The following is a 67,978-nucleotide window of genomic DNA, read 5'->3' as shown; positions in this document are numbered from 1 at the left end:
TGTCCACCTCTAGGTCTTCCGTGGGTGGAGTCGTGAGGAACCGCGTCTCACTACTGGGAAACTAGTGGCTCATGCCACTCGGAGCCTCGTGTCTCTTCCACATAACGAATCAGGGGTAAGTGTCCAGGATCGGGGAGGGGCTCCACGGTGGTGATCAGGGACTTGTTGATGGACGTCTGGGTGGCTTTCTATTGCAGGGAGCCTCCTTGTCACTGTGTGGACAGACGCTTCCATTTCTCCCGGTGAATTCCTAGGAGCAGAATGGGTAGGTCAGGCACAGGTGTCTCAGGGCAATGGAAACTCACTGTTCACAACGCGGGAAGCCGGGAAATTCAAGATCAAGGTGCTAGCAGATCCGGCGTCTGGCAAGGGCTGGTGCCTTCTTGCTGTGTCCTCACATGGCCGGAGGAGCAAAAGGCTAACCAGCTCCCTTGAGCCTCTTCACAAGGGCGCTAACTCCGTCCAGGAGGCCCCACCCTTGTGATTAAAACCGTCCCTAAGCACCCCCCCTTAGTACTCTCACACGGGCAACCAAGTTTCAGTGCAGATTCTGTAGGAGACACAACCTCCCATCCAGAGCAGTAAGAGACGGCCAGACGGTTTTCACAGTGGCTGAGCCGTGGCACTGGGACCAGCTGTGACGGGAGGTGATTCTGTCAGCCTACACTTGCTATTTTCAATCTCAAGTGGTGCCCCTCCTGCTGGGTATGAAGGGTAACTGGAGGGTTTCCGTTTCCTGTCTCTTGAGGGTTGCTAACGTCTTTTCAAGTGCGAGTTGGCTGTTTGGATGCATCTTCTCTTTGGTGAGGTGCCTCTCGTATCTTCTGCCTGTTTAAGACTGTGGGTCATTTCATGTGTAGGAGTGCTTTATGTGAGGTGATGCTGGTCCTCCCTCGCATCCGGACAGGCATTAAGATACCGTTCCTGACCCGGGAGAGGCTCTCGGTTCTCTTAAGGGTGTTTTGTGCTCACTATAAATTCTCCATTTTCATGGCGCCCTGTTTACCGCTTTTTCTTTTATGCTAATGCTTTTGCCTCTTGGTCAAGGAAACTCCTCCTGCCGGTGAGGCCTTTTGAACAGCTCAGTCCATCTCCTCTCCCCCTCTGGCTGCCTCCGCCAGAGCTCCCAGAGGATGGGGTGGGACATCTGTGGCCAAGTGAGACCCTAAAGCCTAGATTACCCCCCCTCCAGGGCAGATCAGTGTCCCCACCCCCTTCCTTTCCCTGGGAGGATTTGGGTTTACGTTGGGCTGCAAGATTAAAGCCCAAGAGATTAAGAGATCGCTTCTGCCCAGGGAGGCAGTTCCGCCTTTTCGCTCCTGATGGGGGTTGGGATAGGAGTAGAAGGAGGGCAGGTGGGTGGGGATGGAGCCTCCTCCACCTCAGGACCCCCCTTCTGGTGGGCCACTCCCTCCCTGTGTGGCCTTGGGCCTTGGCTCACCTCCCTGACTCAGAGAGTTTGGGGGGTCAGCGGAGTCGAGCTGCTTAGTGGGCACTCGCACGGGCTGTGGGTTCTCAGAGCGTGGCCCCCACACCAGCGGTGGCGGCGTTAGCTGGCAACTTGTAAGAAAGGCCAGCTCGGTGGACACGGGCAGGTCGTGAGTTCAAAGCCGGCCTCTGCCACACGGTGAGACCCTGTCTCATAGAAAGAAAAGCCAGCCGGGGGCCGTGGTGCACACCGGTCATCCCAGCACTCAGGAGGCTGAGGCAGGAGGACTCCAAGTTCACCACCAGCCTCTGCAACTCAGCGAGACTCTGACTCAAATAAAAAAAGGCTGGGGGTGTAGCTCAGCTGATTTAAGAAGTGGGTGGTCCCCAAAGGCGGTTCCCCAGGAGCCCTGAAGGCCCTTTCCTGGTCTCCTTTGGGCCTCTCCCTGCCTCCCAGGAGCCTTTCAGCTGACGCTCAGGAAGTGGGTGCCAAGAGCTGGCCCCCACTGCACGGTCCCCAGGCCCAGAGAACAGGGACTCAGTGCTGGGGGTCAGGAGATCATTATGCCTCGGTTCATCTCTGACTCAGGATTCAGTGGTCCCCAATCAGGCAGCAGAGACCGTGGGCAGCTGGAGGCAGAAAGGGGAAGAGGGGACCGTCTCCCTGCCAGCTCCCTCCTGCCACTAGCGATGGGAGTCTCTCCCCTTGACGCTGGAGCATGAGCAAGGAGCAGCCAGGCCGAGGGGAGGTTTATGGGTGGCGCTGAGCCACCCTGGGAGCTGGGGGGCCGGGCCAGCCTCCCTGCTCCCTGCGGCCCTCTCTGCCAGGTCACCAAGGGCCCTGTTCTCTGGAGGGGACCTGGCCTCAGCGATGCCCCTCCGTTCCCACTCTTTGCATCTGAGGGGGGCAGGGACTGGTAGAGGGAGGAGCCCGTGGACGTGACCACAGGCCGGCTCCTCCTCTGGGTCTCAGTTTCCTCATCTGTAAGCCACCGGCCGGGCCCAGCCCGGCCAGTGTCACAGGGTGTTGTGGCTGTGAGCCAAGAGGGGTCGAGGGTGAGGTTGGACGAGGACCTCATCTCCTACTGCTGGGCTTCTGAGGCCCATGGGGCTGGGGCGGGGGCACTGCTGCTTCTGAATCTGTGTGTGATTTGCACACACAGGTGTGTCTGCCCGGATATGTGCACAGTCTGAAGCCACTGTTACTGTGCCTGGTTGGTATGTGCGGGCGGGTTTGTACACGCGTGTACAATGCCCTGATGGCCCTGGGCTGCGGCCCTCCTTCTCCTCCCCCGCCGGCAGCTGGGTGGGGGTGGGGCGTGGCTGGCGCTCAGGCCCGGGCCCCATCCAACTGGTTATTTATTGATTAATTCTGCTGCCAGCTGATGGATGCCAAGCCTGTGCCAGGCACAGGCCCTGGGCTGATTTACATAATTAAAAACCATCAGTAACAGAGCCAGCCTCGCTCGCCAACGGCTTCCTCTAGCGTGACAACAGGCCGGGCCTCTCCCTCCCCTTCCTGTCCCCCAAGGCTTCCTCCCTCTGGGCCCTGCCGTCTCCCTGCCCTGCTCCGTGTCACTGCCTCAGCCCAGCCCTGGAGAGACTGGAGTGACCTGGAATCTCTGGTCACCGGCTGAGATTCCATTAGCCGGTGGTTCCGAGGCTCTTTGATGGAGAGTCCCAGCTTATACGACTCAGCTGTGATCCTCGAGAACGTGATTTTTCAAGAGTCTATTACTCTGTGTGACAAAGGAGAGAAGTGTTTGTTCTCTGCAGCCCTCACGGCTCCCGAGAAGGCGGAGGCCGCGGGGTGGGCTGGGCCAGCCAGCCTCTCTTTAGAGGAGTTTGTCCCTGCAGAGGGGGGGCAGGAGCCGCAGGAGTCTGTGCAGAGGGAAGGAGGACCAGGGACCAAGCCCGAGAGCTGAGGATTCTCTGGCTGTGGCCCCACTTCCAAGACGACGTGGGAAGGAGACATTGGATCTCGTGGAGAGTGTGATGTCCCTCAGGAAAGACTCCTGTGGTTAGAGAGGCAGTTTGGGGGGACAAGCGTGGGTTTCTCCACTTCTGGGCTGTGTGATCCTGGGGACGTTACTCAGCCTCTCTGAGCTGCAGTGTCCTCACCTGGGAAGTGGGGGTTGTCTTGAGGTCCAGTGTTCACCCCTGGAGAGTGCTAGAACACAGCCGTCCCAAGTGAGCCCCTAGTGGGTGGGGGCTGATGTTGTGTGGCAGTGAGGTTTTTGGGAGGCCACTGGTGTTTGGGGTTGAGGCCCGTGTGCTCATGGCCCAGGACACCAGAACGACAATGACCAGGTTTGCAAACAAGAAAGGGTTTATTCACAAGGCAGCCAAAGAGGAGGGGGGGGGTCCAGTGCCCCCGCCGAGGGCAGGGTTTGGGAGTCTTTATGGGGTAAAGACACAGGGTGGTCCGAGGCCTAAGCTCAGCTCTGAGGTGGAGTTCTGGACCTTTGGACATCCAGAGGTCACTCACCGGCCCTGGCACAGGCCCGAGGGAAGGGCGGGTGGCTTCAGTGTTCTGAGCTACCTCTGCCACGACTCCACGCAGAGGGGGCTCCACAGCCCGGCAGGGGGTGCACTGCTTGGCCAGGTGACCCCTAAAGTGGCAATAAAAGCAAGCGCCAGAGGGCAGGGAAGTGGAGCCCCGTTCAGATTCAGCAGAAGGTAGCCCCCCTCCCCGGCAGCCTGGCCAGGCGTGCTGACCCTGGGGACATGGGGCCCAGCTCCCAGCCCAGCCCGTCGGGCGGGGGACCTGGCCTCTCTCTGGTCTCTCTGGTTCATCTGCCCCCACCCCGGCCTCTTCCTCCCCATTTCCGTTGCCACAGCCCCACTGCTTGGCCGAACCCTTCCCCCTCCCCAGACACCCCACCTCCAGCGGCTTCCCCCGGAGGTTTTGAGGGGAACATGGCCCCACCCTGGTCCCCATCCACCATCGCGGCCTGGAAGTCCCCTCGCAGACCCTGTCCCCCAGCCTCAGGGTGAGGGCCACATGTCCTGGTCCTAGCACAAAGGACCTTCAAGTCGCAGTCGGCAACCTGAGAACCTGGGGCTGGAGATGCCCAGAGCACCGGGCTTCAGCTGGACGCCTGGGACCCTCTGCAGGGTGACCCCTAAAATGGCAATAAAAGCAAGCCTGAGGACAGGGAAGTGGAGGGTCTGTTCAGATCCAGCTTAGTCAGATCCGGAGAAGATGTGCCGAAGCTGAACAAGTCGAAGTGAATGAGCAAGGAACGTCCCACGGAGCAGCGCAGTGCGCGCAGCGTAGCAGAACGGAACTTCCTTAGGAAGTCAAGCACCGCCAGGTGTGGCCCACGCCTGGGACCCAGGGACTCGGGAGGCCGAGGCACGAGGATCCCCACCCAGTTCAAGGCCAGCCTCAGCAACTGGGCAGGACCTGACTCAAGATGAAATTTATTTCTTTTTTTCTTTTCTTTTTTTCCAAAATGAAATTTAAAAAGGGCAGGGGATGTAGCTCAGGGGTAGAGTGCCCCAGGTTCAATCCCCAATACTGCCAAAAAAACCAAAAAAACATTAAATGCAGACTTCCCACATGGAAGTGGGAACATCCTAGAAGGGACCCAGAGGAGGGACACAGACAAGTGCACCCCACGTTCCCAGTGCCAAAAGGTGATGCAGCCAAAGTGGCCGACAGAGGAACAGATAAGGAACAGGTGACTCTATGTATAGGGGACTATTATTCAGCCTAAAAAAGGAATGAAATTCAGATGCTTGGCTACAACACGGATGGACCTTGGAAACATGCGAAGTGGAAGAAACCAGAAGTAAAGGGTGAACATTGTCCCGTTCCGTTTACACAAGGTCCCTGGGACAGTTGACAAAGTGGCCAGGCCTGGGGGAGGGATGGGGGGGGAGGGGAGCTCTCACTCAAGGGGTTCAGAACTCACATCGGGGTGAAGCAAAGTTCCGAAGACGGGCCGTGGTGCTGGCTGCACAGTGACGAGGGGACTTAACGCCCCTGGAGCGCACGTCTCAACAGGACCGAAACGGTACATCTTAAAACTGTCTTTTCGTTGTTGACGGGCCTTTATTTTATTCATCTATCTGTACGCAGAGCTGAGGCTCGAGCCCAGGCCTCACGTGCTGGGCAGATGCTCGGCCTCTGAGCCCAGCCCCGGCCCAGAACGGTTCATTTTTAGGTTGTTTAGACTTGACCACAGTTTTCAGAAGTAGCCTCGGATCACCAAAGGGAAGTCTCTCTCCAACCCTCTGTCCCCGCTCACTCGCAGGATGGAGTGCGTCCGGTCCCCTGGCAGGCCGCCGCCTTCCTTTACCCTTGATCTCGCTGAGTGTGGCCACCCATCGCCAGCGGCAGGGTGTCGGAGGGCTCTGGCCAGGGCCAGGTGGCGTTCAGCAGCGCTGCGCTCTGGGGATTGGACACGGCCCCAGAGGCGACAGAGGAGCCATTATTCGCGGAATTTCCCTTCAGTGCCCATCAGAAGAGGAGACGCCACACACAGGCACACTCCGGGGCTGGGGAGTCCTGGGGACAGCGGCCTGACCCTGGCTTTGGTTGCATTTCACGCCGGAGAGAGTTCCTGCTTGTTGGGCAGCGGCTTGGACGGGGTTTAATAGGGTTATGCTGCTCACGGTTTCTCCTGCTGAGCAGAGGAGAAGGTCAATCCCTGGGGCAGAGGAGCCCTCGGGGTCGAGGAGTCCCCGCAGTTGGGTTTACAGCTCGGGCATCTCTGTATCACAGGTGTAGATTGTATCTCAGCTCTGTGGTGACAGTGTCAGATGGCTGGCCATGTTGCTGAGAGTGACGCGGCGTGGTGACGCACCTGTAACCAGCTCTCAGGAGGCCGAGGCAGGAGGAGCGCAGGCTTGAGGCTGGCCTCAGTAACTTAGCGAGACCTTGTCTCAAACTTACAAATAAAAAGGGCTGGAGGTGCAGCTGGCGGCAGAGCGCCCCTGGATTCGGTGCCCAGTCCTGGGGGTGGGGGAGTCACGAGAAGGGCTTTTGTGCCACAGAGGACGGCTTTGGAGCTCTCTCTTTTTTTTTCAGAAAGCTCAGTGTGCACCTCCAGTCAACAGGGAGGATCTGGGGCTGGAAGAGCAGACCTTCGTCCTTCCTGTCCCTTCTGATGGCTGGCTGGAAAGACGTCCACCCAGGGACCCTGGTTCGGCTGTGATTTTCTCCATTTTTCTCAGCAGGAAGCTCGGGAGGCGCCCTGACCCGCCGGCTGCACTCGTGGGTGAGTGCGGAGTGCGGCATCCTGGAGCCGGGGCCTCCAACAAGGTGGCACTGCCTGGCCCCGCAGGCCACGTGACAGGCATGCTCTCTGTCTGGATCCCTGTGTCCCTGTCCAGTCTGTGTCGTGACTCACAAGGCAGCCATCAGAGTACCCCAAAACGTCCTCCCTACGGTGTCAGGGACAGCGATGAGCAAGACCCAAATAAAATGTGCAGCACATTCCCTCACGTCTGGACAGTGACAGAAAATCGAGCTACAATTGCTTTCGTGCATTCTGAGAGCTGGGTCTCTGCCCGAAGGCGGTGATGTAAATAAGGCTGATGTTTACCTCTCTGTTGCGAAACGATCTGAGCCTACAGGAGCAGTGCTGTCTGCAGATGGCTGCTCTAGCTCCTGCCATTGCATCTGCCTTTCAGCTGAGGCAAGAAAACGAAGGGGAGGTACCTACCTTTCTTTTTGAAGGCATTAACCGGAAATTGTAGGACTCGTTTCTGCTCTCATTCCATTGGTCAGAATCCAGTCATGTGACCCCGTCTATGTGTGTGGCAAGCACCTATCTAAATAGCTGTGTCTTTTATTCCTGCAGAAGGAGGGGCGGGGGACACTGGGGACACAACCGCAGAGTCTTCCTCAGTGACTAGTGGCCAGGCAGTGTTTCAGTTGGTGAGGAAGAACAATGGACAGGTCAGTGAACACCCTGGCCTCTGGGAGGAGAGCTGGGGCCCTGGGAGCCCAGAGGAGGTTCCCAGGTGGAGGGAGTGGCCAGTGGCTGGGCACAGCTGGCCGGAAGCCCAGGAAGGGGAAATGCAAAGGAAGGAGGGGGAGGGGACCCTTGAGGGGCATCCCCAGGGAGTGGTGGGGACAGGCCCAGGGCAGTGGAGCCGGGCCTTGGTGAGAGGAAGGGACAGAGTGGCCTCAGAAGGAGGAGTGTGGATGTCGGGGACACCTCTCAAAGGATCGGAGGTCACTGTGGCTTGAGGGCAGATGGGGAGGAGAGATGGAGGAGGCTTGGGGACACAGGGGCGTTTTCCTTCTATGACAGGAAGCCTGAGGCCGGCAAGATGGCTTGGATCAATGTTCCGCCCCAGTCCAGGTTGGAAAAGTCTGGCCCCGTGTGGGGTGCCTGGCTTCTGACACGCGAGAAGAAAAGACTTTCCGGGAACCCGCCTGCTGCTCTCTCCTTCCGTCTCACTGGTCACCTGGGTCACAGGGCTTCCCTCGCTGCAAGGGAGCCTGGGACATTGGGAGCAGGGTCTCAGGATTGGCTTGGAGCAGGGCACAGAGCCTCTTCCCGGGCAGCAGGGTTCTGTTGAGGCACAGAAGTGGGGTATCCCCAGCTCTTGTTCGGCAGTGGCTTCTGTGCCGGTGAAGTGAAGTGTGTGTTGGTGGGTGCCCGCGGGAGTCACCCATCCTCCGTGTTGTTGGCCATTAACTTCAGGGTCCCCTCCACCTGCAGTGTGACTTGGAAAAAGATAAAATAATTTTGCAACGAGCTTCACCTGTTTGCTGCGGGCGGCTTGTCCCTCCCTGTGTGGCTGGTTTGCAAGTGTCTGGGCAGTGGCACAGCTGTGCCTGGCTTCTCTATGTGACAAGCCACTTGGAAAAACACCTCCACATCTCTGGTCTCTTTTCTGCCATTCGTGATGGGAGTCATCGATTGTGCACTGGAGAGTTTTATTTTGAGCTTGTTCTATCTAGTAAACTCCAATGGTTTCCCCCAGGGACGCCTCGATGTGTTTTGGGGGGAAAATGTGAAAACTTCACGGGGTCCTTTCCCAGCCAGCACCAGGCAGCTGACAGAGGAGCCCACACGGGTCACAGGTGACGCAGCTCTGGTGTTCGGTGTTTATGGCTGTGCTTTCTGTGTTTTACAAAATCATACATTTCTGAGCCAACACATTCCACAGGCATATCAAATCCTATTTCACTAGGTTACGACTGAGTATATTTTGGATTATACAATTTTTGTTGAAATTTTGACTCTTACGTTGATATTTCAACAATTCCATTTTGCATTATATGTTATGTTTACTTTTCTTATTTGGAGCTATCGTACAACTGCAAACACATATTGAGATCTTGCCATGTGCCAGATGTTGGCAGTTTTGATTATTATTTATTTTTTGTGGTGCTGGGGATTGAACCCAGGGCCATGCACACACTGGGTAAGCTCGACTCTGAGCTAACTCTAACCCACACAGAGGCAGTTTTTAAAACATGTCCCATTTTTAAAAAATACTTCTGTTGTGGGACGGGGTCTATGTTCCTTCCTCTCCAATCTGGGCTGGCCCAGGCTTGGTGGCCCTGGGAAGCTCAAGCAGCAGATCACAAGTTGGAGTCCAGCCTCAATGATTTAGGGAGATCCTGTCTCAAAATAAAATAAAGAACGGGCTGCGGGTGTAGTTCAGTGTCCAATGCTCTTGGGTTCCATCCCCAGGACCTCCAAAAAGAAAAAAAAAGAATCTGGATGGCACTTAGTGACCCTTGCTGTCACCAACAGGAAGCAGTGGAAGTGATACATCCTGGTCTCCAGGTGCATATGCCTTCTGTCTGGCTCTCGTGGGACGCTGGTCTGCCTTGTCAAAGCCCAACTCCCCTGTTTCTGCCATGCCAGAGGGAGGCCCTCAGTCACCGGCTCCAGGGCACCTGCCAGTTGACAGTGGGCACCAACCAAGTGCCAGCTTTGTGGCTGAGCCATCTTGGATGTCCCCCTGGGCCCAGCGGAGCCGTCAGGTGGTGGCAGCCCCAGGAGACACTGGCTGCCACCAGGAGAACTCCCCAGCTGAGCCTCCCAGAACTCCTGGAATTCAACACGGGGAGCCAAAGGTGCGCCTCTTCCAGGCTGCATTCATCAGAGAGGCCTGGCCGCAGGCGCACGTCCTCGGGCCGAGCAGGGGAGGGGCCGTGGGTTCTGACGCCCCACCTGGGGACAGTGGGGGAAGGAGGGGAGGGAGGTGCATGAGAGGGGCCAGCCAGGCCCAGTGTCCCTGGCCAGGGAAGCCCAGGCCCTGGGGCCTCTTTTGGACAGGAGCCCTTCAGGGGCTGAGCCAAGCTCATCCCCTGTTTCAAATTTGCAAAATGTCAGTGGATAAAATTGTAGCATCCATCCCCCCAAGTGTAAAGCCCACCAGCTGCCTGGGGACCCCGGGGACTGTGGGAGCCTGTAGGGGACGTGGACCCCCGGTTCCTGGCATCCTGGGTCACGGTGCTCAGGAGCTTCCTGGGAAAAGATATTATTACAGCCATAAAAACAAAGGACCTGAAGTCTAACTGTAGGTGGCACCTTGGAGCCCATCTCAGACCACCTGCCAGCCAGGCTGAGCCAAGGGAAGCCACGTGGGAGCCATCACTCCTGACCATGGTGGCCAGGCAAAGCGGGGGAGGAGGGAAGCCCGGACAAGTCTGGGAAGCCGTCACCTGTCCCCAGCACCCAGTCAGGAAGCAGGGACGCTAGGATTTGAGGCTGTGGGACTCCACCCTCCTGTCTCCTGGGACAGCCCTCACAGCCAGCTGCTCTCCTGAGGGTCCCTGGAGTTGTCCCCCTCCTCCGGGGAGCCTTCCTGGATTGCTCTGGCCCGGTCACGCCCACCCTCCCTCCTTCCTTTCCAGTCCAAGGGCCAGGCCCCAGCTTTCCTGCTCATCCGTCCCCCTGGTTACCAGAGGGGGGCTCCTGGCCCAGGCCCCACCCCCAATCTACCCTCATTACCCTGGCTGCAGTGATTGGGCCAGAGGGTGAGCATGTGACCCAGGCAGGCCCAATCAGAGTCCCCGCTGGCGCAGTTGGTTGGAGAGGCCGGACAGCTCGCCCCACTCTGATCCTGAGCCTGTGCCGGGAGCCCCGTGCTCCGGTTCCATTGCCATCGGGAGTGAGAGGGATGCTGGTGGCCCCTTCCCCTCCCCAGCCTTCCCCAGGCACCTTTGTGGGATTCAGCCAGGTCAACCCAGGCTGCCCTTGGGTTTCTGTCACACCCAGTGAGTCCCAAGTGATAACTTCCTCGATGGTGTTTGAGGATGGGCACCCCAGGACATAACCTGGCACCCCGTGAATGATGAGGGACAGTGTGATCCTCTCCAAGGAGGGCAGGGCTCTTCTGAGCTCCAGCCGGCTTGGCTGTGACACTGACCCTGGTCTTGTCCCCCTCCTGGCCTTCCCTCGGCCACTGGCAGGGTCTGCATTGAGTCCCCATCTCCAGGCTTCCTCCTCCTGAGTTCCCAGCAGGGACAGGGCTGGGCTCTGGGGAAGGCGTGGGGAACTTGGCCATTGGCAGAAAACTGGCAACTCTGGCACCTCCAGGTGCCGCTGGGGAGTCGGCACACCTGGGGTCTGCTTGGGCTGGTCTGAGGGTGCCCTGAGGCCCGTGGTCCTGCATGAGGGCAGGCAGGAAGCAGGCGACGTGGGGAGACGGGGAGGCTTCAGGGAAGCTGGGGTTGAAGCCGTGCTCAGCACAACCCAAGGGGCCAGGGGGTGAGGATGGGGGTTGCTCTTTAATCTCAGGTCTGGGCTGGGGGCCAGAAAGGGACAGATGCCCCTAGGGCATCCAGAGGGTGAAGGAAGGACATTACGCCACTGTACCTGAAGGAGAGGTAATGGGACACCTGCGCCCTGCAGCAGGACTCACCTGGCTGTGGGCGGGGCGAGACCTGGTTAGGTGTGCCCAGCGCCCACCCTGGCCCCTTCCTCCCTCCCACACCTTTCCTCCTCTGTTGGTGACTCTTCCCCGGCTCACACTTCATGGTTTTATTTAGCAGGTATTTTTGACATGCCCACCATAGGGGAGACCCCGCCTTACCCCAGTGGGGGACGGAGGGAGAGGGAGGGTTTAAGGTGTGGTTTGGGGGCAGAGATGACAGGAGGTACTGATGGATCAGATTTGTGGTAGCCCAGTTGGCATCCAGGGACATTGGGGTTTTAGGCCTGAGTAACTTGGTAGCAGCCATCAACCCTCCTTCACCATGAGCTGGGGTCCCCTACCTAGAGCGACCTTCAGACATGCAGATTCTAGACAGAGAGAACCCTTCTGGGAAGTGACAGGCCATAGTGGCTTAAGAATGAGACTCACGGGCTAGGGCTGGGGCTCAGCGGTAGCGCACTTGCCTGGCATGTGTGAGGCACTGGGTTCGATTCTCAGCACGTAAAAATAAATAAAACAAAAGTCTATCAACAACTAAAAAAAAAAATTAGAAAAAAAGAGAAGGAGACTCACCTAAAACACTGAGAGCCCCGTGGTCATGGTGTGGCTGCGTCAGCAGGAAAGCCTGGGTGAACCTTTGCTCTTTCCTCACTGTGTGATCTTGGTCAAATTGCTTAGCAACTCTGAGCCTCATCAATAAAATGGGAACTAAAAGGATCAGTGCCTCGTAGGATGGTTGTCATTGTTCCCTGAGACTAATTCATGTGGAGCCCTTGGCGTTGAGCCTGAAAGAGAGTAAATGTCCCATTTTGAGCTATTATTGTGATTCTAGGTAGACTGTGGCCAGATTGCAGACAACTCCAGATGCCAGGCTGAGGGGGGGCGCTTCACCCTGTGGACTCAGAGCCTGGAAGTTTTTGAGCAGAGAAAGAACATGAAGAAACCAGCCAGTCAGCGCCTTTCCAGTCTGCAGCCTCCGGAGCCTCGGAGCCCGCAGCAGGTCAGCAGTGACAAGCCTGGTCGCTGACCTCCAGCTCCCAGGGGCCTCGGGCTGACCCAGTTCCAGACCAGGGCGCAGAAGCCGGCGAGCCCCATCCCCGGCGTCCCCAGGCAGAGCTAGATGGATGGTTTAATAACCGGCTGCCAGGCTCACCTCGAGGCAGGGCCGCCGAGCCTCCGGGACTCACGCCACCCCTGCTGTGGCAGCAGGATCCCAGGATGGAGGGATTTTGGAACTCTGCACAAGGGTGCCCGGGCCCAGATGGCAGATGCCCAAATGGCAGACGCCCAATGGTGCAGGGCGCGGAGGCCCTGTCTGCTGGGCAGCTCGTCAGGTCGCTGCGGAGAGCCCCGCCCCCTCCACCCCATCCAGCGCCTCCTGGGGTGTCTCAGGGGACCGCTGGCTCCAAGGGCTGGGGAGGTGGTCCGCCGCGGGGCTGTCCATGCCCTGAAGACCCCACCTCTGTTGGACCTGCTGGGGTGAGGTGGGGACACCCACCGTCTGACCCTCGCACCCTTGGGTGGGAAGCTCACCCCAGCACCCTGTTTGTGGCCTGGTGGGGGTCGGGGCACCCAGGGCACAGACCTGGGTCAGACACAGGATTGCTCAGGTCTTAGTGGAGGTACCAGATGTATCAGCAGGGGGACAGGAGTCCCCCTGATGTCCTGGGGCACGTTCCTGGGCTGCTTTACCCCGACTGGCAGGGTGGTGGCCTAGCAAACCTGACCGCCCAGTAACCTCAGCCCTGGGCCAGTAGGCAGGTAGCCGCCAGCCCCCCAGTGGGATCTTCTGGGTCCCCTTCCACTGTGGGACCTTTGGGTCTGAGGGCATCCATCTGGATAGTACTCCCCAGAGTGTGGCTCAGGCCCTCACAGGGACACTGGGCCCCATTGCTGGGCACCTTTTCTCTTGTCCAGCCTCATGAGGAACTCTGCGTGCACCCTTTGTCCTCATCAGGTCTGGCACTTCTCTTGCCTCGTGGGCTACGGAGAACACAGACGCCAGAACCACAGGATCTAGTGGAACCGCGTCGCCTGCTCCGGCCCCACCCCACTGCTGCCCTCCCCTGGCTAATCTGCACGCAGGACTAGGTGACCAGACAACCCATCTCAGACCTCCTGGCCTCCAGACGGCCCTGGCTCCTGGGGTCCACATCCCTTGTGGAGCCTTCCCACTGTGAGCAGGGGGACCTGTGTGACAACAGGAAACTGCAGACGTGACAGTGGGTGACTTCTAAAAGACACCGTGGCCCCTGTCTTGGGCGGCAGCTGCCATTCCTGAGGCCACCCAGGCAGTCCTGTGGAGCCGTCCAATGTGACAAGGAACTGAGGCCCCCAACCAAGAGCCAGCCCCGCTTGCTGGCCCCTTCAGACAGCCATGCTGGGCACACCCTCAGCCACGTCCAGTCCTGGGGTGGCGTCGGGGGCTCAGCCAGACTTCTCGATGGCAAACTCACAAGCCCCCTCGAGTCTGAGCCACCCCCGCCCCGCAATCCCAGGCCACAGAAACTGAAATAGTAAGCTTCTCTTTTATTTATTTATTTATTGCTGATTCAAGCCACCGAGGTTTGGGGTGGCTCCTTACACAACAACAGGACTAATGTGGTCACCCGCACACTGTTCTGAAGGATCTGAGAGGAGAAAAGTGTCCCCAGGCTGAGGGAACAGCACCATCAAAAGCACAGTGTGGAGGTGGTGATGGGCAGGGGGCAGGGGGCGGAAGTGAGGGGAGGGGCATCTGTCTTGCTTACTGCCCTGCAAAATGCCCATGGGTCCCTTTAGGAAGGGGCATTCTCCAGAATCTCTTCCCATGCAGGCCTCCTGGGGGAGGGGCTCCCCTTCCCATCCCCCTCATAGCCACTCTCTCATCTGTCTTGCTTACGGCCCTGCCACAGCGTGTGGAAAAACAAAATGCCCCAGATGGAGCAGTCCCAGGTGGGCAGGGCGGCCCCCCGGTGGGCAGGGCGGCGGGGCCCTTTCTTCTCCTCCCTGGCTCCTCCTCCAGTGCCCTCAGTCCCAGCTGAAAGCTTGGGGTTTGGGTCTAGATCCGAAACAGGAGTGTGATCCCTTCTGTGCACTCGGGTGCGTGTGGACGTGTGTGCGTGCATTTCTTTCTCCAAAAGAATCACTTAACCTATTTTTCCTTAGCACCAATTCAAAATGCCGTGGGGACCAAGCGCAAAACCACTTCACCTGAGTAGGAAGGGCGCATCTTGTTTAATCCACCGCACGAGGCTTGGCTCTCAGCGTCCCCTGTTCCTCTCCTCCGGGTCCTCCTGGTCTTCCTGCCCTCGAAGCCCCAAGGAAGGAAAGATCTGCCTGAAAATTATCCTCAAGGCCGTGTGGCCAGGCCAGTGGGGTTCCTTGGTTGTGAGCCCCGTCTGGCCAGGGCACTTCTTGGTGGGCTGCTAGGTGGGCTCCTCTGCACCCCAGGGAGGTCTCAGAGCTGGAGGTGAGGGTGGGGGTCTGAGATGTAGCCCAGAGGTCCAGGAAGGATGGCCCATGTCATCTGGCATTGAAATCCCTGGGGGCTGGGCTCACATCATTCCATCCACAGTCCTGTTGACCCAGATCGGGGCAGAGATGGTCACCGTGACCGCCCATGGCAGTGGGGAGGGAGGGAACCGGGGGTTGATGGGAGGGAGGATAGATGCTGGGTGCCCAGAACAGAACCCCCAGTGTCCACTTTTGCAGCTCATTCATGAGAATAATATCTGAGCAGCCTCCGCACAGTGCCTGTCCCTGAGCAAGCCGTGGACATGTGGCAGTGTCTGACAGAGATGGTGGAGTGGAGGGAGAGTTGGGGAGGGACACGGAGAATAAATGACATGATATGGTGTTGCTCTCAGTAACTCCTCCTGACTGTGGCGGGAGCCCGTGGAGGGAGAAGTAGGTTGACCAGCTCTGTTAGGGGTGGTCAGGGGAGGCTTCCTGGAGAAGGTGGCCTTCGAGTTCTACCTGGAGATGGACTTGAAGTAGACATGCGGGGAGAGGATCTGAAAGGAGAAAAGTGTCCCCAGGCCGAGGGAACAGCACCATCAAAAGCACAGTGTGGAGGTGATGATGATGATGTTTGCTGAACTGGGGATAGAACCCTGGGCCCTTGCACAGGCCAGGCAAGCGCCCCGCCCCTGAGAGACATCCCCACCCCTTTTAGCTTTCTTTGAGACAGGGCCTTGCTGAGTTGCTCAGGCTGGCCTTGAACTTGCCATCTCCTCCCTCAGCCTCCAGAGTAGCTGGGATTAGAAGTATGTGCCACCGCACCCAGCAGGCATGAATATTATGGGATGACAGACTCATGGAATATTCTGGAAAGGGCAGGTATTGGTGTTGCTGGACACAGAGCAGGTGTAGGATGGAACTGGAGATGCTGAAGGGGTGAGTCAGGGCCTGACTGTGGAGTGCCTTATTTGGGTGTGGGGGGAGTTTGGGCTTTGTTCTCTAGCAGAGGGGATTTACTGTGTGTGTCTGAATCTGAACCCAAGGCAGGCATCACCAATCGATCTTGACACTCTGCAGAAAATGAGCACCTAGGGAACTGCTGCCAATCAAAAGTGAAGTCTATTTGCACGCTGCGTGGGCTCCGGGGCACAACTGCAGGGTTTAAAAGTATAAGTGAGGAGGAGGTTGTGGCAGTGATTAGGTGAAAGATGAGGAGGCCTGACTGAAACCACTTCTGTGGAGATGGACAGTCGCTGCCCACATTTGTCTCAATCCCCTCTGCACCATGGCCTGGCCAGGGAGTGTGTGTGTGTGTGTGTGTGTGTGTGTGTGTGTGTTAGGTCTATCTGAATTCTATTAATTTTTTTTTGTGTGTCTGGGTATGCAGCAAAGGACCTTTGCAGTACAGGTGATTGAATGCAGGGGGCTCTACCATTAAGCTATACCTTCAGCCATTATTATTATTATTATTATTTTAAATTTCAAGACAAGGTCTTGCTAAGTTGCTGAGGCTGGCCTCGAACTTGTGATCCTCCTGCCTCAACCTCCCAAGTAGCTGGGATTACAGGTGCATGCAGCTGTGCCTGGCTTACCTGGGCTCTATTTCAGCAAGGAGGTGATGGCTTTTCTGGTTCTGCACTATTCAACACAGTAGCCACAAGCAACATATAACTGTTTAAGTCTAAATCAATAAAAATATCAATTAAAAATTCAGTCCCACAGTCATATCAGCCACAATTTTAACCACTTAGTAGCCACATGGGGTTAGTGGCTACTGTATCAGACAGTGCAGCTATTTATACTTCCACTGTGGTGAAATGTTCTGTTGTACTGCACTGATCTAAAGAAAGACCAAGTATCCAGGTGGTGTGGTCCACCATGACCCTCAGCCCAGGTCATTCCATCTTCTATGATGGCAGCAACTGAGCTCAGTCTGAAACCCGTTTCAGTGTACATCTGCCCAGGAAGGGCAAAAGTCTTCCAAGGGCAACTGTTTTAGAACTCAACCCCTTTCTGAGCTAATACAGCTGGACATGGGGGTCCCAAGAAGGAGGGAGTGCCCATGCAGACATGCCCTGGGATTGCTGATTTGCTACTCTCATTTCACCAAGTGGGAAACAGCAGCTCAGAGAGGTGGTGACTTGCACTCAGCAGATGACTGGGAGGTCACGCAGATGGAACCAGAAGATGCCTTTTGCCTCTCGATGCCTGGCAGTCTTTGGGGGCACTGCTCAGTCTCCTGGGCAGGAGCTGAAGAGGTAGACCTTTGCCAAAGCCCAACCTCAGGGAACCGCGGAGACTGGAGCGGCAGGCAGAGTTCTCTGCAGTTGCGCGCCAGATCCACCAGAGGGCGCGGGGCCGTCGTGTCTCCGCCTGGAGGGGGCGGGGCACTGGGGAGGGCTCTTGTGGCACAGACGCAGAGATGGGACCCTGCTTGATGTGGGGGACGCAGTGTGTGCCATACCTCCCCTGCCCTCTAAGAGGGCTCAGATTAGAGAGTGGAGACAGCAGAAGGGTCTGGGTATGCAGCGGAGGACCTTGAAGGGTAGGTAGGAGTGTGCCACGCAGTCTAGGTGCAGGTGTGAAGGGCAGCGGTGGAACGTCCAGCAGTCGGTCCCTGAGATAACGGGTGGCCACATCCCAGCGCCTGTCTGCCCTCCCAGCCCCCAGGCGGCTTTCCTGGTTTCTGTTGCAGCCCAGAGAAGCTTCATGCTGCCCCGAGCCCCCGTCCCACTCCCCATCCCAAGCCCACACATGCCGGTGTCACCTGCAAAGGAGTGCACGCTGCTAGGAGGGTGGCTTTCCTGCCCCAGATGACAAGAAGGAACCATTTCTGAGCAGCTGTTCTTTCCCCTCTAGTTGTGCCCAATTCCATGGAGTTCCTTGCCCAGCCCCAGGTCGCTTCCCACCTCTGCCTTGTCCCCGCAGGCGCCACAGCCGGGGACACCCCTCCCTACCTTCTTCAGCTAGCCAATTCTCATCCATTCGTCAAGATTCAGCCCGAGCGGCGGTATTCCGGGTCTGGAGGAGACGCCCCCGCTGGAGCGCCTGCAGTGGGGCTGAGCCGTAGCGCAACCCTTGAGGACAGGTACCGGCGCCGGCGGCCCATCAACGTGATGGAGATGCACAGGGCCTGCCGGCGGCCGGGCTCAGCTGTCTGAGTTTGGGTCACCGCGGCAGGGAGGAGGCGCCTGACACGAGCAAAGACTCCCACCAGGTGCTAGGTGTCCAAGCGCCGGGGCATAGGCCCGATCGGCGCCAGAGCGTCTCCCTGCGTGTCCCACCTCCTCCTAGCAGCTTGCACCCCTTTGCAGGTGGTGGGACTGGGGCATGGAGCAGCATGCAGCTTCTCCGGGCTGCAATAGAAACCAGAATCCTCCTGGGGATACTCCTGGGGGATAGGAACAGCAGTGGACGGCCGCTGAGAGCCTGGGCAGGAGCCAGGGAGACCTGGAGACTAAGACTCAGCAAGCTCGCTGTGTAACCTTGGGGAGACTCAGTTGTCCCGCCTGTAAAATGGCACGCAGCAGCCACACGTCACTGATCGCCAGCGGTGGAGCGCGGGGTCAACGATCAGGGCGCGGAGGGGCGAGGGGTGGGGCGGAGGGGTGTCCAGGGGTGGAGGCGGGTCCCGGGATGGGGGCGTCCTTGGGCGGGAGCGAAGCGGGCGGTCGCTGGGGGGCGCTGCGCATCCGGGGCGGCTCGCCGGGCTGCAAGTTTGCCTCCAGCTGTTGAATGCGCGGTGGCGACGGGACCCGGACCCCGCCGGGTGAGCAGCGCAGGGGGCCCGCTCAGCGGGTGCCCAGGCTCAGCGGGGCCGCGGGGCCGCCGCCTCCCAGGGCGCCGCAGCTGCAGCAGCGGAGCCGGCGAGGCCCCCGCCCGGCGGGTGTGTGTCCGTGAGTGTGCGTGTGTCCGCGGGGCCTCGCGGCCGAGGGGCGGAGGGGCTTGCTGCGGGAAGGCCTGCGGAGGGAGCCGGGCGCGGCGGGCGAGGGCGCACCGACAGACGGCGCCGCGGCCCCTGACGCACGCTCGCGCGGCCCCTCCCGGGCGCCCGGCCCCGCCGAGGCAGAGGCGCGGCGGCGGGCAGGCGGGGGCGGCGGTGTCTGCGCGCACACGCTCGCTCACAGACACACACAGACACACGCACGGGCCACGCCACAGACACACGACACGCATAGAGCCACGGCCGGGCTCGCCGAGCCCGCCAGGCGCCGCGCACACTCGCACCCGCGCTCACATCCACACTCGCACCCGCGCGGAGGCCCGCAGCCGCCGCTGCCCGGAGGCGGCGGTCGCCCGGATCTCGGCTGGGGCTGGGGGTAAGTGAATTCCTCCAGATTTGAGCGCTGGTGGCCGGCGGGGACTGTGGGAGCCCGGGCAAGAGCCGGAGGCGACCCCCCTCCGCCAGCGGAGGTGGGGCTTGGAGGAGGACCAGAAGGGGGAGGATGAGACCAGGAGAGCCACCCCCAGTTCTTCCTGGTTTTGGGATCCCCTTGAGACCCCCAGGGGACCACCTTGCATGGGGGTAGTGGGGGCGGGGGTGGGCGGAGGCAAGGTGGGAGGACACGAAGGACGAGCGGCGAGGTGAGCATTTGGGGTGGTGGTGCAGAGGCTTGATGGTGGATGGTTGTGCTCGCCAGTGCCACACCGCACCTCTCTGCCCCTCTCTTTGGCAATAGGAGTCCCTCCCCCTCGTTTCAGGGGGTTCTGCCGGTCAAGGAATTCATCTTCCAACTGGTAAGGGGGGATTGACAGATACGGGATGGCCGTCCCAGGGGGAGGGGGCCAGGGTGGGGCTTTCTCCCCCAGCAGGGAGGTGGGTTTGGTAGGAGGACAGAACTGGGGGGTGGGGACCCTGGCAAAGGCTTTGCCCCTTCCTGCGCTGGGCTGGTGTGGGGCAAGCAGGGAGGTATTGCAGGGAGCAGCAGAAATCGGCAGAGCCTGCAGCTCTGGCAGAGCCTGGGCCACTGCTGGCTGTGTGTGTCTGTGTGTGTGTGTCCGAGTTTGTGTGTGTGTGTGTGTGTGTGTGTTTGCATGTGGGCTCCAGCAACTGTCTTGGGAAGGGGGAGGGATGGGCGTGTTGGCTGGGGCAGTGCATGCAGGTGGGGAGGGACGCATGTGCCCTGCGTGGACATGGGTAGACCCGGATCTCAGTGCACACGCGCGCACACACACATGCGCGCACGTTTGGTGGCCCAGCGGGGTTTCCTGGGACTGTTTGGAGGGAGAGAGCTGTTGCGTGGGGTTGTGCATGTGCGTGTGTGTGGGTGCATGTGGGCACTTGGGGAGCTTGTGTTTGGGACAGAGACCACCAGGCTGTGGTGTGTCAGGCATGCCTGAGGAGGGAGATGAGCCGGGACGGTGGTGTACCCTCGCTCAGCTCAGGGGACTGTGGTACTCAGGGCACTTTCTGCAGCTGGGGGCTCCCTCCATGCCCCCTCCCCCAACTCCTCCCTCACCAGCAGCTGCTTCTGGAGGGCACTGCTGGCTGGGTCCCTTGCTGGGAGACACAGGTGTTGGGCTGGAGTGTGTGTGTACGCGCGTGTGTCCAGGCTGCGGCTGTCACTGTCAGCAGGCTGTCGGAGGCGAGAAGCTGGGGGAAGGGGCAGTTGCTGGCCGCGCCTGCCCGCCCAGGGGAGGGTGGTGGAAGCTGCAGCCCAGACGGCAGGTGTGAGTTATTGAGGGACATTTGAATCTGAGCGGCAGCATCGTGGGGGCTGGGAGCGCTTGCAGGAGTGTGTGTGGGTGTGTGTGCGCGTGCCTGGCTCCCACCCTGCTCCTCTAGCCTGTGGACACCTGTAGGATGTAACATGTCTAGGTCATGGGCAGGGCGTGTGGGTGCTCAGGTGGGTAAACGAGCCTGGCGAGGGGGTGAGCACATGGACACTGTCCTGAGCAAGCTGTGGGCTACGGCTACATACGGGTGGACATGGGGACCTCTGGGCCATGAGCCCCTGGGCAGGAAGAAAGAGGAGTGACTGAAGGGGGACATCAGGGAGAAGTATGGTGACAGTCAGTGAGAACCTTGGGGTGTGACATCAACTCTGGGCTGCTGGTGACGTCACTGGGACAGCGGCATGAGGGGCCACCCCCACTGGCCAGAGTATGTGAGTGTGATGTCATTGTGTGTGGCACTGAGTGGGGTCATGTCCCCTGTGTGTTCGAGGGATAAGAGGAGGGGGATGGAGCCACAGGGTGGGCGGTCCCTCCCAAGAGACCCCATTTCCCAGTGGCCTGAGTAGGTGTGGGAGTCCTTTCCTGTGCCCCTGAGAAGTGCATCTCCTCTGCCCCCACATGGTGGCTCTTCTGTCTAGCCCCTCTTCCGCTTCCTGTCCCAGCCACTTCGGGGCACCTGTGTCCTAGTGAGTGTGCCTGTGAATGTAAATGCATGTGACAACTGTGGTGACAGCCAGGGACACCTTGGCTTCTAATCTCATTTTGCCACTTTGGGTGCTCTGTGCCTCAGGCCCTCCGCCACCCTTCTGAGCAGGGGTCTCTCTTCCACAACCTCGGACAGCTGGAGAGGGAGGGGTCATAGGCGACTGTGGCCTCCAGGGGGTGCTGGTGCTGGCCCTCGGGGAGGGGACTCCACTCCCATGAGCTCTGTCCCTGCGTCCCTGGCCCCAGGCAGCTGCTCCTCCTCCAGATGAAGCCTAACTCTGTAAAGACTTCCTTTCTTCCTTGGGTCCTTGTGGCAGTCTGAGGGGCGGCCGGGCTGGCCACTGTGATGGGCACATTTGACAGATGGGCAGACTGAGGCCTGTCCATTCACTCTTCCATGGGAATTCCCCTCAAGGGTGGCTCCTGGGACACGTTTGATCAGCAGGTGCCGCCTGAAGGGAAGGACTCTCCTTTCTGCAAGATGAGGAGCTCCGTGGGGTGGGGGGGGTGGGGGCCTGGGCAAGGCGTGGCTGAGAGGTCACCGGCCGTCCTCCACCACGGATTCACACGGAAACCGCCATCCGGCTGTCAGCGCCCTCCAGTGGGGTGGGTCTGCGGTCACGGCAGCTCCGTGTCTGCTCCCTGCTGTGGCTTCTTCCTTGGGGTCTTGCAGGAAGTCTGCTTTGGAAGCAGACTGGGGTTGGGGCCACCTGTGCCACCTGCTGGCTGTGTGTCCCCCGGGGCCTGTCTGTGGAGGGCAGAGGCTGCTTTGCCTTTGAGGCTTAGTGAGCAAACATGACTCTGGCTTCCAGGGGCAGACCAAGGCAGACCCGTCCCTGTCACTGCCCCCTGCTCCGCTGCAGTGCTCTGGGCCCATCTTCCCTCCCGCCCTGCCCCCACCCCAGGTGCCACTGAACCGCGCGGCATGTGTGGCCGAGCCTGGGTCGAAAGGCCTGCTCAGGAACGGCGTGAGCAGCCCAGAGGGTCAGCTCCAGCCCGTCTCCTGCCGCCCCAGCGCGGCTCTGATTAGATCAGCGTCCTGGCTCGCAGCTGGCCCCAGGCCCTGCCACTGCTCTGAGGAAGGCGTCCGGGGGTGGGAATAAGAGAGCCCCTCTCCGGCCACCCGGCCCTGCGCACAGTCCCCAGGGAAGGCCGAAAAGGCATGGAGAGCCTCCCGGGCAGCCTTCTGTCTGGTCAGAGGAAGCGGTCTGGGCCCCATGCTGCTCATAGCAACAGTGACTACGGTGGTGACCATGACAATGGTACCGAGAGCCAGGCCTGGTGTGAAGCTCCTTACAAACAGCAATCGGCATTTGTTTCATCCCACAAAAGTTTTCTGCAGTAGGGGCTATTTCAGAGACAAGAAACAGAGAGGTTACAGAGCAGCCCGCGGCCACACAGCCGTGCAGCCAGGACTGGAATCCCCGCAGGGGGACTCTGGAACCAGCGCCATTTACCGCTGAACCCCTTCGCCAGGTGGGCCTGGCCCTGTCATCTCGCTGAGGGCCTCTCTGGGCCTCGCGTGGTCATCTATACATGGGGACTGTGACCATGCTGCAGGGAAGCAGCAGGTGGGGAAGCCATTTTCGTGGCTGCAGGGACAGAGGAGCAGGAAGGAGGCCTTGGGGAGGGCTCCTGGGTCAAGGTCCTCCTGTCCAGCCTGCTCTGAGCCAGCCCCTGACTGGTTTCTCCTGTGCTCCTCCTCGTGGGGACCTGTGTGTTCCTGAGGGCAGCCTCTGCCCCTGGCCCTCCTCCAGGGCCTCCTGCACCAGCGGGCCCAGGGCAGCGCTGGCGGGGCTCCCGGGACAGGGGGAGGGTGCTCCCGGCCTGACGCAGCTATAGCTGGGGCCCCCTGGACTAACCTGCCACCTCCCCTATCTTGCCTGTAAGAGGAATCGGGGCTCAGGGGTCAAACCCTGCCCCTGGTCCTCATCCATGTGTGTTCCTGGCAAGTCAGTCACCTCCCTAAGGTCCTGTTTCCTTGAGAGTGAGGATGGTCCTGCCAAATTCCTCACCTGGGTGTAGCATGCTGTCTGGCACATAGTAGGGTTGGGTTCTTTCCCTCCTCCTTCCTGTCTGACGCGTCATTCATTCCTGGGGCCCTGGCGTGGGTCTCTCTCTGGCTGTGGCTGTGTGTCCCTGGCTGGGCTGTGTGTCTGTCTCCTTCCTTCCTCCACTTCTGAAATGCACTGGAACTGAGTCCCCGTCCTCAGGCTGTGGCGAGGCCGGGGGCTGCCTACCTGCTGCTGGGGTGTGCAGCGGGGCTGTGGGGGGGCATCTGTGTGTCAGTGTGTGTGCTTGCATGTACCTGCCCAGCGGTCACTGCTCCTGGGGGTCGGGGACCTGGGGAGCAAATCCCAAGGTCCCCTGACCAGCCTGCTGCGAGCTCTGCCCCAAGTTTCAGACCTGACTCGGTTTCCCCCCTTGGCCTCTCTGTACGGCTCTCCCTGGGTCTTGGCGAGATGGAGGCTGCAGGTCACCAGCCTCCCGCCCTTCCCATCCTGTCCTGTCACCTGCGGGGATTTCACAGATCTGCTAGCTGAGCCGTTTCCGGCTCTCTCACTGCCTGTCAGCTCCGTATGCCCTCAAAAAATACTTGTTGAACAAATTCCTTTCATCTGCATGCGACTGAGGATGGATCGATGCATTTCCCATTCGGACCGGGTACACACAGACACTCTCCTGCGCATGCGTTACCCCAGGAGAACTGCTGGGCCCCAGGGCGCAGGCAGGGGCCTGAGTCCCAGCCTGGAGGAGCTCGGCTTTGAAGGAGGCATGGGACGTGTGTGACGTCTAGCAGGTGCACACAGTAGGGCTTGTTTGACAGATGTCCTCACTGGACTGTGACCTGAGCAAGAATGGGCTGGTGCTGCCGGCTGGGGGCCAGGTGCTGAGCCAGCTTCGCGGCAGGGCGGGGGAGGCTGGATGTCTTCTGCTCTGGGCACCGCACAACTCCCTCGATTGGGCACCTGCCATGTGCCAGGCGTGGATGGGCACCTTCTGTTTGCTTGTTTAATTTTGGCTGGAAGTCCTGCTAGCCTGTGGGCCAGGAGCAGGGGCCCTGAGGCAGAGAAGCCTGGAGTGGATTTTGAGAAGGTGAATTTGGGCACGTAGTTCTAGGGTCACCACACAGGGCCGGATTTGCTGGGCTAAGATCGCGTTTCCCTTTTGGTCATGAGCGTCAAGAGCTGCCTGTGTTTAAAATGCAGATTCCTGGGCCCCGCCTGTTCAGCCTTGGATTCAGTAGCATTGGTTTGAGGTTTGGGGACCCCATTTTAAATTCTTTTCTGGAGATTAATTCACCCACGATTGCTGGTCGGATGCACAGAGGTGTCTGTTGCGGTTCCCTGGGTGTCTCTAGGTCTCCTCCCAGACTCCAGGGAGGCGGCAAAGCCATCCTCTTTCCAGAGGAGGCGCTTGTGCTCAGAGCAGAGCCCTGCTTTGAGTGACACAGCAGCAAGACAGAGGCCGATACTGATTAATGATCTCCCTGTTCATTGACTGCTGTCGCAAACCAGTCAGGGAGCCCCACATCAGATGCTCGGCTGCCCTTCGGCACGTTTCCTATTGCACAGATGAGGAGGCAAAGGCAGAGTCTGTGCTCGGGGATTCCAGGCCGCCCAGTGGGTAAAGCTTGGCACAGAGGGTTGGGATGAATGGGGCTGGCGGGGGCCTGTCCAGCACCTTGGACGGAGCGACTGCCCTCCCTCCTCTGCTTCCTTTGGTGGAGCTGGGCTGCGGCTGTGCGTGGGAGCCGAGGCCGCCCGGGTGGAGGAGGGGAGAGCCAGGAGGGCGTCCTGGAGGCAGCGGCGTTGCGCCACGCGGGGTGGTCGCTCTGCAGAAGCAGGTGCGGGGCCAGCGGGCCGCGGCTGGGCCGCCTCGAGCGCGCCCCGGGGTGGGCGGGAACTGCGGCGGCGGGAGCGCGCTTCGGGAGCCCCCGCGGGGCCGGCCACCCCCGCCGCATTGGGCGCCGTGCGTCCGCTGCTTCCGCCTCCTTCCCGGTGCTTGGAATTTGCAGTCGCCGCCGCTGACGCTCGCAGCCAATTTCACGGCCCCTGGGCTCGGCGCGGTGCGCGGCAGCGGGAGCCGCCGGCGGGGCGGGCGCGGGGCGGGGGACCTGAGCGTGCGCTCCCGGGGTGGCGGCCGGGTGGGGACAGCAGGGGGCCGCCGGCCGAGCGGTGTGGCGGGCGAGCTGAGCGGCCTGGGCATGTTGGCACCCATGCCTGGCCCCGGTGTCTGGGAGCGGCTCCCTGAGTGTGGGTGGGCTGGGGGACGCGGGTGGGGGGCGTGTGGATCTCGGTCGGTGCCCTGCGCTGGGGGCTTGTGTGTCTGGGTGCCTTTGGCAGGCGCCTGGGGCTGGGCAGTGCACTGGGTGGGGGGAGGCTGTGTCCATGTGTCTGCAGTGTCCCAGCTGTGTTGACATGGCTGTGGGTGGGACAGCCCCCTGGCTGGAACCCGGGTGTGTGGGCTCTGAGTGTGCCTGTTGGGTTTTGGTGTGTGTCTCATGTGTGTCCAGGGTGCTGTCCTGTGCTTGCTGGCTGGGGGCTGGGGGTCAGAGGTGCGCCCTGGGCTGGGGGCTGGGGACCAGGGGTGCACCCTTGGCTGGGGTTGGGGCTGGGGTCAGGGGTACGCCCTTGGCTGGGGCTGGGGTCAGGGGTGCGCCCTTGGCTGGGGGCCAGGGGTGCACCCTTGGCTGGGGCTGGGGCTGGGGTCAGGGGTGCACCCTTGGCTGGGGCTGGGGCTGGGGTCAGGGGTACACCCTGGGCTGGGGCTGGGGCACAGAGGTGCACCCTTGCCTGGGGCTGGGGGTCAGGGGTGCGCCCTGGGCTGGGGCTGGGGGCCAGGGGTGTACCCTGGGCTGGGTGCTGGGGCTGGGGTCAGGGGTGTGCCCTGGGCTGGGGCTGAGGGTCAGGGGTGCTCCCTGGGCTGGGGCTGGGGACCATGGGTGCACCCTTGGCTGGGGCTGGGGCTGGGGTCAGGTGTTCGCCTTGGGCTGGGGCTGGGGCTGGGGGCCAGAGGTGCGCCCTTGCCTGGGGCTGGGGGTCAGGGGTGCACCCTGGGTTGGTGCTGAGGCTGGGGTCAGGGGTGTGCCCTTGGCTGGGGCTGGGATCAGGGGTGCACCCTGGGCCGGGGCTGGGGCTGGGGCTGGGGGCCAGAGGTGCGTCCTTGCCTGGGGCTGGGGGTCAGGGGGGCACCCTGGGCTGGGGCTGGGGTCAGGGGTGTGCCCTTGGCTGGGGCTGGGGCTGGGGGCCAGGGGTGGCCCTGGGCTGGGGCTGGGGCTGGGGGCCAGGGGTGGCCCTGGGCTGGGGCTGGGGCACGTTTCTGGAGCAGCCCGTCCTTTTTTCTGCCTCTGGGAGGGGGCGGGAGGAGGCAGCTGGGGCCAGGAGTGTTTATGTTCTGCAGGGTGTCGCTGGCTGCCAGCCTTGGTGGGTCTCCATATGTTTGTGAATGGCAGGGCTGGGGGGGCCGAGGTGTGAGCCCCTGCCTGGAGGGGAGCTGCAGTTCCATCTGGGCTGGTGGCGGATGTGGGGCCAGACAGGGAGGGCCCCCTGCGTATGCACATGCGCTGGCAGATGGGTGAAGTTCTGCCGGGCCCCTGTCTGGGAGTGTGGCGAGGGGAGATAGGTGTGCCCAGCTCTTGGAGCAGGCAGGGGGAAGTGGGCTGAGATGTCACACCTGGCAGGGCACAGGCTGGGCACTTGGGCAGAGGTGAATGCCAACCCGGTAGGGTGCTGAATGAGAGGGGTGGGGGTCTTTGTTTCTCCCAGCTGATGAGGGGGTGCGGTGCCAGTATCTGGGTGACCAGCAGGAGGGCCGTGTGCTGGGCACTGAGGTGGGTGTGCACTGGAGGGTGCCCAAGTGTGAGGGTGAGGCATGCTGTGGGCGGTGTGTGGCCGTGGCTGTGAGTGGGGTGTGGCCCTGGGAGGACGATTTGGAGGCACCTCCAGGCCAGGGGCCCAGGAGGGAGTCGGGGGCCTAGTCAAGGAGTGGAGGGGGACATGTTGGTTCCTAAAAGTTCACCGTCTGTCGCTTGCCCCTCCTGTGGGGGACTGGGAAAAAGTCCCATGGCCCTGGCCTGTCCCCTCCCTCTGAACCCCACAGCCTAGCCCTGCCTAGGAGGGAGCCCTCAGCCCCATCTGTCCTGAGGCCCTCGGTCTCTGGACTCCTCTGGCCGGCCATGAGCTGGCCGCCTCTGTCTCTGCCCACCTCTCCTCACTTTTCTCCTCTGTCTCTCCTCTCTCCCTGTCTCTCTGCCTGTCTCCCGGTCTCTCCCCATCTCTCTCCCCTCTCTGCCTCCATCTCTCCCCTCCCTCCGTCCCCCTCCCTCGGCCTCCCGCTCACACTGATATCATTTGTGGTATATGTGGTTGCCATGGGAAACCTAAGAAAGAAGTGAGTGTACCCTTCAACACTTCGGTGTTCCTCCTCCCTCCCCTGGTCCCCTCCCTCTCCTCCTCTCCTCCTCTCCTCCCTCCCTCCCTCTCTCCCCCTCGCCTCCTGGCAGCAGAGAGGACTTGGGTGAGGAGCTGCGGCTGCTGTGGGCCAGGACCTGAGACCCCATTGCCACCTCTGCTGCCGCTGCTGCCTGGGGGACCTCCCCGAGACCCAGGTCAGGGACAGAGGTTCCCTTTGCCTGCAGATGCCTGGTAAGGACAGGGTCCTCTGCCCGAGGGGCTGGCTGTGAGCACAGCTCACGTGACCTGGCCTGGAAACCCGCACAGTGGCCAGCCTCAGGCTGCTGCTGAGGCCCTTCCTGCCTGCCGCCCCTGCCCCAGCCACAGGCACCCCGGCTGCCTCTCCCAGCTCCCCCATCCCCGAGGCCTCTGTGGCAGCTGCCAGAGCCGCAGGCCGTTGGGGGCTGGGACAGGCCCGCGGGAGGGTGGGGAGGAAGCCTGCGGGTCAGAGCCCGGTCCTGCTCCTTCCCCTGCAGAGAGGGGCAGCCGGCCTGGCCTGCACCCCACAGGGCAAGGGGTGTCTGTGCACCTGCTGGGGGCCTCCAGAGGGAGGCCTGGGGGAACGCAGCCTCCCCTGCCTCTGGTGGAGGCCTTTCCCTTGCAGGGGAGGCAAACTGAGGGGCCGAGAGGGGACTGGGTGGGGGGGGGCAGCCTGCAGTGTCCATGTGGGGCCTGATCCCTGTCATGAGGTTGGAGGCGGCAAGGAGCCCGGCCTGCCGGGAAGGAGGAGGCCTGACGGGAGGAGGCCCCAGGCAGGCGGCAGGCGCTGTTCTGCCCTGGGGAGGAGAGGCCCAGAGGCTGTCACTGTCACCGCACTGTGTTGGTGGTGGCCACGTGGAGGGAACTGTTGTCCAGGCGGGTGGTGCTGGCGGTTGCTGAGGCCAGGGAGCTCCTCGGTGGCTTTGTGGTCTCCATGGAGAGGGGAGGAGACGGGAGCTGCCGGCTCCGCGTTGGTGGTTGCTAAGCGGAGGGAGATGCGTCTCCAGGATGCGGTGGTCCCCACGTGGAGGGCCGTGGCTACCGAGGGTGGAGGTCCGCGGGAAGGGGTGGTGACGGTGCTGGGAGGGCTGGGTCAGGGCACCTGGTGTGGCCGTCACAGGTTCAGGGGGGCTTTCTTGTGGGGAGGGGGCCCAGGGAGGGTTGAGGTGCCACCTCACTGCCACCCTGACCCCCAGCCTTTTCTCTAAGCGCGTCCCTTGGCTTGTTCAGGTCACCGTCACGATGCTTTCCTGAGACCCCTGCTGGCCCAGCTTGCTACCTGCTTTTGAGACCTCAGGTGGGGGCAGTGACAGGTCTGGGGTCACACAGACTGTCCAGGGCCTGGGACTTAACTCTAGGCAGCCTGGCCCCCAGCACCCGCGCCAAGTGTCCAGCCCACAGGCTAAGCTCCTTCTGCTGGGTGGCTGGCCTCTGCCACCCAGCACCATCCAGTCCTCTCTCTGTCCCCAGTCCCCACAGATTCTCCCAAAGCAACGTGTCATTGAAAGAATCACAGGAAGCACCTCAGAGGACACTGAGTTCTGGACTTGAGTCTTGACTCTGGTGGTGGTGGTCTCTCCCTATGGCCCTGCGCCTCGTTTTCCCTCTGCATAGTGGGGAGGGGGCACAGGCCTGGCAGGTGCTGTTTTGGGGTATGGTTGCGATGCCCTGGTATGGCCCCTGGTGCACTGTGGCGTACCAGTAGTCCCCACCATCACCGCCATCTTTTAGGAAAATGGTTTTCCGACGGGCGCGGGAGTCGGGGTGCCCCTGCAGAGACCCGCTTCCCTGAGCCCCACCCTGGGCCCCTGCTGAGCAGGAGGAGTCCCGGGTCCTGTGGAGGCTGAGTGCCTCCTGAGGGTCACAGGGCACCTTGTGGCCCAGCAGCAGGGAACCTAGGACCCAGGTTCCCTGACCCTGACATCTCTGCGGCTGCCCTGGGGACCTGTGGGCACTTTTGTCAATGGAACCCTGGCCTGGGCACAGCCAGTGGCCTGGGGCTGGGGGGGACCTGCAAATAACCAGTCGGGGGTCGGGTCACCTCCTTGGCACCACAGGGCACAGGCCGGGCGAGGCAGAAGGGGGCACCTTGGAGGGGCTTGGGGAACGGCAGGTGGCTGTCTTTCGAGTGACAGGGGTTTCCGTCAGGTCCCGGCCCTGTGGGGTCAGGTGCCTCTGAGTGGGTTTCTGGGCCTCAGTTTCTCCATCTGCACAGGGGGGTGGCGAGAACCCTCCTTGGTCTCGCCGCTGTCGGGGGGAGGGTGCCCGCGGCCTTGCTCTTGCCCTTCTGGGTGCCTTTGTCTCTTTTTTGGTGCTGGGTGGCACCCAGGGGTGCTCTACCACCGAGCTGCATCCCCAGCCCTTTTTGGTTTTGATTTTGAGACGGGGTCTTGCTGAGCCGCCCGGCCACCCTGGAACTCGCGACCCTCCTGCCTCGGCTCTGGGGGAGCCCGGCCAGTTTCCTATCTTCTTGGGACTCCCGGTTGGCCCTGGGAAGAGGAGTGTCCTAGGTGACCTGGGAGGGCGTCGTGGGCCGGCCAGACCCAGGCCTGGCTCCTCGCTGTGGGAGGCTCTCTCAGGGTCCCGGCGTCCTGGGATGGGCCCCGGCCATGTGGTGAGTGACACAACCAAAGGCCGTCGGGGCCTGGGGTCTGGGACAACCAGACAGGTCCACGTCCCAGAGTCGCCCCTGAGGACCGGCTGCGAGATCTTGGTGTTTCTCACCTGCAAAATGGGAACCATGACACTGAACGAGGGTCACCGAGGACGGGGCCCGGGGCTCTCTTGACACACAGCTCCCCACCTCCCAGGAGACGCAGGCAAGCAGCAGAGGGGCAGGGGGCAGGTGGTGCCAAGTGGCCACTGTGTGCTGGGCCCATCTCCACGTGCTTCTGTGGGGGAGGGAGAGGGCGTGGCGTGTCAGTGTGGCTGTTCCTTCTGCACCAGCTGCTGGTCCCTCTGTTCATTGCAATCCCCCTGGCTGTCTAATCGTCACGTCCTCAGGGAAGCCCTCCCTGATTGCCTGTGCCTGCTCTGGGCCTCCTTGCTCTTTCCTTATGGCTCCACCACAGCTGCGCACTTCTGTCCTGTTGCTGGCTGTCTGCCTTCCCGCCCCTGTAGAGTGTCAGCTCCCTGAGGGCAGCCTTTTCTGTCCTGTTCCCTGCTCTCTCCCAAGTGGGGCCTGGCATATAGTAGAAGTTCAATAAAATATGGGGTGAGTGCATGGGCGGTCACCCTGCCAGCTGCCCAGGAGGCTGGGCTTCCATTCCCACTTTACATACAAGGAAAGTGAGACTGGGCCGTTTTGGTCAATTGCTGTGGGTGGCCACTGGAAGTAGGTGACAGAGCTCTCATTTGACCCAGGTCAGGCTGACGCCAGCCCAGTCATCTTTGTTGGGGACAGAACCCAGGGCCATGTGCCTGCTAGGTAAGCATGCTGCGCCCAGCCCTGTCTAAGATTTTACTTTTTTTTGGGGGGGGGGTCTGGGGGATTAAACTCAGGGGCTTGGGGAACCAAGGGATGTGAACCACGGAGCCACGTCCTCAAAATTCTACTTTGAGACAGGATCTCAGTAAGTTGCTGAGGGTCTCTAAGTTGCTGAGGCTGGCTTCAAATTTGCAGTTCTCCTGCCTCAGCCTCTGGGGTCTCGGGGGTGACAGGCGGGAGGGTTTGGCCTTGACCTTGAATGCAGAGGCAGGATCACAGGTGGTTCCTGATGGGTTATAGGAGGAGCTTCTGGTGGAAGAGCTGAATCATCTAAAGGACTCAGCTCGCCTGCTCCCTGGCTGCGTGGCCTCAGGCAGGTGTCCTCACCCCCCCAGTACCTCAGTTTACTTGTCTTGGGGGGTCATCTCTCAATGGGCTTCTGGAGGCAGTGGCTTTGAACTTGATTGACAGATTTCTCTCAGGTCCCCTCCCTCCCTCAGTCCCCTCAGCTGAACCACCGCAGTCCTGGGAGGCCTCACTGCTGCCCTGGAGGGACTTGAGATTTTGATTTCTGAATAGGGGACATTTTAAGTACTTGGGACCGGCCATAGTCTGCCCTGCCAGTCCAGGGTCTCTGACATCCCATTCTGCCAACTCCACCTCTTACCTTCTCAGTGGAAAAAGAGAGAAAACCAAAGAGAGAAGACAGAGGAGAAAGTGGTTTAATTGAGCACCTATTGTGTGCCGGGGACTTTCCTGCCTGCATCTCCTCCTGTGGCCACGGTAGCCCAAGCAGCAGGGGAGGTGCCAGGCCACTTGATTCTCGAGCATCTGGGGTAATTCTTGGCAGGGCACAGAGGAGGGAGGGAGAGGGCCTGGCCTAACGGTGTGGGCCTGCTCTAGGTCACCTGGGCAGTGGGCTGCTGGTCCCAGTGCTGCCAGGTCTGAGCTTAGAGTGCCCAGTCCCCATTTCAGGGGCTGGACCTCCAGGGACTGTGGAGCGGACCGACCGCTGCCCCGGCCTGCTGCCCGCCCCTGCTGGCAGCCATGCCAGCCCAGGGAATAGACGGGCCTGTGTGCTCCTCCCTGGGTCTTGCTCAAGACCCCGTTTGTTTGGGGAGGAGAAAGGGGGGTCTGTGGTGCCCAACAGAGGTGGGATTCATGCCTGCCTGGTACTGGCCAGGCCTGGAGGGGAGCCAGCAGGAGGGAGGGAGAGGAGGCGCTGGGTGTGCCTGGGGGGAGGTGGGCGCCCCACCCTCCGACTCCCAAGTGCCCTGTGTGTGGGGGGGCTTCCACTCCTGAGATGGGGGGTGGGTGTTGGGGTCCCTCTGCTCTCTGAGTGTGGGCGGGGAGGCCCATCCACCCACTGAGGCTCCCTGAGGGCTGGAGGCTTGGGAAGAGGTGGTCCCCAAGGTGCAGCGAGGCTGATGGGGCGGGCAGCAGGAAGGCCAGTTCTGCCCTGGGAAGCGCAGCTCGTTCCCGCCCAGGGCCGGGTGCCGCGTCTCAGTTTCCTGAGCTGTGAAATGGGGAGCCGGTGGGCTCCTGGAGGGGAAGGAGTGAGGCTGGGGTAGGAGGGGGAGGGTCCGCACACAGTGAGCCCATGGGCTGTGTGGAGGGCGTGGGGAGTTCTAGAAGCTTCCGTACCCACCCCGCCCCTTGTCCACCCCAGCTCGTAGCTCCGCTAAGCCAAGAGGTGGGGTGCTATGCAGAGCTGCAAGGCAGAGACACAGGACCCCAGGGCTCCTTCGTGTCTCCAGCCTGCTGTGTGACCCTAGCTAGTTTTCCACCCACTCTGGACCTCAGGCTGAGACCCAGCCCCTGTGGTTGAGGATCGTGTCTGAGGCCAGTAGGGGACGCAGACCTTCTCCCACAGCCAGGCTTCTGCCCCGAGGATGGTGGTGGGAGCTCCCCAGGGACCCCGCACCTGTCTCTGGGTCTCCTGAGTGAGCCTCGCCTGCTCTCTGCAGGGGTGACGGGGGAGTCAGGTCAGAGCCGGGTGGCAGCAGTGACGGTGTGGGTCCCCCGGGATCCCTGGGCCTGCCTCGGGGGCCTCATCTGGACACTGGGACTGTTCAGTGCCTGCCTCCAGGTGCTGCCTCCCTCCAGGCCACTCCCCTGCGGGCCCAGTGGGCTCCAGACGCTGGCCCTGGCCTTGCTGCTCCCTGCTGGGCAGTCTGTGCCTTCAGAGGCTGTTGAGACAAGCTGTGGCCTCTGGGGGTCTGGGTCAGGGGACGTGGGGTGTCTGACTGTGCCTACCTACGAGCCCATGGGCTTCGGGGTGGACGCTGGGTCCCGCCCCAGCTCCTCCGCGCTCTGGGGCTCTGGGCGGAGGGAAGCTGTCAGGGCGGCTGCCTCTGCCCCAAGCCCGTGCTGGGCACCTGCGCTTTCCTGTGCCCTCCCTGCTCTCTCCTTCTGATTCAGTGCTGCCATCGGTGACAGGGAACGGGACGGCTTTGGGGATGCGTTCCTGGCTCCACCAAGATGGCAGCTGACCTGCCTGGACACCAGGCCCTGGACTCAGGAAGGAGCCCTGGGGCTATCGTCGGGGTCTGTCTGGGCCTGACCGGGCCCAACCCAAGGCAGGGGGTCTGGAGGGAAGAGGGGTTGGCAGCGTGATAGGGAACCAGGACCCAGAGTGCAGGGTGACCATCAGGGCCAGCTCTGTCCCCTCCACCCCCCATAACCACAGACTGCGGCCCAGAGAGCAGGACACTGGCCCAAGGCACGGTGCAGCGGGTGGCCAGGCTGAGGTGGGCCTGGAGCCAGCCAGCGCCCCAGGCCCGAGTGAGCCTTCTCAGCTGGGCGCCTGTCCGTCTGTCTTGGCCTGTGCTGCGCCTTTGCCGCAGGCTTCGTCGTCTCTGGGCCACTGGAAGGAGCTGGGTGGACCAGTGGCGTGGTGGGCACCGGCTGGTTTTGCTGCATTTGTCCTGTGTTGGGGACCGTGGGGAGGAGCAAGGTGTGACACCTCCCTGGGACTGACCGAGCAGGGCACGCTGCTGCCCCCTGGCCCCCTCCCCTGGGGCCTCACTGGCCTGTGCTCCTGGCACCTGCCGCTGTCCACTTTTCCCACGGGGATTTGCCTAGCCGCCGGCCCTGCGCCTGGACAGGGCCCCCGGTGGGCACCCAGGGCGCCTCCCCTGGGACACAGTGGAGCGGTCCTGAGCCTCCTTGGTGCGGCTTTTCTTTATGGTCATTCGTTAGTGTCCCCGTCTAACTGGGGGCTGCCCTGGTCTTGGGGGTCTGCCTCCAAGGTCGGCGTGGACGCTGGCTTCTCCTCGCAGCTGTGGTCTGAGAGAGCTGGGCATCCAGCCTGTGGGCACCTGGGGACGAGGGCAGGATGTGGGGTCCAGGGCCGGAGCTCCCTGGGGACTCGCCCAGCGGTGCTACCTGCTGGGAGGCCCCAGTATCCCTGGCCATCCCCTGCCTGCCGCAACCCGATCACTAGGCATTGGCCCCCTCAGCACTAAGGGAGCTGCTCTGGGCCCTGCTGCCCAGGTCTCTGGGTGCCCACAGATGTGCTGGCGCCCTCTGGGGCAGGGTGGACACCAGCCCCCAAAGAGGGCGGGAGGGGATCTGGAGGGACCGGAGGCCTGGCCCTGGGGGCTCTCAGCCCGCCTCCCCCGTTTCTCCTGGGCCAGGCCTGGGACTCTCTTGTCCCCTTGGCTGAGCTGGGAATATGTTGGTCAGCGGAGGGAGAGAGCGCTCCACAGGAGTCCTGGGTCTGGGCTTCTCATTCTGCCTGGGACCCGACTCTTGGGCCACCCACGGCATCCAGGGAATCACTTGTTCCTCTTACTTAATGACACGTAGGGACCACGACGTCCAGGGCTGTTCTGAGAACATCACAGAAATCGGCATCCTCACGCCACCCGCGAGGCAGGTGCTACCAGGCCCCCGTGTGCGGATGGGGAGGTAGAGGCCCAGAGGTGCAGCAGGTGCCGTCTGGTCACACAGTGACGAGGTGGCAAAATCAGGATTTGAACCTGGGCCGCCCGCTCCTGCAGCCGCCCTCCTAACTAACTTAGTGCCCCTGGCAATCTGTGATGGCCGTGCTCGGGCAGGCGGGGCCAGCCTGGCCCCTGGTCAGAGCCTCGAGGATGCTCATGAAGAAGGTCCTGCCTGCAGCAGGTGTGGCAGCCGGGATCAGGTAACCCGGGCCCTGCTTGTCATTTCCTGGGCAGTCCCTGACCGGCCGAGCTGTGCGTTCCCCGTCTGTAAAACAGGGCAGCGGTGCTTCTGTGCCAGGCTCTTGTGAGAGTGTGTGAGGCACCTGGGGCCCCGGGCACACAGTAGGTGCTCAGCAGGGCGGGTAGCTGCGATGGCTTTGTGACAGGGTGAGAGGGAGGCAGTTCGAGGTGTGCCCAGGGCAGAAGGTCTGAGTGTGAGCGGCCTGCGGCCAGGAGAGGCCACAGGGGACACACCGGGCAGCTCCTCATCACGGGACACACACCTGTCCACTGGGAGCACCCACTGTGCAGCCAGGCCCAGGCTGGGGACACGGGTCATCTGTGTGAGTCGGTGTGCGTCTGCGGGTCACAGCCGTCCCCGGGGTGCCCCATGTGTTCTGACGCACAGGCCATGGTGAGCCCAGACCGTCTGGGGACTTTTTCTAAAATACGCGGTGACCAGCCCTGCCGCAGGGGCCCACCCCGGCCCAGGTCCCCCGGGATGGGTCAGAGCCACAGTATTTTTCGCCAGCCCTGGCTGCTCTTCTACGGGGACAGCCCCACCAGGACAGGGACCTCGTGTGTCGTGTTCACGGCTTGCCAAGCCGGCAGAGGGCCTGGAGTGCGCGTAGTAGGTGCTCTGTGAGCATTTGCGGAAGAGTAGGTTACCTGATAAATAAGGGCACTTCTAGAAAGGTCTCTAAAACCCCCTCCTCCAGCTCTTATGGTGAAGCTCAGATTCCAGACTTTTCCAGAGCCTGGGCGGGCGCGAACCAGGCCTCCCGGCTCCCTCCCAGGTCCTCTTGTCTAGTGCGCTGGCACACACACCGGTGCACACCCACCAACACACACACACCAACTCACACGCATCCCAACATGCACACACACACCAGTGCACACACACCCACACGCACATACACCGAAACGCACAAACATCCTAATGCACACATATCCCAACGCGCACACCCACCAACATGCACACACCAGTGTGCACACACATGAATGCACACGCACACATACACAACTAACCAGGACCCAAAAGCTTCCCTCGGATGGTCACTCAACTTCCTAGCTTTAAAGTGTCCATGTGTCCAGCCCTGCCAAGGCCATGGGCTGGACACCAACTGGGGCACCTGCTTGGGGCGTCCCTTCAGTCTGAGGCGCCCTGGGCTGAGGCAGGGTCCTGGAAGAAGCCCGGGGAGCCGGAGCCAGCCCAGGCAGACCTCATCTTGGCACATGCCCTGCTGGGTGCCCGGTGGACACGTCCCTCCTCCTGGGCACTTCCTCCCAGTCCCAGCCTCAGTAGCATCTGCCCAGCCTCCTGGTCACCACCCCCACCCTGCACTGCTGGCTTTAGGGGAGGGGGTGGCATTCCTGGGGACCAGGCTCCCTGCCCCCTCCCCCAGGAAGTCTGCCCCAGTGCCCAGGAGGATGGTAATTAGCATGAGGCAGGCTGATTAGCTCAGAAATTAAGTCTGTTTCCCCGGCTCCCGCGCCCCTGATTGAGCAGATGCAGGGTGGGGGAGGGGAGCGGGCTGGGGGCTCGCGTGGCTGTGCGCTGCAGGGGGCGGGGGCAGGCATGCACGTGGCAGTGGGGACCTACTCTCCATCCTGGGGACGCCGGGGAGGTGCACCTGGGGTGCTCCCACTCCGGGCACCACTATGAGTGCTGTGTGGCCCCTTCCTGTCCTGTGGTCACGCCTTGGTAGGCAATCCTGGGTCGTGCCAGGGACATTCATTGAGCACCTGCTATGTGTAGCCACCGGGCACCTTTCTCACACAGCCTTGTTGGGTCTTGGGGACCATCAGGCAGGTTTGGAAGCCTCATTTTCTCAGGGGGGACGCGGGGGCCTAGAGGGTGAGCTGGGCCGTCCAAGGTCACAGAGGTCAGAGAGGCCAGGCGGGTGCAGGCCCAGCATCTCGTGCAGCCCTGCCCTGGGCTGAGGGGCATCCCGCGGTCAGGGGGTGGTTGGCGCAGGTCTGGGCACCAGGGCGGGCGAGACCTCTGGCTTCTCGTTTGCTCTGAGGGGATCCGTCGTGCACCTTCTCCGGCCGTCGCGATGACAGTCGTGGTGACGGCAGTGATGTGTGGCCGTGTGCTTGCTGTGTGCCAGGCGGGTGACACGTGCTTTGCATGTGTCCTTATTTCACGGTCACAATGACCCCACGAGCGCAGGGTCGATGCCTTCAGTCTCTGCACTGGACGTCTCAAGGAGCTGGGGTTCAGCAGGGTGGCCTGGCCCTGGCCTGGTGGCTGGTGAGAGTGTGGCAGGGCCTGATCCCTTCACTGTCGCTCTCTGGGGCAGACCGTGCTCTGGCACACAGTAGGGCTTCAGCAGAGGTCAGCACCCTGACCCCTGGGAAGCCTGCGCCCACAGCTGCCCACAGCTGCTCACAGCTGCTGTGCCTGGGCTGGCGGGGTCCTGGGTGCTTCCTCCCAGAGCCACGTAGGGTCTCACTTCTGTGCCGTCGTGTTGCGGGTCCTGAGCACCGTGTCCTCCGTCAGTGCTCTGTCCCTGTAGGGTGACCCTCCAGCCTCGTCCTCCTGCTTGGGCAGTGCCTCTGCTTCCCTGGCTCTTGCCAGCCATGTGCAGGACCCTGTCACCATCCTCCGCTGGCCCTGCCTCTGGCAGGCATTGGTTGTGTCACCTGCTGGCTGGCCTGTCCTTCGGGGCGTCCCTCTGTCCCGCCCTGGGCTCCCTCCTCCTGCACCTGTCTGCTCAGGTGGGTGCCAGCTGCATGCAGCCTCCCAGGCAGTCCTTGGGGTCCCCGACAGCCCATCCCCTAGGTCACCAAGCTCTGCTCTCTCCTCCTGTGGCTACCCCCTCCTGCCCTTGCCTGTGTCCAGTCACCATCACGGGCCAGCACAGTGGCAGCAGTGCCGACCCCGCCCCTGGTTCCTTCTGCACCCTTCGGCTGGTGGCAGCTCCTCAGTGTCACTGCTCCCCACTGTCCTTGGGCCCAAATCCAGAATCCCTCCTCTGGCTTCTGAGCCCTGCCAGGACTGGGCGCCTCGGGCTCTTGCCTGGGCTCCCTCCCCTCTCCCAAGCCGTGATCCATTCCTCCTGGCCCTGTTCCAGTTCCTCAAAAGTGCCACCTTCTGGGGACCATGATTGCTTGCCACTGCGGCCTGGGGTAGACGGCCCCAGCCCTGCGCTCGGGACCCCCTTCTTCTCCCAAGGGTCATCCAGGGCAGGGCTTGTGCCCATTTTGCAGACGTGAAACCTGAGACTCGTGAGCTGAGCTGGCCCCAGGTCTCTCTCGTTCTTGCCTGTGCCCGCCGGGGTGTGCATGTGTGTGCCCACGTGTGTGCCCACGTGTGTGCCCACGTGGCAGGCGCTGCCGTCTGCCGTCTGGGAGGCCGTGTTTGGGCTGGGATCTGAGCCGCCTCCTGCAGGGGAGGTGGCTGGGACGGTCTGTGGGGCTGAGCCTGCTCCTCTGTGGGACGGGGACGCTGCGTATGAACATGTCACAGCCCTGGTCGACCCTCGGGACCACAGGCTCCAGGTCCCCTCGCCTGTTTCCCCTTTGCTTCAAAACAAACACCCGCGAGCCCAGACCACGCATCCAGCCGAGGCACAGATGGAGCCGACTTGGAATTAATTAGTCCTGTTGCCAAGGCAACCGGGACCTGGACCGGGATCCAGGATCGTCTTCTCCTGGGCCCACCCCACCCTCCCAGCCCCTCTCCTACCTCCTCCACCACGTCCTGAGGCCCTGGCCCGCCCTCTCCCCCGCAGCAGCCGGGGAACCTCGGGGACTCTTCCAGACTCAGGGAGGCCCTGGTGGGGCTAGAGTCCCTGCGTGGCCACCCTTGGCTTGGTAGATCCTTGGGCAAGTCCCTGAAGCCCTGGGCGCCACCTCCGGTCAGTGGACTGAATGGGAGGCGGGGAAGACCTGCCTCGGGCCGTGGGCAGGGGAGCGGTGGCCCCAAATGGAGGTGTTGGGGACACAGTGGCATCCGTGGGCTCCGAGGGCTCTGCCATCTGCACAGTGATGGCGGCTCTGCTGCCCGCGTGCCACTGCCCTACTCCTCCTGACCTTGGCCTTCACCTGCTGGGCCACCCCTCTGAGCCTCGTCTGCACCGCGTCACCAGGGAGCGTCCCCCACCCTTGTCCTCTGGCCTGTCCATTAGTCCACCCGGCAGCGCCGATTCTCCCCCGGGGCCCTGGCCTGGCATTTGGTTCTCTTGACTCCGCTTCCTTGTCCGTGACCGCCCTGCGGTCCATGGGGAGCTGGGAAAAGGCCCCTGGTGACCGCCAGCTGCTGCTTGTGCCTTTGCTGGATGCAGGCTGGGGGGGTGTCCTGCGAGGGGCTCTGGGGACGGCCACAGGGCTGAGTGTGGCCCCAGCCCTGTCACCTCCCCTCTCCAGGGAGAGCTCGGCCATCACCCCCAGGAGCTCGGCCAGATGGGCTCGGGGCTTGGGGCGGCGGCTGGCCCAGCAGGCCGACCTCTATGGCGGGCGTGGGCGCTGTTTCCTGGGCCTCGCTGGGCGCTGCTGGCCACAGCCAGGTCTTCAGAGGCCAGGGCTCGGCTCTCCCTCCCTGTAACCTTGGGGATCCCCTCTCCTGCCTGCACCTCTTTTCTCTACTGAGAGATGGGGACCGTGGAAGGTGTCCCTGGGACAGTTGGGGCCCCAGCTCTTCATGCCTTGGTCCAGCAGAGGGGACACTTGTGGACAGTTTCTGTCCAGGGTCCTTTCTGAGCGATAGGATGTGGGGGTCCTCAGGGGTCAGGGACACCTCTAACACCTGTCCTCTATCTTTTGGAGCCCCCGATGCTGGACTGAGCACACAGGAGTGCCCTGGGTTGGCAGGAGAGGCCCGGGCAGGCCCTGGCTTCTCAGCTACCCTCTGCTTCCTCTTTGTGAGCCTCGGTCCCTCATGTCACCTGGGCCTACTGAGGCATCTGTCGAGCTTGCCATCTGGGAAACCTCTGAGAGGTCTAAACCACGGGGGCAACTGGATGCCCACAGGGCCGGGTCACGTAGGAGTGCACATCTGATCGGAGGAGGGCAATAGGGCCTGGTGGGGCCTGTGGCAAACTCCCGCCGTCGGATCTGTCTGGTGGCTTCGAAGCTGGGACTTGCATCTGTACCGCGCTGTCCAACAGGACGGCACCACGGCTGTGTGGAGCTGCCAGCTTGCCCCAGAAGGCCCACTCCACAAATGGATTAGCTGGGGGGAGGCATTTAACTCTCCTTTACATAATGACAAGGGCTAACATCATTGAGGGCTTGTTCTGCGCCAGGAGACAACTAAGCACTTTACTCGGATTATCTCGCTTGATCCTCACACCAACCCCGAGGCGGGCAGTGTGCAGTTGCTCTTCCTACTCTGTAGAGGAGGCATTTAAACCACAGAGAGGTTAAGACTGGAACCCAGGGTCACACAGCTGTCGGGAAAGAGCAGGCCTTACCCCTGGGCCTCTGGCTCCTTAGCCGGGGGCTCTTCCCTTCAGCCTCCCCGGGCAGGTGGGGGAGAGGGAAGGGACCACCCCCTGCAGGGGAGACCCATCTGCAGCTCTTCAGGACTCTCAGCCCCGGGGAGGCTGGGGGAGGGAGGAGAAAGGAAATTAAGCAAATGAAAGGTGTTGTGGTGCCGGGGCAGAGGGACTTACATTTTATGAGCCCTTGACGTTTGTGACCATAAGTAAGCAGGACTGTGTGCCCCTCGTTTGCATTAGAGGGAAGACGGGCAGCTGGGTCACTGGGGGACCTCCCGGGGCCTCCCAGGCAGGGGTCTCCACCCATCGAGGCCTCGTTTGGGCTGGTTTTAGGTGATCTTCGGACCCAGCGGGGCCCGGGTCCCTCAGGCTCGCCGCTGACCCCTGAGGCCTCCTCTCTCCCACGGGTGCCCATCAGCAGAGACTTGACCCTTAGATCAGAGGCTGCTGTTCTAGAAACTGCCCCGGCCTCCCTGGAGAGCACCTGAGGCCTGGGACCCCGGCTTTGCCGCCCGGGGCTGTGGGGTCGGGGCCTCGGCTCTCTGGCTCTCAGGTCCCTCGTCTTCAAGATGGGGGCGCCGATGGCTCCAACCTCCCTTTGCCTCCCGTCAGACGCACCCTCCTCTGGGGACACTGGGGCAGCCACAGTCCCTTTGCTAGTGATTCAGCTCTTTGGGGACACTTTGGCCTGAGAATAGAGGATCCCTCCTCACAGGGGGCCCCACCTGCCTGGTCACGCTGCCCGAGGCCCCACCGCTCCCCAAGTATGGGTCTCCTGCGCGTCTGCCTGGGCACTTCCGCTGGGCATCACCAGGCCAGCCTGGCCCTTGTGGTCCCCGCACACCCCCTAGGGCTCGGCAGGAGCAGGCTGTTACACGCCTGAGTGGCTGGACGCTGGGCCCGAGCTGGTGTCCAGCAGGTGGAACTGGAAGCCCTTCCAGTGCGCTGCGACTTGAGGCCACACCCCGATGGCCAGGTGGAGGCGTGGGCAGGCGGACCCAGCCCCCGCTGGTGTCTGTCCCTCCAGGGGCTGGGAGGCTGCTGGGGACCTCACCAGCGTAGCAGGAGGGGAGAAGGGGCGCTCTGGGGGGCCTGGGCACCCGCAGACCCCAGGCTCCCTCCGTCCTGTGGGTGACAGCTCGGGCGACAGGGCCTCTCTGCCTCCTCAGGGCTCTGGCTCTCGACTCGGGCCTGGTCAGGAGGCCCTGCTTGTCCCCCTGCACTTCCCCAGTCCTGGCCTGTCCAGGTGGCCTAGGGTCTCCTGCCTCCAGGGCTGGAGGAGGCAGCTGGCTCTGCTGCTGTCCCCAGGCTGTCATAGGGGTGACTGTGGGGGCCTCCTCTGGGCACAGGTGAAGCCAGATGACCTGGGGGAAGGGGGGTGGGGAGAGGCCAGGAGGGGCCAGAGGGCGGGGGGCGGGGGAGACCTGCAGAGCGTCAGCCTCTCCCTGGGGGAGGCTCTCTGGGGGTAGGTTGAGGCCATTCCCTGGGGAGGACGGTGACTCCCTCCTTCCCTTCCTCTCCCTCCCTGCCAGGTGGGCTGGGCTGAGGACTGGGCCTTAGCGGGCAGAAGGGTGGTGACAGCCCCACGGTTGGTGGCCTGGCCCTGGGCAGTGGTGCCCGTTTCTCGAGGCTGTGGAGAGTGCAGAGGCCCTGCACACCTGCCTCTCTCCTTCCCCAGGTGTGCCACTCGGGCTGGGGGAGGGGGCAGAAGTGGGCAGGTGGCAGGGCCACTGTGGGCCAGTGAGCTCATGCCTGGGCCCCAGGAGCTCAGGGAAGGTGTGGAGGGCAGGCAGCTCCCGGGCGTGGCGAGGGCAAGGGTCGCCAGGTGCTGGGGCTCCCCAGTGAAGGAGCCCGGTTCCCGCCACCAGGAATCCCTTGGCCGCAGGGAGGCAGGCTGGGGCTGGAGGGCTTCCTGGAGGAGGTGGCTCAGCACCTTCCAGCAGCAGGGAGCAAGTCCAGCCCCTGTGGCCAGGGGTGTGGGGGGTTCAGGGTGGACAGAGGGGGAGGAGCTGGGGAGGTGGGGAGGGGCCCAGAGCTAGGGGAGGGAGGGAGGGAGGGGTGGGGCAGGGCAGAGGGGGCTCCTGAGCAAGGAAGAGCCAGGGCTCCAGCGCCAGGCCGGGGCCCGCGTGGGTGTGTGTGCATGCGTGTGTACACGTGTGTGCATGTGCATGGGTGTGTGCGTGCGTAGGTGTGTGTGCATGCGTGTGTACACGTGTGTGTGTGCGTGTGCGTGGGTGTGTGTGTGTGCAAGCCTCTGGGGCGCAGCTCCCCCAGGGGGTCGTCCTGACCCCAGTGGTGCTGGAGCTGGGTTTGCAGTCACAGGGCCAGGTCAGATGGCCAGTGGCTTCCACGGTGAGGACCAGCAGCAAAGGGGGGCGCCCGGGCTCCAGAGCTGGCTTCTGCTTCCGGCCGTTTCCTCCAGAGGCTGTGCAGAGGGTGGGCTGAGGCTGGGCACTCAGGGGCGGTGACCCACTAGGCTGCTCCACAGCTGTCCCCCCAGACAGTGGGGCACAGGGGGGCTTCCTGAGAGAGGTGGCATTTGACTGAGGCTTTGCTGTCCGGGGTGCAGGGTGTGGCAGGTGTCTGGGGGAGGGGGTCCTGCGAAGCTCCCGGCTGGCCTGGGTGACCCTGGGGGGCCAAAGGGAAGGTCACAGCCGGAAGGGAACGAGTGTCGCGAGCCAGTGAAGTGCTGGGTTCGTAACCCCGGGGCCGTACCCTCGCCCCACTTGGGCTGTGTGGTCATAAGTGGGGAGGTGCCAGGGGCCTGCCTCTCGAGGGGCTTGGGGCTAGAGGAATGTCCTGGGGGGCCCGGCCCAGGTGGTCATCCGCTGTGTCACTGCCTTCTCGTTTAACGGACTGCGTCCCTAGGGACCATCAGGGAGGATGGCTCAGAGACACTGTGAGGTGCCTGAGGCCACACAGCTGTGACAGGGACAGGGCAAATTCAGGTTGTGCCGGGGCCTCAGAGCCTGTGTCCTCCCAGAATGGCTGTGGGTGCCACCCCAGGTGCACCTTCCCTCCCACTTAGAAGGCGCTGGACCCCACACCCCAGGCCCTCCTCTGTCAGCGGCCCCAGGAGGCACAAGAGGCCCGAGACTCCAGGAGGCTGCTGTGTTGGCCCCTGGTCCAGGCAGGGCCCTGGCAGGAGCTGCGGCCACTCTCTCCCTTCCCCTGTCCCTGCGTGGGCCAAGGGCAGGGCTGGCGTGGGAGCCGTGGGCTGGTTGACTTCCTAAGGGTCATAATGACACCGTCAGGACCCGAGGCCTGGCTGTCATCAGGGGTGACAGTGAGCTCACTCAGCGCGTGGGGAGGTGGGCAGTGGGCAGGCCAGCCAGAGTCAGCGCCCGGGGGCTGCCTGGTCCTCCTGCCTTTCCACGTCCCTCTCCCTGGGTGCCTTCTGTGCCAGGCTTCCCGCTGGCACTGGGGACATGTCACATGGTGCTGTCCTGGCCCTCCCCTGGGAACTGGAGCAGGGGCTGCTCTGGAGCAGTGAGTCGCACCCGAGGTTCAGGAGGCGTCACCTGCCAGTGGGGACCCTGGACAGATGTTGAGGGGGAAGCAGCCCCCGAGCGGCCTTCTGGGGGCTCCTGCTGGCTTCCGTGCAGCGGGACTGGCCAAGATGGAGCCTCCGTGGGCGACCAGGGGAGCAAGGCAGTGGCCAGTCTTGAGAGGCAGAGATGGAAGTGGCAGGATGGGGAGGCCGGTCCTCCCCTCACCTCCAGGTGGGAGGGCAGGAGTTGAAGGGGAGGCTGGGGTCCAGGCCCGAGCCACCAGGTTAAGGTGGTGACCTTGACCGAGTGGGGACACCTGGGCGGGAGTGGCCTGTCTGAGCCTGGAGCATCCAAGGTGGACCTGTGGGGGCTTCTGGCAGGCGAAGGCCGGAGGCCGGGGTGGCCAGGCCGAGCGGGAGCCCACCTGGAGAGCCGGACAGGAAGAGGTTTTCCGGGAGGAGCCAGGGCGTGGCCATCGGCTCGGTCAAGGTCCTGCGGTCCCTGGTCCCGGTTTCCTCTCCTGTTGCTTGAGGGAGCTGCCAGCTCTGGAGGCCTCAGGGGATCGGGGCGCCTGGGCGAGGGCCTGGGGTCCTGGCAGGCCAGCAGCCGGGTGCCGGGCTTGGGGAGGAGGGTGGGGGGCATCTACTGAGCACCTTCTTCCGCTGGTGTCTAGGGCGGGGCCACAGAGGGAGGCCGCCACGGTCCCCGCCCCTGTGCTCACGTGGGGGGGCTCCCAGCAAGCAGGAGTGTCACCTCACCCTAAGCCCACACAGTCTGAAAATGGGGACTGTCATGGGAAACGGTCGGATGCTTTCTTCTACAAAACAGTTCACAGGACATTTCCCTACGGAGCCGAGCTCCCAGTGCGTTGGTGACAGGCTCCCGCGTGCCCAGTCCCGCGGCCCACGAGCTCCTGTCTCCTCCTGTCCCCTCTGCCGTGTGCCTGAGCCTGGGCCAGGGGCGGTGGCTAGTTTCGTAGGTGTGTGTTAAACATGAACCTTCTGGTGTCGGGGTGCAGTTCCTTTGGGGGTCCCCCGCCCCCTTGGGTGGCAGCAAGTTGCTGAACCTTCTAAAACCCACCAGCCTCAGGTGTCCAGGGGGCCGGCCGCCCTCTGGCCTCTCTGCTGGTCCCTTATGGGCTCCGTGGGGATGTTGCTGACCGCAGATGGGACCCTCATCCTGCTTGTCCCCTGAGCTCGCCGCCCTCCTGCTGGGTCTCCCGCCCCTTGGTGACGCCCCGCAGGCCGGAGACTTTGCCGTCCCCAGAGCCAAGCCCAGGGCCTGTGGGCAGTGGCCACACGAGGCTAATGTGCCATTGCGAAGGGACCCTGGGCTGTGTTTCCGGCCTCCGGGCAGATAGGGAAGGGCTTTGCTCGGGTCCCCACTGCCAGTCAGAGGGCCTGAGCCAGCTGGAGGGACCCTGCGTCTCAGCTCCTGCCACCTCTTACTGTGCGTCCTCGGGAGAGTAGCTGATGGCTCTGGGCCTGTCTCTGCCCCCTCCCGGGGGCTCTGGCCTGTCTCTGCCCTCTCCCGGGGGCCGGGAAGTCGCCCGCTCACAGGGCCGCGGCAGGGTCTGTGAACCCCCAGGCCCTCGCTGGGCTCTGGCCCGCGCCCCCCCCCCAGCTCTCCAGGCCTCTCTCCTGGCTGCCAGAACTGAGCACGGACGGGTTTGACGCCCAGCCCCTTCCATGTCCCAGCCGTGTCCTGGCGAGGCCACGTTCTCTTTCTGTGCCTGAGCAGTGGCCCCCTGACCCTGCTGTCCAGCCCCGTGGTTGGCTGGCAGGGATGGACCCGGATGAGGACCGGGTGTCATTTACAGCCTGCAGAGCGCAGCTCCCTGGTGTGTCCAGGGGCCAGACCCCGGGGAGTCAGGGAGCCTGAGGGAGAGCAGGGGGCGGGCCTGCAGGGGGGCGGGCCAGACCCTCCAGGGGACCGTGGGCACCTCCACTGGGTGCCAGAGGGAGGCCCTGGCTGGGGGCCTGGAGGGGCAGTTTGAGAGGCGCTCTGGGAGCTCAGTAGAGGGACGTGGGACCCCAGGAGACCCTGAGAGGCAGCTGCTGTGGTCCAGAGAGGAGCCGCTGGTGGCTTAGACATAAGGGCAGCAGGGGACACGCAGGTGTATGGCCTGGATGGGTGTCAGGGTGGACAAGGCGAAGGCGGTGTCAGGTGTGAAGATGCCTGGGCTGAAGCACAGAGAGGTTTGGTAAAGGACCCACAGTTGCACAGCCTGTGGGCTGGAGCAGGACCCAGTCCCAGGCCAGGAGGGGGTGGCAGGGCCTGCTGATGTCCATGAGCAGGGGCAGGAGGCGGGTCGGCCCCAGGTGGTGGCGGTGTCTTTGTGCTTCATTCTGGGGCTCTCTTGTTGCCAGGCTTAATGGAGACTGATCAGGTGTCTGCCGGCTGAGGGGACAGCCGTTCTGTGCAGCTGCAGCACCGTAGGGCAGGGGCGGGCGGCTGGAGGGACGGGGAGGAGGTGTGGACGCAGCAAGGTCAGTGGACAGCCCGGTATGGCTGCCCTGGAGGTGCCCATGGGGGGAGGTGCTGAGGACCCAGGTGCCAGCCAGCTGCAGCCCCCTTGCCCACCCCAGTCCCCCCCGTACAGGGCAGGTTGTTCAGAGGTGGCCGGCACAGGACACAGCCCGAGGCTGGGTTGGCCTCGCTGTGACTGGGTGGCCACTAGAGTCTGCCCTGGCGGCTGTGGGTCCCTTGGCCTCTCTGATTTGCATGTGTCCACCTGCCAAGCCAGTGTAGCCCAGAGACACTGGTGTCAGGTGACAAGGTGGCACGGAGCCCACAGCCCAGGCCTCCAGGTCAAGTGGAGGCCGCTGGGGAGGAGGAGGAGGAACCCCAGAAACAACAGGCGAATTCTCCTGGGAAATGGGGACAGGGTCATGTGAGTGCAAGAAAGATGCACAGAGACAGAGGGGACAGAGATGGGGCAGGGTCACCTCGACCAGGCCGTGTCTGGAGACTGTGCTTTGCCTGATTTTCACCAGGTAACCATGCAGGAGGCCCAGAGAGGGTGAAGTCTCAACTCAAGGTCACACAGCAGCTGGCACAGGAGCAATTAGACCTGCCAGCTCTGGGGTCCGGCGCTGCCCCCTCTGTGAAGCAGGAATGTGGTCGTTTATCAGGGGAGTTTAATAAGGAGCGTCTTTAATGTAGGCAGCAGGCCCGTGGTAATGAGGGCCCTGGATTAATTCGGAAGTTAATGAATCCGCAGGTGTGTCTGAATGATTAATGGCCCCCGAGGCCCTGGGGGGGCGAGCTGCCGGGATGGAATATGGATACTGCATTCCGATGGGAGTCGGATGAGTGGGAGGAGCAGGGGCCTGGCCAGGAGCAGAGGGTCCAGACGCTGGGCTCCTGAGCCGCGGCCGAGAGCGCTCGTTGCCTGGGGGTGGTGTGGGGCCGGTCACTTCACCTGTGCGTCCCTCTCCTCATCCGCAGGTCGGGTCTGCAAACCACAGCCAGCTCCCCGGACCCTGAGGACGCAGGGGGCCGAGCCCTTCACGCAGGGTGGGCCGCGACGGCCCCTTTAGAAAAGAGGGTGGGGTCAGGATCGAGGGCCAGGGAAGCTCAGGGGAAGAAACGAACGTCCTTGACCGTGGACGGCGCTCCCCAGTGGACGCGGTCTCTCCCAGGCCCTTGGCTCCGAGCAGCAGTTGCCTGAGGCGAAGGGGATGGGTCCTGGGGACACTGGGCTCCGAGAGGGCCGAACACGCCCAGGCCACCAGGTCCCCAGAGCCAGGTCTGCACCCTGCCCTGGGGTGGAGGCCACGGCGCTGGCCCTCCCCTGTGCCCAGGCGCGCCCACGTTGTCCCTGTGGCGATGCTGAGAATGGGGTCATCTCCCCGCCCTGGACGGGGGAGCCGTGGGGGTCGGGCCGCTCTAGCTGTGACCCTCGTCCTCCCCAGGTGTGGCGGCCTGTGGGAGCTGTGCGGGGCCTGCCCGGTCAGGGCTCCTTGCTGGCCACGTCTGACGGCCCTCCCTCCGGGGCTCTGCGCTCCTCCCTTCAGCTCCGCGCTCTGGTGGGGCCTGGTCTCCGGGTGGCTCGCACTGCCCGCCGGTCCTGCCCTCCATGAAGCCGTGCTCCAGCACATACAGATGTGAGATCAGCCACTGGTCCTCAAGCTGGGTGGGGGCCGGCCCAGTGGGGCAGGCCTGCAGCGCTGGCTCACGTCCTGTGGCCCAGAGCCCTCTCCGAGGCCGGCCTGCTGGCCTCCAGCTCTCGGCTCCAGGGGGTGAAGAAGCGGGTGAGCTGGTGCCTTCCGGCCCACGGCTCTGGCCAGTGAGCAGGCCGTGGCCAGGTCCCACCCTCGCTGGCCCCGGGAGAGCCAGGGAGATCCCTCTTCTCTTGTCCTCGCCAGGTCCCTGGCCTGGGCCCTGATGGCCTCCCACGTGGCCATCTGCGGGGCCCGGAGCGCTGCGTTGTCTGGCGAACCATCTCAGCCGTCGCGGTCAGAGCACAGAGGGCCCGAGGGGGGGCCGTGGCAGGGCCGGGGCTGAGCCCCCGCCTCACGCTGCCCAGGCCGCCCGGGCGCCCGCCCGCCTGAGTATTTATAGTCCCCACTGATCTAGATTAGCACAGGGCCTGCTCCCGCCTTGGCAGCCTCAGATCTGAGGACGGCTTTGAACCCGCCGGGGGGGCTGCGGAACCAGAGCTCAGTCCCACGGGAGGGGTGGACCTGGCTTCTCAGCTGCCCCTTCCCGGCTGCGGGGCTCACGCTGGGCTCTTGGCCAACCTGGGCTGGGCGTGGTCACCCTCTGGTGGGCGCAGCGTCTCTGCAGTTTGCTGTGGCACCGCGCCTTGCTTCCCGCCAGCTCTGCAGGGAGACCGGGCACCTGGCAAGGGGTCGGGGCGGGGGCTGCGTGGTCTCTGCAAGCCTCAGTTTCCTCATCTGTAGAGCGGGCGGACCCCCACCCCGTCCTCAGTGCTGTGAGCCGGGAGTCACTGTGCACACTCACCTCTCTGTGGTCCTCGTCACAAGTGGTCCTAGAGCCTGGGGGACTGGGATGCTGTCTGCATTTGACAGCTGAGGCCAGAGAGGCCTTAGGGACGGCATGTGTCACCAGGGCCCCGCTGCCTTGGGGCAGAATCCGGCTCCTCCAAGTCTGAATGCGCTCTCTTCCCAGGCCCCCTCCCCAGGGCCTGCGGGGTCCTTGGGGTAGGTGGGGCTCCTCACTCCCTCAGTGTGGCCCCTGCCCCTTGGTCGCCTTGGGGACAGTTCCACTAACTGTGTGCTTCTCTTCCAGAGCAGAGACGACTGGCCACCCTGAGCGCAATTCAATTCAACAGACATTTACTGAGTGCCTACTATGCGCCAGGCCCTAGGCTAGGCACTGGGGGGGTGCAGAGAGGGGGTCCCGTCCTCAGGGAGTTTGGAGGGGGCGTGCAGAGACAGGCAGGGCTCCCCAGCTCAGCTCAGCACGGAGGAGTGCAGGAGGCTGGAGCCGCAGGGACGGGGCCCAGGGCCTCCCTGGGGACCTCTGCTCCTCCTGGGCTCCGCGTCCCCCCTCGGGAAGTACAGGGAGGAGAGGTGGGCGAGATGACTTCTAGGACCTCCCAGGACTCCACGGGCCAGGCCCAGGGGGCGGGCAGAGCAGGGAGCCAGCGCTGTGGCTGCAGAAGGGACCCCCGGAGGCTGCTCCCAGGAGAAGCTAGGTCTGGGCCCTGGGGGACGGGGACAGGGAGAGATGACCTCCAGGCCTGGAGGACGTGCAGCTGGGCACCCCTGGGACTTCACAGGGGGATGGGGGACCCACAGAGTGAGCTTAGAGAGGGCGAGGGGTGGAGGCCACGTGCTGGGTGCGAGCTCCCTCCTGGGGCAGTGGCAGCCTGGTGGGCTTCAGAGGGACACTCAGGAGCAGGTGGTCCTGCTCGGCCACACCCTTCTCCTCTCCTGGGAGCACTTCGGGGTCTCGCTCCGCAGAGCCTGGCAGTCGAGTGGCTGCGGGGGCCCTGCGTCCTCACTGAGGCCCCGTAAGGTGGGCATTAATGGGCCCCATCCACCAAGGCTCAGGAAGGGGGCCACCCACGCTTCTCCATGACCTCTTGTGGGGGATCTCTGATGTAGGGGCCTCTCCCTCCTGCCCACCCCAAGCTTGGGGTCGGGGGGCTCAAGGGAAGCACAGCCGGGTTTGGAGGTCAAGGTAGAGAGGTCCCCAGAGTCCTCAGCAGGACCCGAGTGTGTGCCCTGTGGCCCTCCGAGGGCGGTCAGGTGGCTCCTTCCTACTGTACAGATGAGCAGACTGAGGCTGAGGGTCACGTGCTAGTTCAACTCAAGGGACAGCAGCCCAGGCTGGGACCCTGTCTCCTGGACATCCACCTGAGGCTGGAGGGAGGTTCCCGCTCCCGAGCCCTGTGTGGAAGCTGACGTCCACGGCTGTCACCAGGGATGGAAGGGACCGAGTGGCACTGAAGCCCCAGAGCCGGGTTCCAAGCCTCACTTGCTCCTGCGTGTGAAGGGAACGAGCCAGGGGTCACCTGAGCCTCGGTTTCTTCACAGGGCAGGTGGCCTGTCCATTCACTCATTAGCAGATGTTTATTGGGCACCTACGGGACCTGGTGCTGGGCTGTGGAGAGGCAGGGCCCTGCCTGGGCGGACTCCGTCCAGGGGAGCAGCCGTCAGGGTTCTGGAGGAGATGGAGGAAGGCTGGGGGCTGGGGTGCCCCCAGGGAGACCCTCACCAGGAGAGCTGGCTCTGGATGCCCTTGGAATTGTCCCCGGCCAGCAGGGGGTGTCCCGCTCAGACTGACATTCTAGAAAGCTCTTTCTCTGCTAGGTTGGGGGTGGAGGCCTCAGGATCAGAGGCACAGAGACCCATGAGGGTGCCGGCGGGGGGGAGAGGGACCAGGACAGGAGCAGTGGGCACGGTGGGCACAGAGACTCCCAGGAGTGGCAGCTGGGTGCTGGCATGTCCCTTGCTGGGACCGAGCGTGGAGAGGAGCAGGCAGGCCCGGGGTGGGACGTTGGGACCCTGTTTGAGGGGAGCTCCAGGGGCAGCTGGGCCAGGGGATTTCAGCTTGGGAGGGCAGGAGGTTGTGGGGGGTGCGGGTTGGAGGAGGCCACAGCCGGGAGCCCCTCAGCCAGGCTGCTGCTTGGGCCCAGAGGGTGGGGAAGCCAGGGAGCGCGTCCCCAGCCCCGCCAGGGAGCATTGCCCGGGGAAGGTGCCAGGCCTTAGTCCAGCAGAACCCAGTCCAGCCGAGGAGAAGAGGCCAGGAGGGGCCGGTGTCTGTTCGCATGCATAACGCGGCTGAAGGCAGGGAGAGATGAAAAGGAATCACCGTACATCAGGATCTTGTTATTCAACCTAATTTTCAAAGGACCACAGCTGTCGCGCTGAGATAATCCATTAATTATAACAGCCATTGTGCTTTGGCAGTGGGAGAGAGAACCGAGGCCGGGGACAGGCTGAAGGCAGCAGGCCTCTGTGGGCCTGGCCTCTGAGAAAGGGCAGGGTCAGAGGCAGAGAGGGGTGCCCTGCCCCCAGGACCGGAGGGTGCCATGCTCAGGGCCAGGTCCCCCCTTTCTTGCTGTCATTGTAAGAATATGGGCAATGTGGCCCTGCTGCAGGCCCCGCAGGGCTGCCCCTGGCCCTGGGCCGCAGGCTTGCCAAGCTAACTGAGCAGCTACTACGTGCCAGATCCTGCTCGGCCACTCCTCCCTCTGGCTAGGGCCCCTCTGGTCCCATTTTATAGGACAGGAAACTGAGACTCAAAGAAAGGGAACTAACCAGGCCCATGGTCTCAGTTGGGTGAGCTGGACGTAACCCCTGCCCTTCCAGGAGAAGGTGAGAGAGGACAGGTCCTGCTGGAGGGGCCACCTGAGTTGGTGCAGGTGGGAGCTGTCATCATCCCGGCCTCGGGCTCTGTCCAGCCAGCAGTCACCACAGTCACCGTGGCCCTCCTATGCTTCCGGGCCCTGTCCCCCACAGCACGAGGCCCTGACAGAGCCTCCTTGTTCTCTGAGCCACAGCTGCAGCCCCCACCCCCAGGCTGGCCCGGGTGCCCTTCAGCAGGGCTGGCCGCCCCCGCCCGCCCGCCCCAGAGAAGCTGGTTTCAGGGCCAGGAGAGTGTATGGGACCCTCCAGGGCAGCGCCTGTGCTGGCCCCAGTGACCACCTGGGAGGAGGAGACAGAAAGCGGGTGGGCTTTGGCCCTGGGCAGGGTTTCTCGGCCTGACCAATGGCCTCGAGAGGGTGGGGCCAGGTGGTAGCCAGCAGGTCAGGTGAGCAGTGCCCGGGGACACTTTGGTACAGGCTCTGTGGAGGAGCCAGGCCTCGGGCCTCCTGGAGTTCCTGCAGCCTTGACAGGAAGCCTGGGGAGCCGTGTCCAGCAGGGACCCAACTTCACACCGCAGCCCAGGAGAAACTGCCTGGTCCACCTCCTGGCCACTGTAGGTGGCCCTGGCTTGGGATTCTTCCCGGGGGCCTGCTCAGAGCCAAGAGGGGCGAGGGCAGGTCGGGGCAACGCCAAGTCCCACAGAGGCCGGGACTCAACTGACCTTGAGGTCGACCCTAGAGCACTTGAATCTGGCTCATCATAGAGACCCCCCAGGATGACAAGGTCCAACGGAGCTCAGAGTCACAGCCAGGCAGGCCAGGGGCTCAGGAAGGAGGCCCTCAGGTCCCAGGCCTCCTCCAATGGGTGGAGAGTCTGAGTGTGTCCACTCCGAGGTCCCTCTTGCTGACCTCACAAACCCCTGCACCCAGGGCCAAAGAGGAGGATGGCCCTACCTGCTCCGTCCTGCAGAGATGGAGATGGGGACAGCCACGTCCTCCAAGGTCATCAGTGGATTCCAGAAGTGGGGCTTTTAAAGATCAAACCTCCCAAGTTTTCAGTAGTGCCAATTAGCTCAGAGTAGCTCCCAGTCACCGTCGGGGGGAGCGGGCCTGTGCCACGGCCCCTGCGTAGCGGCCGGAGACCCCCGTTTCCTCATCTATAAAGTAGGAACACAATAGTTGTGACCCTGGGATTGAGGGACAAGCACCCAGGCCCCGCCCCCAACCTCCCACACGCCCGGCCTCTGGCGGGGCCACCTAGCTGGCCACACTGAGGTCACCCCGCCACCCGGAGCCTCCACTTCTCCCCAGGGGGCCCCTAGACACACGGCTGCTGCCTTGGGCCAGGCCCGAGGGTGTGGGAGGCAGGGAGACGCCCACTTGGGGACCCTGCAGGGGGAGCAGGCGGTGGAGCAGAGCTGGGAGGGTGGGCCTAGCCGGCGCCTGGTACACAGTAGGTGCTCCATAAATGTTTATTGAATGAATGAATGGAGGCCATGCAGGCAGAGGCAGCCGTGGCGCGGGCACTGGTGAAAGCAGGCCCAGTGGAGACTGGTGAGTAGTGCCCAGGGGTGGCCACCAGCCAGCGGGGGAGGAGAAGGCCATCGGGGAGAGGGCAGGGGTCAGGAGGCGCAGGCAGTGGGCCAGGGTCCTGGGAGGAGAGGCCAGGGCCCAGGGGCGGGAGGCAGCCCCTCCACAGGCTGCAGGGTGGCACCTGGGTGGCACCTGGGTGACCTCGCCTGTCCTCCTTGGTGAGGGCAATGAGCCACGGCTGAGCCTGGCGGTGGTGGCCGGGGACCCTGCACGGGGTGCGTGCGGATCAGGATGGGCCCCCCACAGGCTGTGGCGGTGCTCAGCTGAGCCCAAGCCCTGCAGCCTTCTCTGGCCACCAGGGCCTGGATGAGACTCCATGCTCTCGACGGCCGTGATGCCCTGGGAGCAGGCAGAGGGGACACAAGGGCCAGATGAGTCTGGGGGACCCAGTGGGCAGTGGACAGAGGCCTTGTGGGCGGCCCTGGCCAGCCAGGGATCCACGTACACTTCTGCTGTCCTCTGTGCGGATGAGGAAACTGAGGCCCAGAGAGGTGAGGCACTGTTGTGCCCAGGGCCACCGCGACAGGCACGGCTGCGTCTCTGACCCTGGAGGGTGCCCTTCCCGTGGTGGCCCACCGTGCGCCAGCCAGCGCCAGGCCCCCACTCTGCTGTGGCTCCGGGTGTGGGGACCCAGGCTCAGCACACTGTGGCCTCTCCAGCTGGGCCTGGCCGCTGTGGGTGCCGTCCCTAGGCCCCTCCGAGCAGACGGTGGCTCGGGCAGCGCCCGGCAGTGTGCCCTGAGCACCGGGCAATGTGTGAGGTGGGTGGCCTGTGGCTGGCAGGTGGCATGTCCCCAGGCCAGAGCCAGCCGCTTTCTGGCTTCCTAGCCGGGCCTGGTGTCCGGGTCCCCGTGACGTGGGTGCAGCCAGAGCCGGTGGGTGCCGAGGCTCGGGGCAGAGCCCAGCTCCCTGGAGACCCGCAGCAGCCGGCGAGCGGCTGAGGCTAATGGGACGGGATAGAAGGGGGTGGACGCGACCCAGCACCTCGGGTGAGACCTCACAGCGGGGCCAGCGCTGCCCAAGGACGCTCTGAGGGCGCTGCTGCCTGGCGCTGTGTGTGCAGGGGCCGGGGTGTGGTTGGCATCTAGGACAAGGTAAGGACACCGGCTGGCGCACTGCGCCGCATTCACAGAAGGGGAGCCAGGCTGAGGGAGGCCAGGCTCCCCGTGCAGATCGCGGCTCAGACAGGACACCCTGCCGGGAGGACCTGGGCGGAAAGCCTGGCCCGGCCCGGCTGGACCCCAGGGCGGCGGGGCTTGGCACCATGGCCCAGGGGGAGAAGGCGGAGGACGCAGGCTGTTCAGCTTGGGCGAACAGACTGAGGATGGGGGTACTGGACAGGAGTACTGGCCTTGCTCCTGGTGGCCCGGGACAGCAGCTAGGACCCCTGAGCACGGGAGCCAGGCTGGCTTTGTAATGGATGAAGTTTCTACCAATCAGGGCTGTCAGGAGGGATCAGTAGGCTCAGAGCTGACAGCCTTGTCCCTGGACGTGAGCAAGGGGTGGAGTGTCCCTTCAGGGATCCCACAGTCCGGTGGTTTCCAGAGCCCAGGCTGCCGGGTTCTTGGCTGTGGGGTCTCGGGCAGGTCGCTGTACCTCTGAGCCTCAGTTCCCTTGTCTGTAAAGTGAGACGTCCACGGGGGGTGGTAGGGCTCAAAAGAAAGACCCAGCACGTTTCTTGACTCACCAGAGGCACCCATCAGTGGCAGGCTCCTCCCTGGACATTCCACATCCTGACCGTGGAGTCAGGGTTCGGCTCCCCCCTCACCCTGGCCCTGAGCGCTCATTCCACACACCGTGTACCCAGCACCTGCTAGATGGTGGACCCTGTTGTTGGCACGAAGTTACAGCAGTGAGCGGGATAAAGTTCTGCTTTGCTTCTGCTCTGGGCATGGAGTAAGGCAGGTGGCAACGATGAAGACCTGAATGACGTCAGGTGGTGCTGATGGCTGTGGAGGGACGAAAGCCAGAACTGAGAGATGAGTGAGTCCTCTCAGATTCGGTGTGAGAGAAAGTAGGGGTGGGGTGGGAGCATTTGAGCAGAGGCCCCAGTGAGGTGAGGGCTGTGGGGTTGTTGGGGGAAGGACATTCCAGGAGCGAGGACAGTGTGTGCAAAGGTCCTGAGGTGGGAGCGGGCCTAGGGTTGAGTGCACCCCACCTGGAATGAGTACTTGTGGTTGGTGCAGGAATTAGCCCCTTGAGGCTTGTGCACACTTTCCTCTGAGCGGAAGGGAGGTGCCTATGTACACCGGGCAGGAAACTCACCAGATGACCAGAGCATGTGAGCTGTGAGCCCAGCCTTCGGGAGGAAGCTGGGGAAGGACAGAAACTGTTTTGTCGTCTGTAAAACGAGACTCACAGCCCCAGCCAAGCAGGGTTGACGCAGCCTCGAGGCCCATCACAAACAAGCCCCTGGGAAAGGCACCCTGTGACTGGAGACGAAGCCCAGAGAGGCCAGTTGGTGTGGCCGCGTCAGGCAGCTCAGCATTCAGTCCCAGCGCCTTTGGCCTGACCATCCCTGCTTTTCTTGTCCCCTGCAGCTGGAGCTCACTGCACCTGAAATCCAGGTGGTAACTCAGCACAGAGCAGTTGAGTAGTGAAGGTGCAGCGTCCTCCTTCCTGATAAGGGCTGAGGCCCGGGAGCCTCCCCAGGAGCCCTGTAGGGGGTCAGTGGGGAGACCCAGGGTCCCTGCCCGAGTCCCTGCCCAAGGGGGTCCCAGCCTGTGGCCCTGGGCAGCCCAACTCGGGCCCGGCAGAGAGAGTCGAGGTGGCCATCCAGGGTTCTGGCCGGGTCCCAGCTGTCCCTGTCCCCCTGCCCTAGGTAGCACATCGACACGGGCGGTGACAGTGGCACCTCAGGGAGCCTGGGCCAGGCCCAGGGAGGATGAGGCTTCCCAGGCCCCAGGGTCCTGCTCCTGGGAGTCCAGGCCGTGGACGGCACCTCCCCCAACAGGTCCCCAGGGTCCCACGGGAGCAGGAGTCCAGGGGGCCCACTGGTGGGCTGTCTGTGGTGTCCCCATTCCCTGGAGTGTGTGGGCGGCACCTGCCTTGTCACTCTGAAGGGGGATGGGCTCAGAGGGGCCCCTGCTGACCTCCGAGAGCAGCTGGACAGGCCACAGGGGCTCCAGGTCTGGCTCCGAGGCTCAGGGCTCCGGATCCCCAGAGGGGCCCGGAACCTGTGGCACCTGCCGGGCAGGGACACCCCACCTGGGTCACCTGAAGACCAGCCTGAGCCGGGAGGGCAGTCCTGTGCCCACGTGGCCCCGACTGTCCCTGCTCTGCCCTGCCCCTCGGGCAGCCGCCCTTGCTGGTCTCTCTGGCTCCCCTTCCCGTCTGCAGGTGCCCGGGGAGGCCATGGTGTGCCCCGGGGAGGCCATCGCGTGCCGTAGCTGCTGGGGGCATGGCTCACAGCTGTCCTGCCCTGGTCTGGCAGTGCCATCTGCCTGAGCTGCCTGTGGCCACATCCCCCACCCAGGCTGCTGCCCCAGGGTGTGGCACCTTGATGGCCCTGGGCACCCTGGCAGCTGCTTCCTGTCACCTCCCTTCTCCCTCCTACCGGCCACTGGCTGCGTTTTAAGGACTCAGCCAGGCCTAGTCGTCCGTCTCCCTGGCCCCAGGAGGTAGGCGCAGGTGCCTGGGTCTCCTCCTTCACTCGTGCTTGTCACCTGTCTCCCCGACTCCCTTCCTCTGGCTCATACGCACACCTTCCGGTCCCTCTTGCTGTCTGCCTGCTGGCTGTCTTGTTTTGCTCCGCTCCTTCCCCACCTCGCCCCTCCCCGCTGCCCCCCAGCCCCAGATGTGTTCAGCTTCAGCCCCCCCCCCCCCCGCAGTGCGTGTGTCAGAGGGCTGCTTCATGGAGGGGTGGGAGGGCCTGACCTTGCCTGTAGGCCCTGGGGACCTTGGCCCTGGATGACCAGCACCCCTCCCCCGCTGTACTCCGCACCTCGAGGGGGCACAGCTGGCGGGGGACCAGGGGCCGCATCAGTGCCTTTTTGGCCTCTTGTCCCCCTCTCTGGCTGTCTCAGGCCTCACGGGCGGTGGGCAGGCAGCCCAGGGGGGACAGGCTGGCGGACGCACGGGGCGATGGGGCCTCTCCAGCTCTGAGTCACGGGGAGGGTGGGGGCTGGGCCTGGCCCGGGCCATCCTGGAGACCAGGAAGAGCAGGGGACAGGGTCACCTTGAGGGCTCAGGGGCAGAGCTCAGAGTCTGGCTGGGCGCCGGGGGAGGCCAGGGCAGGACCCGCGGCCTCCCCTCAGCCCTCCCTGCCTGGACCTGGCCGGGCAGTGCCCTTGGAGCCGTGTGGACGGGGGTGGAGGGGCTCTGGCTGGAGCGGGCGGCGCACACGGGCATGCGGGCGCACACGTGCTTTGCTGGCTGGCATGAGGGCAGGTGTCTGCACGGTTCCCGGGGTCCGTGCACACCTCCAACCCCACCCACGCTCTCCTGGGCTGACCACCGCACGCAGGCCTGGTGCACACGCGTGTGCTCCTGCGCCCCTGCCCATCCTGCGTCTGTGCGCGTCAGCACGCCCTGCGCCAGTGCCGGAGCAGCCGCGCACCTGCGTGTGCACCTGCATACCAATGCGGTCCCCAGGCGTCCCCAGGCGAGAGGAGGGAGTGTGTGGAGGGCTCTCTGACAGGCGGCTGCTGGGCCCTGAGGCAGCGGGCTTGGGGACTGGCTCCTAGTACAGCCATCTGCCTGCGGGAGGGGACGGAGACCCAGAGGGGACAGCACGGGTCTGGGGTCCCTTGGGAGCCGCACTGTGCAGGAGCAGGTCTCACCAGCCCTGAGACCTTGGTGGGGCCTGGCCAAGGACAGGAAAGCTGTCCACCGCCCGGCACCCCCTGCCTGCCTGGAGGCCTGGTGACACCGCGGGCTGGCCCTGCAGGGGATAGGGGGTGTGAGGTGGCCTCAGATGTCCTGTTCCTCCTAGCCTCTGACACAGCACCAGCTAGGACCCTGCTCAGCCCCCTCTGGGCCCTGTGGCCGTCCCCTCTCCTGCCGGCCCTGGGCCCAGGCCGTGAGCTGGCCTGGCTTTGATGGCCAAGTGTTTTTTCTAAGCTCCTCCTGGCGCTTCCCGGGGGAGGAGGCGGAGGTGGCTCTGGCTCTGTCCAAACCTGGGTGTCCGTGGCCTTGTCTTTACATCCTGGGCCCTGCTGCGCGGAGCGGGGGACGCTGCCTCCAGTCTGGGGCAGAGGGAGCCGGCCTGGCTGAGGGCTGTGTCCAGCTTGCTGGTGACCTGGCCAGGCCTCCCTGGGCCCAGGCCTCAGTTTCCCCACGTGGAGAGCGAGCGTTGACTCAGACGCCCCAAGGCCGTGGCCCCCGGGCCACCTTCCCTGCCCTTTATGGTGGGCGAGGGTAGCAGGAGTCACCTTGTCCTTCCGTCCAAGAGCCGGGGAGACCTAGGCCCGCTCTATGGAGGTGGAGATAGAGAGGCCATGGTTCACTGGCCGGCAAGGCTGCCTGTGGGGGCCCTGACTGCTGGCCGGGGCTCAATGCCTCTGGGACCTTGACCTGACCCTGGCTGCGCTGTGTTACTTGGGGAAAGTCCTTGCCTCTCTGAGCCTCTGGGCCCACAGCCACCAAGGGGCTGTGGCCATGCTGTTCCAGAGGCCTGGGGATCCCCCTTTGGGATCAGGGTGATCTGGAGGGCAGTGTGGGGGTGACACTGGGCAGGTCTCTGAGTTCCCTGGCTCCTGCCCCCTTCTTTTGGCTGGGCTCTGCCTGGAGGGTGGGCCTTCCCCTGTGGAGACCCCCGGCCTCTGATCCCCCTGTGCAGGGGGGCGCCACGGCCGCCACAGGCTGCTCCCCTCCCCCACGGAAGCTGAGACAAGGGAATTATTTTTGGAACAAGAGCAGTTACACAACAAATGAATTATTTATCTTTGGGCCTGGAGACGGGAGGCGTTTTGCTGGGCTTCTTAATTCTTTATCCGGATTTGGGGGTGCCCACTTGGGTACGTGCCCTGTGTGTGCAGCCTGTCTGTCGTGGGCACAGATGGCAGGTGTGCTTGTGAGCGTGTGTCCCTGTCCACGTGTGTGTGCCGTGGGGTTCCGGCTCATGTGGGGGTCACTGTGCAGCCGGCAGGTGAGTGTGTGCACCGGGCTGGCGTGCGCGGGAGAGTGGGCCTGTGTCCCCGTCCTGTCCCGGCTCCTCCTCTGTCCTCGGGCCTCAGACTGCCCTGCCGGACCCCGAGTCCCCACCTCCTGCTCTCCGAGGACCCCTCCCCCTCCTGCCACTCACCAGCCCTCCCTCCCTTTACGTGGTGGGGACCCTGGGTCCTCCTTGTCACGGAGGCCCGGGGAGGGGATCTGCACTGGAGCTCCCGATGGGGCTCGTCTGGGCCCTGGCACTGATCGGTCACCCTCTGGGTGCTGCCTTTCAGGAACCAGGTGACCGATGGGGCGCTTCCCTCCTGACCCCGTCTCTTGTGCCCTTGGTGCCGCTCTCCAGTCTCCTGTGGGGATCTTCTGAAGTTCTGAGCCCAGAACCTGAGGAGGAAGAGGAGGAGGAGGAGGAGGAGCAAGTCGAGGCCGAGAGCCGTGGTCCTTCCCACCCGGAGGCCAGGAGCCGGCCAGCAGCAGGCTCTGGGTGCCCGCACCCTGGCCAGGCCCCCTGCCTGCTGGTAGCTCCCCGGCCCAGCTGTTGGCACCCGCCGTGCCCACCTTGCCTGGGGCCCCCACGCTGGGGGTCGCCCCCAAGATGGTGGCGGCCCCCGGGAGGACTGTGCCGCCAGCCCCAGCCTCTGGCCGCTAGGCACCCCAGCTTGGCCCTCCGCTCAGCCCTCCGAGGCCCGCGCCATGCTGCGCCTGGGGCTGTGCGCGGCCGCGCTGCTCTGCGTGTGCGGGCCGGGGGCCGTGCGTGCCGACTGCTGGCTCATCGAGGGGGACAAGGGCTACGTGTGGCTGGCCATCTGCAGCCAGAACCAGCCGCCCTACGAGACCATCCCGCAGCACATCAACAGCACGGTGCACGACCTGCGGCTCAACGAGAACAAGCTCAAGGCCGTGCTCTACTCCTCGCTCAACCGCTTCGGGAACCTCACCGACCTCAACCTGACCAAGAACGAGATCTCCTACATCGAGGACGGCGCCTTCCTGGGCCAGTCCAGCCTGCAGGTGCTGCAGCTGGGCTACAACCGGCTGAGCAACCTGACCGAGGGCATGCTGCGCGGCATGGGCCGCCTGCAGTTCCTCTTCGTGCAGCACAACCTCATCGAGGTGGTGACGCCCACCGCCTTCTCCGAGTGCCCGAGCCTCATCAGCATCGACCTGTCCTCCAACCGCCTCAGCCGCCTGGACGGCGCCACCTTCGCCAGCCTGGCCAGCCTGATGGTGTGCGAGCTGGCCGGCAACCCCTTCAACTGCGAGTGCGACCTCTTCGGCTTCCTCGCCTGGCTCGTCGTCTTCAACAACGTCACCAAGAACTATGACCGGCTGCAGTGCGAGTCGCCCAGGGAGTTCGCAGGCTACCCGCTGCTCGTGCCCCGGCCCTACCACAGCCTCAACGCCATCACCGTCCTGCAGGCCAAGTGCCGCAACGGCTCGCTGCCCGCCCGGCCCCAGAGCCACCCCACGCCCTACTCCACCGACGCCCAGAGGGAGCCCGACGAGAACTCGGGCTTCAACCCCGACGAGATCCTCTCGGTGGAGCCGCCGGCCTCGTCCACCACAGACGCCTCCGCGGGGCCCGCCATCAAGCTGCACCACGTCACCTTCACCTCGGCCACCCTGGTGGTCATCATCCCACACCCCTACAGCAAGATGTACGTCCTGGTCCAGTACAACAGCAGCTACTTCTCGGACGTCATGACGCTCAAGAACAAGAAGGAGATCGTGACGCTGGACAAGCTGCGGGCGCACACCGAGTACACCTTCTGCGTGACCTCGCTGCGCAACAGCCGCCGCTTCAACCACACCTGCCTGACCTTCACCACGAGGGACCCGGTGCCCGGGGACCTGGCGCCCAGCACCTCCACCACCACCCACTACATCATGACCATCCTGGGCTGCCTCTTCGGCATGGTCATCGTGCTGGGCGCCGTCTACTACTGCCTGCGCAGGCGGCGCCTGCAGGAGGAGAAGCAGAAGTCCGTCAATGTCAAGAAGACCATCCTGGAGATGCGCTACGGGGCCGACGTGGACGCCGGCTCCATCGTCCACGCCGCCCAGAAGCTGGGCGAGCCCCCCGTGCTGCCCGTGGCCCGCATGTCCTCCATCCCCTCCATGATTGGAGAGAAGCTGCCTGCCTCCAAGGGACTGGAGGCCGGGCTGGACACACCCAAGGTGGCCACCAAAGGCAACTATATCGAGGTGCGCACAGGGGCAGGGGGGGACGGCCTGGCCCGTCCAGAGGATGACCTCCCGGAGCTGGAAAACGGCCAGGGCTCGGCCGCCGAGATCTCCACCATCGCCAAGGAGGTGGACAAGGTCAACCAGATCATCAACAACTGTATTGATGCCCTCAAGCTGGACTCGGCCTCTTTCCTGGGGGCTGGCAGTGGTGGCGGGGACCCTGAGCTGGCCTTCGAGTGCCAGTCCCTCCCTCCAGCCGCCACCACCTCCACGGCCACCGCCCCTGGGGCGCTGGAGCGGCCCGGCTTCCTCTCTCCCCCCTACAAGGAGAGCTCCCACCATCCGCTGCAGCGCCAGCTCAGCGCCGACGCCGCGGTCACCCGCAAGACCTGCAGCGTGTCGTCCAGCGGCTCCATCAAGAGCGCCAAAGTCTTCAGCCTGGACGTGCCCGACCACCCGGCCGCCCCGGGGCTGGCCAAGGGCGACTCCAAGTACATCGAGAAGGGCAGCCCCCTCAACAGCCCGCTGGACCGGCTCCCGCTGGTGCCCGCGGGCAGCAGCGGGGGCAGCGGCGGGGGCGGGGGCATCCACCACCTGGAGGTGAAGCCCGCCTACCACTGCAGCGAGCACCGGCACAGCTTCCCCGCCCTCTACTACGAGGAGGGCGCCGACAGCCTGAGCCAGCGCGTGTCCTTCCTCAAGCCGCTGACCCGCTCCAAGCGCGACTCCACCTACTCCCAGCTGTCCCCCAGACACTACTACTCAGGGTACTCCTCCAGCCCCGAGTACTCGTCCGAGAGCACGCACAAGATCTGGGAGCGCTTCCGGCCCTACAAGAAGCACCACCGCGAGGAGGTGTACATGGCCGCCGGCCACGCCCTGCGCAAGAAGGTCCAGTTCGCCAAGGACGAGGACCTGCACGACATCCTGGATTACTGGAAGGGGGTCTCGGCCCAGCAGAAGCTGTGACCCTCTCCTCCCTGGTGAGGCTGCAGGGGGAGGGCCAGGGCGCTCCGGGGTAGGGCCCCGGGGGCCGGGCGGGCAGGGGCGGACGGCCCAGGCGGAGGAGTGGACGCACACGCACACCCGCACGCACGCACCACGCACACACCTGACCACCACCTGACTGTGAACCAACCAACACCGACAATAACGGACAGGAAAACAAGACACATTTTCCTTAAAGTTTACAAACTGATACCGAAATCAGTCGTCTTTACTGTGCTGCCCAGGGACGCTGCCCGGCGTGCGGGGCTGGGCCAGGGGCAGGCGAGGAGGCCAGAGGAGAGCGGGGGATGGGGGCCAGGCGCGGGACTGGGGGAGAGGAGACTGGGAAGACACGGACGGAGCCCCTCTGGGTCAGGGAGGGTGACCTCTCGAGCTCGGGGACAGGTCACTTAGAGGTATGGCACTAGGTGGACATGGGTGCCATTTCCCTCCACTTCATGGATGGCCCAAGGAGCAAGGTGATGACCCTGGGGTCATGTGGCAGGTCAGACTCAGTCTCCCGGCTTCCTGGCCCAGGCCGTTCCCCCCAGCCACACCCCCGGGACCCCAGTCCACCAACACCCTTCCAAAGCTGTCACCGCCTGTGACCGAGGGGCTTGAGAACCAGGAAGGTGCTTTCCCTCTCCAGAAAGCCCACGGAAGTCCCCTCAGGGCACGGGGCTGAGCAGAGCAGAGCAAGGGGACATGCCACCACCCCCTTCAAGTGTCTTCCAAGTAGCCAGGGGAGCTGCCTGGGGAGGGACGCTGGGTGGGCCAGCTCCCATGGCGTCTCAGGTGCAGGCTCCACACCCCTGGCCCCAGCCTCTCTGGGCCTCCGGGACCCCTGTCCACCCCAGAGGAGCAGCAGTGAACTGTGACACCCGGGGACAGCGGGGAGGCGGAAGGGGGCTTCCCGCCTGCTCCCTGCATCCTGCACCCCCCTGCCTGACCCCCAGCACGGGGTCTCAGGGCAGAGACTCAGCCTACCCAGAGGAAGGAGGAAGGAGGGCCCCCCCACCCCTGCCCCATCTCTCAGCCTGAGGGGGCCCCATGTTACCATGGAAACGGCCACTCCCCTTCTGACCCCCACCCAACATCGAACAAAGCACAAACAGTGAGCTCCCCCCACCACCCTGGGGTGGGGGGGGGAGCAGGCTGGGTCCACGGCCCCTCCCCCGGCTAGCCCGTCTCCATGGCAACCGGGTGCCTGGCAGCCGGTGCCCAGAGCAGACCGTGGGGCTCTGGGGGCTGAGTGTGGGCGGCAGCAGAGCAGGAGGGAGGGCCGGGCAGGGGCCCGCCCCTCTCAAGAGCCAGGGCCTTCCCAGGACAAACTCTGGGCGGGGTCCTGTGGCCGAGGCTGGCCCCTGGAGGTGGAGGAGCGCTGGGGGACCCGGGCAGCTGTCCTCACCCACCCCGGGATGGCGAGGGGCCCTGTCAGCTCCCCCCTCGCCCCTGCCAGAGACCCCCAGATCTGGCCTGTCACCCGTTTGGGCTTCTTGAGACTGGGGGTGTGATGGTGCCAAGGGACAAAGGCCTGTGCTGTGGGGGAGGGGCTCTGACCAGGAAGGCCACTTTCCCTGGGGGCTCCACCCACCCCCTGCTGGTGGGCTTGGGAAAGGACCAGGGGGCTCAGCTGACCTCCTCTGTCACATCAACTTCCGGGGGTGGGCTGAGCCCAGAGCTCACTTTGGGGGTGACATTGGCAAAGAAAAGACTGTTCTCCTGGGGAGAAGAGGGGGTGGGCTGGCATGGAAGCGTAGGAGCAGACCCCAGCCCCGAGCTCGCCCCCAACCCTCCTCACACCCAGTTGGCAAAGCCGAGCGAGCCGAGGGCGGCGAGAAGCAGGCTCCCTGTTACACTGCATGACGATTTTACTGTATTTTTCTGAGCAAACATCTGTTGTGTATGTGCCAGTTTGTCCCGTTGCCCCCCCCCCCCAAGTCCCTCCATCGGGATCTGAGCAGCTCTTGAAACCCAGGGAGGGCCAGCTCTGCAGGAGACCCAAAACAGGTGCCACCAAAGCCCAGCCCTGCCCCACACCCACCTCCCATCCCTCGGGCTTGGGGCCCACAAGTGCCGCCTCACCACCTCCCCCTGTCCCTCTGGGGCCACCTCCCCCTCCCCAGGGCCTTTCCTAGACAGCTTCTCCAGGAAGAGAACCCGGGTCTGGGGTCTGACCGCGTGGAGAGGTGCCGTCACCCTGCTGAGGACAGGCGGCCTAGGCACAGGGCTCCATGGAGAGGCTTGGGGCCCGGAGGGAGGGAGGAGCCTGGGAGGGAGAGCGCGGCCAGCAGCCTGGCCATCAGTCCTGGGGACCATGACCCCTGAGACCTCAGGCCTTCCCCCATGGGCTCCCATCTCAACAGCAGGACCCTGGCGCTCCAGGAGGTGACATGACCTTGGAGACCCACGGGACACTGTTCTCTGAGGCAGAGCAGGGCCTAAGGGGCAGGTCTGGTCCCCCAGCAGCCAGAACCCCAGCTGCCAGGCCGGACCTGTGGGGAGGAGCCCACCCGGAGGCCCCTGCCTGAAGTATTTACAAAAGACAAATGACCATTTATTCCAGGAGCCTGGCCGAGGGCCATGCTTATGATGGCAATGGTCAGGGGCCGTGGTGGGGACAGGCTGGGGTGGCGCTGGGAGGGGGAGGGGCGTGGAAGGGAAAGGGGGCCAGTGGATCTTCCTGCCTCGAGCCCCAGTCAGGTCACCCTGGGTCTCCTGACCTGGGAACCACCTGTGAACCCTTCCCCAGGAAGGGACCCAGAGGTGCCCTCTGTCCTGAAGGGCACGGCAGGCACTGCCACCTCTCTGTTGCAGCTAATGACCTTCCAGAAATGAAAAGCAGAGATCCGGCCAGAAGAGATGAGTCTTGTGGACACCTCCTCAGGGGCCCCAGGCCAGGGTCTTCCCTCTTGGGAAAAGTCCCTCTCTGTCCCCCAGAGGTGCCATGCTCTGTGGCCCTCCTGGAGGAGGGGGCACAGGACCGGGAGCTGCTGTGTCAGGCAGGGGCCCTGTCTGGGGAGATATGGGGACCGTGGGGGTGGGAGGGCCAGGTGGGCCCCCGGGGCCCTGGAGAGGCCCTGGGCAGGGGGTGAAGGCCAGCGTGGCCGAGGCTCCTGGTGTCCCCATCCGAGGTGGCTTGTGCCCACTCTGGGGGAAGCAGAAGCACAGGAAACCCAGTGGGGAGGAGTCAAAGAGAGGGGCCAGGAAGGGCCAGACGGGGACCGCAGGGTCAGGAGCCCCTTCCTAAGAGGCCCAAACACAGTGAAGGGACAGACGGAAACTGCTTCCCGGAGGTCGCATCACGCAAAGAATTAACCGAGGGCGATGGAGGGGAGGGACAGAGTCCCTTGTCCCTTGGAGGAGGTGACGGGCAGTCAAACCCTATCTGACAGGAGGACCCAGTGGCTGTGAGAAGGGGCTGGTGGGCGCCAGCTGCAGCGGTGGCTTCTTGAAGCCCCTCTTTAGGTCACCCCACCCCCTTCCCTGGCTGGTTCCCGGCCTGGCAGTGCCCTTTCCCAGGGGTGAGGATGGTGGAGCAAGGCAGGGCATCTCTGGCGTCTGACCCCGAAGGACGAAGGACGGAAGCCTGACCCACCAAGGCCAGGGCGAAGGTTGGGCCCCCACGGCCGTGTCCAGTCCCTCCCATGGTCCCGCTCTCTGCCCCCCTCAGCCAGGAGAGGGGACCTCCTCCCAGCCCCACGCTCACGTCCATCCCGCCACGCCCCCTCCTGAGCCACCCCAACCCCGAGGACAGCATCGGTCTCTCCACCTCTTGTCTCAGTGTCCCTCGTGTGGCCAGTCACTCCTGCCGAGCCGTAGGGAGCGGAAGAGGGGTCCGTGGGGGCGGGGGGCCTGGGCCTCCTCTTCCCCCCAGCCCCGATTCTCTGCCAGACAAGCACAGGGCGGGGCAGGGCTCCGGGCAGCAGGGGCGCCACCCTCCCCCAGCCCCCGCTCAGGAGCCCCGGCCCCGGGGGCTGTGGCCTGGCACCTGGTTTGAGCCCTGCAGAGCTGGGCTCGAGGCCCTGACCTCCGGACCTGGGAGCCCCAGCTGTGGACGGACCCTCCCTCCCTCCGGGGCCTGGAACTCTCTCCTTTTCTTCTTTTGGGGGGGCAACTTCATTTATTTTCTCCTCCCTCCATCTGCCCCCCCCCAATTTCCTGTTTTAAACTGAATGGCACGAAATCGTTTTCCTCAACTCGGAGATTCCTGTATGGAGAGAACCAATTTCTATATTTGCAATAAATTTCGTATTTAAAACAACGGGGTCGAGGCTCGTGTTGAATGTGCCCGCGCTGGGCGCCCAGTGCCCCCAGTTCCTGTGCCCCTTCCCATGTCCTCTCCTCACCTGGGGCCCTGCCCTCGGGGCTAGGGATGGGGCCAACTGGACGGGTCATCGCTGCCCAAGGTCAAGGGAAGAAGACGCAGGGAGGCGTCCCCCGGCGCTCCCTGGGTCTGCCCGGGAGGCCTGCGTGGACACCTGGACACCCTTGGCCCTGTGTCCTCAGGCTCCTCCTGGCCACCTTCACCCTGGATGCAGGTCCGTGTAGACCCCTGTGGAGACAGAGGGGCACGGGGGACATCTCTGGTACAAAGCTGCCCCAGTCAATGACCACAGGCCACCGGTGGTCCCAGGCCTGCTCCTGCCATGGTGGGCCCAGGTCCCTGTGGGACCCCTGGGCCACCTCCAGGCCTGGCTTGGCCACCTGCCCGGGTGTCCTCTGCCATCTACTGGCCTCTTCCTCACAGCTATCGGCCTCTGCTCCTTCAGGAGTCAGGGGTGCTACTGTGTCTGTGGTCACCATGCAGTGGCCGCAGGTTCACACCGTGGCTCTGGAGCCCTGGGCTCAGCCTCAGCCCCCGTCCTCTCCGCAGAGCCCTTTCCTCCAGCTCTGCACACCCCTCCTCCATGAAGGCCCAGGGCTGGGCCCCCGCGGCTCCCTGGGCTGCGCTGGCCCCCGGGAAGGCATCACATGGGCACTCAGCCACTTCGACCTGGGGGGCAGGAGCGGTAGCCCCAGTGGCTGTCCTGTTTCCTTCACTGGACTTGGTAGCACCGTGGGGACCTTGTGCGAGGGCAGAGGCTGAGGCCCCCTCCCTCCTGCTGGGCCTCCGCTGGCCTGGGCCTCCTCCAGGGCCTCGCACAACCTGACGGCCCCTCCCGGGTGGCTGCAAGGTCTCTTTCCTGGATCTTCCCCAGGTGACGCCTTCCTGAGCCTCAAGGTCACCCCTAGGGCCTGAACCTGG

At 63.6% G+C, this 67,978-nt stretch overlaps 1 protein-coding gene and 1 long non-coding RNA gene across 5 annotated transcripts in view; both read left to right on the top strand.

Moving 5' to 3' along the window:
* Positions 1–9,058, top strand: part of LOC124082738 (uncharacterized) — a 13,634-nt gene extending 4,576 nt beyond the window's left edge. The window contains exons 1-3 of the long non-coding RNA XR_009225421.1: positions 1–803; positions 6,467–7,339; positions 7,698–9,058. The exon at positions 1–803 is cut by the window's left edge and continues 4,576 nt beyond it. This is a non-coding gene — a long non-coding RNA (uncharacterized LOC124082738). The remainder of the gene's footprint in view (positions 804–6,466; positions 7,340–7,697) is intronic.
* A 9,923-nt stretch (positions 9,059–18,981) lies between these two features.
* Positions 18,982–63,024, top strand: Elfn2 (extracellular leucine rich repeat and fibronectin type III domain containing 2). 4 transcript variants are annotated; one of them, XM_058574153.1, is made up of 2 exons: positions 18,982–19,046; positions 59,835–63,024. In XM_058574153.1, exon 2 carries the CDS (start codon positions 60,250–60,252, stop codon positions 62,710–62,712), a length of 2,463 nt encoding a protein of 820 aa, XP_058430136.1. In that variant the 5' UTR covers positions 18,982–19,046; positions 59,835–60,249; the 3' UTR covers positions 62,713–63,024. The 4 variants fall into 4 exon arrangements, with proteins under 4 accessions (XP_058430136.1, XP_058430135.1, XP_046285242.1 ...); XM_058574152.1 differs by lacking the exon at positions 18,982–19,046 and adding an exon at positions 19,371–19,464; XM_046429286.2 differs by lacking the exon at positions 18,982–19,046 and adding an exon at positions 26,940–27,755.
* The last annotated feature ends 4,954 nt before the right edge of the window (positions 63,025–67,978 follow it).

The sequence above is a fragment of the Marmota monax genome, unplaced genomic scaffold (genome assembly GCF_021218885.2).
Source record: "Marmota monax isolate L192 unplaced genomic scaffold, Marmota_monax_Labrador192_F-V1.1 WCK01_AAM20220418_F8-fsc00051, whole genome shotgun sequence".
In the NCBI taxonomy this organism is placed as follows: domain Eukaryota; kingdom Metazoa; phylum Chordata; class Mammalia; order Rodentia; family Sciuridae; genus Marmota; species Marmota monax.
Note: the sequence above shows the minus strand (reverse complement) of the source record. Positions and strands in the feature narration are given on the sequence as shown.

Coding starts and splice junctions, on each gene's coding strand:
- Elfn2 (XM_058574153.1), top strand. CDS start 60,250: ATGCTGCGCCTGGGGCTGTGCGCGGCCGCGCTGCTCTGCGTGTGCGGG.